We start from the raw sequence: 72,089 nt of genomic DNA on the forward strand, positions 1-72,089 counted from the left end.
TGTTTTGGTAATATTTTTGTAAATTTTTTTTTTTTTTTTACTTACTGTCAATTATTTTATTAATAGGATTTCACAAATATTGATGCGTCTAATGAAAATAATAATAATAATAATAATAATAATAATAATAATAATAATAATAATAATAATAATAATAATAATAATTTCCTCACGTTTAAATAAAAAAAAAAGAGAAAAAAACATTGACCAAACCGGAAGTTAGCTAGCTAGCTTCCCTCGAACGCGGAAGTGTAGTTCTCAGTTTTGTAGTCCTCAGAAAAGCACACCGTAGTGACAGCGGACCACACGGACCTTCATTCAATCTGCAGCGATGGGGCCGACAGGTGCGTGAACCTCCGCTGTTTTCATCTCATTTCTCTTCAAAACCATCTAACTTAGCGGCCTTTAAGCAGACGCCTTTACATCCCGCGCAGCTTTTAATAAATCTTTAATAAAACGCGCTTTAGCGGCGACGGTTAGCGCTAACGTTAGCCTAGCCGGTGCCCCGTTAAGTCACAGAAGAAGCTAAAAATATCGCTAAATAAAAGCCTCCGTTGAGTCTCCGCGGAGCCGGTCGTGTTTGTTTCAGTCCGTGTGACTGTGCGGGCCAGAAAAGCCTCAGTATTTACGGGATTTATGTCAGAATTCGAGCCTCATCATTGAGCTAACTGTTGTGCAATGAGTTGAGGAACATCCCTGAAGCCCTTTGGAATCAGCGGTTAGTGCGAAACGGAGCAGGAACGGACTTTAATTTAGCTCGTGTTGTCAGGCAGAATCAGAGGAACTCAGGGATGGATTTGTTTATTTAGCGAAGGAGAAAGTCAATATTTAAAGTGCATAGTTTGTCCTATTTAACCTCTTAACCCCCACCTGAACCGAGCACGCGTTCCACTGTTTGGCTTTACCCAAGTCTAAAAGCGTCGACAAAATTAAAATCGAGGATGAAAGTACGACAAAAATGTGACCAAAAAGCGACAGAAACCAAATTAAAAAAAAAAAATACTCCACAGTCCCATCCACTCCCGGTCACGTGTCGCAAAAAAAAAAAAAAACTTTCGGAAAAAGTCAATTCTTAAGAGTTTAACCTCTTAACTCCCGCCTGAACCGAGAGGATCGTTTTCCTCACGTCATCAGATTTTTTCTCAATTTTTTGTTGGGTATTCAACTCATTTTTGTAACTTTTTTGTCATTTTTTTCGACAATTTTTATCAAATTTTTGTCACATTTTTTTTTTCCATTTTTTTTAATCAATTTTTTGTCATTTTTTATCAAATCTTTGTCATTTTTTTTGTCAATGTTTTCTCACTTTTTTGTCACATTTCCGTCATTGTTTTCGTCTGTTTTGTTGCTATTTTCACAGCTTTTTCCAGAAGCTTTTGGATTGGGGAAAAGCCAAACTGGAGAAAATGTGCTCGGTTCAGGTGGGAGTTAAAGGGTGAATGGCACGACGCCGGCTAATCAGCTATGTGCTAACTACCGACACATGCGCGGGTATTTTCCAAGAAAAAAATACGACAAAATCACTTTTATAATTTTGCAGTTTAGGACGTTTTAGACAAATCTTCAATATTACCTTGTATGTTCCATGTCCGTGAGTTAGCACGTAGCTGATTAGCCAGCGCTGTGATGTTAAACTCTTAATAGTTGACTTTTTTGAAAAGTCAATGCTAATAATACATGGGATTTTTTATATTGGACCCGACACGTGACCGGGAGTGGGCGGGACTGTTGAGCTCGCAGTTTGTTGTGACCATAGACTGTGTAAATAATGGACGCCTCCTCCTCACTCCTCCCCGTTCACCACAGTGACCACGCTCGAGCGGGAAATCATGGCAGGTTTACAGACTCCTCCCCCCCAGCTCTGACGAAGCATGTTCCTAAAACGGGGCATAAGGGCGGGATCTTCACTGTAGACTCCGCCCTTGCGTGACGTGTAGCTCGCGCTGCTCCGATGCTAACAGTCCGACCCTCATTAGTACGAAGTTCCGGAAAAAAAATCTTCCGAAAACCAGCCTTGTCTCCTTAAGGCGAGACACTGCAGGTGAATGGGGAAAATAAATAAATGTCAATTTGAAACTTTTGCTGAACATCACAGATATAAACATGAGAAAAACATGTGTTGCATTTTATGTTTTCACATAAAAATAAGGCATTTTGAGCATTAAAATGGCCAAAATTGCCTATATTTTGGGCAACGAAATCAAAATAATGAATTGAGCCAGATTAAATGTTATGGTTTTATTTTATTGACATATTAGTAACTCAGATTTTTTCAGAGGGGATATTTTGTTCAGTTTTCAATAAACTAATCATCAGTGAAAAAATCTGTAAAAACTCAAATTCCGCCTGTTTTTTTGGTTTCAAAGTTGAATAAATCAGGCTAGGAATTAGATATTAAAAAATCCCTCTGAGAAAACCTCCAAAATCTTGTTGTGTCTCAGCCTGTAAAGTTTGGAGTGTGTGGGAGCTTCTATAAGGGCTCAGGCTCTGCCCGAGTGCGGCTTCTCTCATTCAGAGAAAACCAGCCCTGAAGTTTTGTAGCGAGTGCGCATGCTCGGCCCGTTCTTCGGCTTTTCCGCACCAGTGCCACAAAAATTTTATTTAAAAAACTGACCAAAAAAATGTGACTATAAAATTACAAAAATGTGATAAAAATGTGATAAAAATTACAAAAATTTGACGAAAAAATTACAAAAAATGTGACAAAAATGTGATAAAAAAAGGATGAAAAAATGACAAAAATTTGACGAAAAAATTACAAAAAAATACAAAAAAATGACAAACAAAATGACAAAAAATATGAGAAAAAATTGACAAAAAAATGACAAAAATGTGACAAAAAAGTTACAAAAATGAGTTGAATGCCCAACAAAAAAATGATGAAAAAATATTCTGATGACGTGAGGAAAAAGATCCTCTCGGTTCAGGCGGGAGTTTAGAGGTTAAGGAGCTCACAATAGGAACAACAGGAAATGTGCAAACAGTTAAATAGTAAATAATCTTATACACAATGAATAATATAGCTTTAAGGGGCAAAAAGAGTAAATAATAAAATAATAATAATTGCAGGTGCCGGTGTTTGATGATACAGAGGTTATTGCACGTAGTTATTGCACAGTTCCTTTACAGTCGTGTTGTACAGTCTAACAGCAGTGGCTCTCGTTTGTCCAGGAGCGGTGGACTTGAGCGTGTCGGGGCCCGCGTGCTCCCGGAACAGGCTCCGCTGGGACCTGACTCCCCAGCAGATCCTGGACCTGTCCCAGAAGCTGATCACGGACACGAAGCGGGTCTACGACGCCGTGGGGGCGCTGGACCTGGACTCGGTGGACTTCAGCAACACGCTGAAGGCTCTGGCCGACGTGGAGGTGGAGTACACAGGTCTGTGATGTGGGAGCGTCCACTTTTAACGCCTTTACAAACACCTTAGATCATCGACAGAGGGAGAGACGACGCTGAGATATTATTAACCAGAAACCAAGTCTGACATTCAGTGTTTTCAACATTTCATAATGTGTGAAAAATGAGGAAAAAATTGATTATGACCGGTTTTCAGTATCTTCAGGAAAGGCGACCCCTCTGCAGCATTTCCAGTGTAGTTTTCTCAAGGGCTCAATACTTTTGGGGACTTCCTCGATAATGACCATGAAGCAATGTCTTCTGCAAACCATCAGGAATATGTAAATCGAGATGTTTGCATATTTTAGCTGATTTTAGCTGAATATGTTCAGCTCTCACGGTTCGGTTCATGGTGCAAGAAAAAAAATTAGTTGGTTTTGAAATAAAATTGCCTAATCTTCATCTTTAGTAGAATAAGATTGGCAATGCTTTCTTATTTCTCAAAGCTGCTTTATATTAAGATGTTCCTCTGGGCTCACATGCAAAACACAGTAGAAAACCAGCTGCTCTAAAGAACAGGGAAAAGCAGCGTCGTGCAGACCATGTGTCGCTAAGTGATGAGTTTCAGTTTCGTCTTCAGATCAGATCCTCGGCTCGTGTTTGGGCTGTTCCTGGACGACGTTCTGCTTGGACTTTTTTGGAAACAAAGCTTTTGAGGCGGATTATGACGATGATCGGATCTTGCACCTTGGTCTGGTCACTGGATCTGTCGTTTACCACAGCCTGGTCATCAGCAGGACTCGGAGGCACCTTTCCAAAGCCACACAGATGTGTTTTTGGAGGATGTTATCCACTTTTTCTGTTGCCACTTTTTGCGTTGTCTCGGCACCTCGTTTTCCAGAGACTTCCGGTCGAGCGCGAAGCCCGTTCATTTTAACGGAGAACGAGGGAAAATATTCTCCGCTCAAATCTGATGTTTAGTCGATTGATTTGTGTAAAATGTCCGATGTTCATTTGCACCGACATGTCGACACTGCAGCGTTTCTCTGCGCGGCCTGAAAACGGATTTGTTTTCGTGTAGTGGCTGATTTTATGTGGACATCTCCAGCCCCATGTTAACACATAGGAGGAAAGGGGCGGGACAATTCATGGCGGCGCCCACGCGAGCCTCCGGAATAAGGTGAATACTGTACAGAGAGATATTAAGAGATGTTTATTTGGTCGGGACAGTGCATGTTAACGAACATACATGGGTCCCATGAATGAAGGGGTCTTTGTTTGGTCTCGTAGGCGTTGGCGGCTGCGACGCTGAGCAGAGCTTTGTGTTTGTGTTGAATTAAAGGGCGATGTGTCGAGTTGTTTGTGCAAAACGCTGATGGAGTTTGTGCTGACTCAGACTGGGCCTCTTCACTGCGGCTCTGCCTTTATCCCACTGTACAGTACATTACAGTAGATTACAATGCAGTACAATACAGTACAATGCAGTACAATGCAGTACAATACAGCACTGTGCAGTACAGGACGGGACATGTACAGTGGGGTGGGAGAGAATACGATGATATCGATGTGAACGATGGAACAGAGGAAGATGAAATGATCTCTTAAGGCTTAAAGATTTTCCTCTTTTACGTTTTCAAAATAACATAAAAGTTATAAAGACCAGAGCAAAACTTTAGCCCTACAGAGTTATCGCCTCTATAGCCACGAAATGTCCAGTTGCAACAAACCAAAGAATATCCGTGTGATCCCGCGGTCGTCAGTGAGTTTGTCCAGTGTTTGAGAAGCTGCGCACGATCGTGACCAATGAGAGGGCTGGCCCCCTGCTGGCCAGCCCTCACACCTGCCCCCTGCTGGCCAGCCCTCACACCTGTCCCCTGCAGGCCAGCCCTCACACCTGCCCCCTGCTGGCCAGCCCTCACACCTGCCCCCTGCTGGCCAGCCCTCACACCTGCCCCCTGCTGGCCAGCCCTCACACCTGCCCCCTGCAGGCCAGCCCTCACACCTGCCCCCTGCAGGCCAGCCCTCACACCTGCCCCCTGCAGGCCAGCCCTCACACCTGCCCCCTGCAGGCCAGCCCTCACACCTGCCCCCTGCTGGCCAGCCCTCACACCTGCCCCCTGCTGGCCAGCCCTCACACCTGCCCCCTGCAGGCCAGCCCTCACACCTGCCCCCTGCTGGCCAGCCCTCACACCTGCCCCCTGCTGGCCAGCCCTCACACCTGCCCCCTGCTGGCCAGCCCTCACACCTGCCCCCTGCTGGCCAGCCCTCACACCTGCGCAAGCAAACTGAGCAGCACTGTTTGTTTTTATGTCAGGCAAAAGCATGAGCCATGGCATGTGAAATGCGAAGGGGAAATAATCCCAGCGCCATGAAATATGCAAGTCTGCTTTGCAAAAAAAAATTTCAATTATGCTAATTTTGTAATCGTTTTTACTGGAATAAGCGAAAATAATAATCGAATTTTGATTGATTGCACAGCCCTAATTACACACGTGCTTCAGCTCAAACGCTCCGACCGAGGTCACTGTGACCGAGCATTGAACAGTATGAACACGGCAAAGCGGCCCGTGTTCACTGAGAACCATGAGGAACTAAAGAAGCCTGAGCCAACGCGGCAGCGATCTGTTCATTCATCAGGGAAAGGTCAAACAATCAGCAAATATACTGTAAGTTCAGATGCCCTGAAAGTTCACTGTCCACACAGGCCCAGGAACATCATCCTCATACCCTGATGACCTCCAGTGCAGAGGAACATCATCCTCATACCCTGACCTCTTTGTGACTCCAGTGCAGAGGAACATAACCCTCATACCCTGACCTCTTTGTGACCTCCAGTGCAGAGGAACATGCTCCTCATACCCTGACCTCTTTGTGACTCCAGTGCAGAGGAACATGCTCCTCATACCCTGACCTCTTTGTGACTCCAGTGCAGGAACATGCTCCTCATACCCTGACCTCTTTGTGACTCCAGTGCAGAGGAACATGCTCCTCATACCCTGACCTCTTTGTGACTCCAGTGCAGAGGAACATCATCCTCATACCCTGACCTCTTTGTGACTCCAGTGCAGGAACATGATCCTCATACCCTGACCTCTTTGTGACTCCAGTGCAGAGGAACATGCTCCTCATACCCTGACCTCTTTGTGACTCCAGTGCAGAGGAACATGCTCCTCATACCCTGACCTCTTTGTGACTCCAGTGCAGAGGAACATCATCCTCATACCCTGACCTCTCTGTGACCTCCAGTGCAGAGAAACATGCTCCTCATACCCTGACCTCTTTGTGACTCCAGTGCAGAGGAACATAACCCTCATACCCTGACCTCTTTGTGACTCCAGTGCAGAGGAACATCATCCTCATACCCTGACCTCTTTGTGACCTCCAGTGCAGAGGAACGTCATCCTCATACCCTGACCTCTTTGTGACTCCAGTGCAGAGGAACATGCTCCTCATACCCTGACCTCTTTGTGACTCCAGTGCAGAGGAACATCATCCTCATACCCTGACCTCTTTGTGACCTCCAGTGCAGAAGAACATGCTCCTCATACCCTGACTTCTTTGTGACTCCAGTGCAGAGGAACATGCTCCTCATACCCTGACCTCTTTGTGACTCCAGTGCAGAGGAACATCATCCTCATACCCTGACCTCTTTGTGACTCCAGTGCAGAGGAACATGCTCCTCATACCCTGACCTCTTTGTGACTCCAGTGCAGAGGAACATGCTCCTCATACCCTGACCTCTTTGTGACTCCAGTGCAGAGGAACATAACCCTCATACCCTGACCTCTTTGTGACTCCAGTGGAGAGGAACATGACCCTCATACCCTGACCTCTTTGTGACTCCAGTGCAGAGGAACATGCTCCTCATACCCTGACCTCTTTGTGACTCCAGTGCAGAGGAACATGCTCCTCATACCCTGACCTCTTTGTGACTCCAGTGCAGAGGAACATGACCCTCATACCCTGACCTCTTTGTGACTCCAGTGCAGAGGAACATCATCCTCATACCCTGACCTCTTTGTGACTCCAGTGCAGGAACATGACCCTCATACCCTGACCTCTTTGTGACCTCCAGTGCAGAGAAACATAACCCTCATACCCTGACCTCTTTGTGACTCCAGTGCAGAGGAACATGCTCCCCATACCCTGACCTCTTTGTGACTCCAGTGCAGAGGAACATGCTCCTCATACCCTGACCTCTTTGTGACTCCAGTGCAGAGGAACATGCTCCTCATACCCTGACCTCTTTGTGACTCCAGTGCAGAGGAACATGCTCCTCATACCCTGACCTCTTTGTGACTCCAGTGCAGAGGAACATAACCCTCATACCCTGACCTCTTTGTGACTCCAGTGCAGAGGAACATGCTCCTCATACCCTGACCTCTTTGTGACTCCAGTGCAGAGGAACATAACCCTCATACCCTGACCTCTTTGTGACTCCAGTGCAGAGGAACATGCTCCTCATACCCTGACCTCTTTGTGACTCCAGTGCAGAGGAACATGCTGGACTTCCCGCAGCACGTCTCGTCCTGTAAAGACGTCCGCACCGCCAGCACCGACGCCGATAAGCAGCTGTCGGAGTTCGACGTGGAGATGAGCATGAGGGAGGACGTGTACCTGCGGATCGTGGCGCTGCAGGTGAGCCGGATGCCCTCCCGTGTCCCTGCGCCGCCCCCTGGTGGTGTAAGTAACGTCTCCCTGTGGTTTTGTGCAGAAGAAGGCCGACCTCGACGGGATGAGCCCCGAGTCCAGGCGCTACATGGAGCGGCTGATCAAACTGGGCCAAAGGAACGGGCTGCACCTGTCCAAAGACAAGCAGGAGGTGAGGGCGGGGCTTCAGGGGCAATTTGCATATCTGCCAAACAGCAACACTTCACATACTCCACACTTTACAGACTATAACACTTTACAGACTATAACACTTTACAGACTATAACACTTTACAGACTATAACACTTTACAGACTATAACACTTTACAGACTCCTCACTTTACAGACTATAACACTTTACAGACTCCTCACTTTACAGACTATAACACTTTACAGACTATAACACTTTACAGACTAACACACTTTACAGACTAACACACTTTACAGACTAACACACTTTACAGACTATAACACTTTACAGACTATAACACTTTACAGACTATAACACTTTACAGACTATAACACTTTACAGACTATAACACTTTACAGACTATAACACTTTACAGACTCCACACTTTACAGACTATAACACTTTACAGACTCCACACTTTACAGACTAAAACACTTTACAGACCAACACACTTCACAGACTAACACACTTTTCAGACTATAAACTTTACAGACTAAAACACTTTACAGACTAAAGCACTTTACAGACTAAAGCACTTCACAGACTAACACACTTTACAGACTAACACACTTTACAGACTAACACACTTTACAGACTATAACACTTTACAGACTCCACACTTTACAGACTATAACACTTTACAGACTCCACACTTTACAGACTAAAACACTTTACAGACTAAAGCACTTCACAAACTAACACACTTTACAGACTAAAACACTTTACAGACTAAAGCACTTCACAGACTAACACACTTTACAGACTAAACTTTACAGACTAAAACACTTTACAGACTAACACACTTTACAGACTATAACACTTTACAGACTATAACACTTTACAGACTAAAACACTTTACAGACTAAAACACTTTACAGACTCCACACTTTACAGACTATAACACTTTACAGACTCCACACTTTACAGACTCCACACTTTACAGACTCCACACTTTACAGACTCCACACTTTACAGACTAAAACACTTTACAGACTAAAACACTTTACAGACTAAAACACTTTACAGACTAAAACACTTTACAGACTATAACATTTTACAGACTATAACATTTTACAGACTATAACACTTTACAGACTATAACACTTTACAGACTATAACACTTTACAGACTAAAACACTTTACAGACTAAAACACTTTACAGACTAAAACACTTTACAGACTAAAACACTTTACAGACTAAAACACTTTACAGACTATAACACTTTACACACTAAAACACTTTACACACTAAAACACTTTACAGACTAAAACACTTTACAGACTAAAACACTTTACAGACCATAACACTTTACAGACTATAACACTTTACAGACTATAACATTTTACAGACTAAAACACTTTACAGACTAAAACACTTTACAGACCATAACACTTAACAGACTATAACACTTTACAGACTAAAACACTTTACAGACTAAAGCACTTTACAGACTAAAGCACTTCACAGACTAACACACTTTACAGACTAAAACACTTTACAGACTAACACACTTTACAGACTAACACACTTTACAGACTAACACACTTTACAGACTAACACACTTTACAGACTAAAACACTTTACAGACTAAAGCACTTCACAAACTAACACACTTTACAGACTAAAACACTTTACAGACTAAAGCACTTCACAGACTAACACACTTTACAGACTAAACTTTACAGACTAAAACACTTTACAGACTAACACACTTTACAGACTATAACACTTTACAGACTATAACACTTTACAGACTAAAACACTTTACAGACTAAAACACTTTACAGACTAAAACACTTTACAGACTAAAACACTTTACAGACTAAAACACTTTACAGACTAAAACACTTTACAGACTAAAACACTTTACAGACTCCACACTTTACAGACTATAACACTTTACAGACTCCACACTTTACAGACTCCACACTTTACAGACTAAAACACTTTACAGACTAAAACACTTTACAGACTAAAACACTTTACAGACTAAAACACTTTACAGACTATAACATTTTACAGACTATAACATTTTACAGACTATAACACTTTACAGACTAAAACACTTTACAGACTAAAACACTTTACAGACTAAAACACTTTACAGACTAAAACACTTTACAGACTAAAACACTTTACAGACTATAACACTTTACAGACTATAACACTTTACAGACTATAACACTTTACAGACTATAACACTTTACAGACTATAACACTTTACAGACTATAACACTTTACACACTAAAACACTTTACAGACTAAAACACTTTACAGACTAAAACACTTTACAGACTAAAACACTTTACAGACCATAACACTTTACAGACTATAACATTTTACAGACTAAAACACTTTACAGACTAAAACACTTTACAGACCATAACACTTAACAGACTATAACACTTTACAGACTAAAACACTTTACAGACTACAACACTTTACAGACTACAACACTTTACAGACTAAAACACTTTACAGACTTCACTCATCCACAATGTTCTTGTTTTTTCCAGGAGATCAAGAGCATAAAGAAGAAGCTGAGTAACTTGTGCATCGACTTCAACAAGAACCTGAACGAGGACACCACGAGCCTGAACTTCAGCCGCGAGCAGCTCGGTCAGAGCTCTCTCTCACTTCCTTTAGAATCAGGGATCACGGCTTTAGGTCAAACGGCCTTCTCTGCAGGCTCTAAAGTAAAGTATTAAATCCTCTGCAGGCTCTAAAGTAAAGTATTAAATCCTCTGCAGGCTCTAAAGTAAAGTCTTAAATCCTCTGAAGGCTCTAAAGTAATGTCTTAAATCCTCTGCAGGCTCTAAAGTAAAGTATTAAATCCTCTGCAGGCTCTAAAGTAAAGTATTAAATCCTCTGCAGGCTCTAAAGTAAAGTATTAAATCCTCTGCAGGCTCTAAAGTAAAGTATTAAATCCTCTGCAGGCTCTAAAGTAAAGTATTAAAGCCTCTGCAGGCTCTAAAGTAAAGTATTCCTCCTCTGCAGGCTCTAAAGTAAAGTATTAAATCCTCTGCAGGCTCTAAAGTAAAGTATTAAATCCTCTGCAGGCTCTAAAGTAAAGTATTAAATCCTCTGCAGGCTCTAAAGTAAAGTATTAAATCTTCTGCAGGCTCTAAAGTAAAGTATTGAATCCTCTGCAGGCTCTAAAGTAAAGTATTAAATCCTCTGCAGGCTCTAAAGTAAAGTATTAAAGCCTATGCAGGCTCTAAAGTAAAGTATTGAATCCTCTGCAGGCTCTAAAGTAAAGTATTAAATCCTCTGCAGGCTCTAAAGGAAAGTATTCAATCCTCTGCAGGCTCTAAAGTAAAGTATTAAATCCTCTGCAGGCTCTAAAGTAAAGTATTAAAGCCTATGCAGGCTCTAAAGTAAAGTATTGAATCCTCTGCAGGCTCTAAAGTAAAGTATTAAAGCCTATGCAGGCTCTAAAGTAAAGTATTACATCCTCTGCAGGCTCTAAAGTAAAGTATTACATCCTCTGCAGGCTCTAAAGTAAGTATTAAATCCTCTGCAGGCTCTAAAGTAAAGTATTAAATCCTCTGCAGGCTCTAAAGTAAAGTATTGAATCCTCTGCAGGCTCTAAAGTAAAGTATTAAATCCTCTGCAGGCTCTAAAGTAAAGTATTCCTCCTCTGCAGGCTCTAAAGTAAAGTATTCCTCCTCTGCAGGCTCTAAAGTAAAGTATTAAATCCTCTGCAGGCTCTAAAGTAAAGTATTAAATCCTCTGCAGGCTCTAAAGTAAAGTATTAAATCCTCTGCAGGCTCTAAAGTAAAGTATTCCTCCTCTGCAGGCTCTAAAGTAAAGTATTCCTCCTCTGCAGGCTCTAAAGTAAAGTATTAAAGCCTCTGCAGGCTCTAAAGTAAAGTATTAAATCCTCTGCAGGCTCTAAAGTAAAGTATTAAATCCTCTGCAGGCTCTAAAGTAAAGTATTCCTCCTCTGCAGGCTCTAAAGTAAAGTATTAAATCCTCTGCAGGTTCTAAAGTAAAGTATTGAATCCTCTGCAGGCTCTAAAGTAAAGTATTAAATCCTCTGCAGGCTCTAAAGTAAAGTATTAAATCCTCTGCAGGCTCTAAAGTAAAGTATTCCTCCTCTGCAGGCTCTAAAGTAAAGTATTAAATCCTCTGCAGGCTCTAAAGTAAAGTATTCCTCCTCTGCAGGCTCTAAAGTAAAGTATTAAATCCTCTGCAGGCTCTAAAGTAAAGTATTGAATCCTCTGCAGGCTCTAAAGTAAAGTATTAAAGCCTCTGCAGGCTCTAAAGTAAAGTATTACATCCTCTGCATTCTCTAAAGTAAAGTATTAAATCCTCTGCAGGCTCTAAAGGAAAGTATTAAATCCTCTGTAGGCTCTAAAGTAAAGTATTAAATCCTCTGCAGGCTCTAAAGTAAAGTATTCCTCCTCTGCAGGCTCTAAAGTAAAGTATTAAATCCTCTGCAGGCTCTAAAGTAAAGTATTAAATCCTCTGCAGGCTCTAAAGTAAAGTATTAAATCCTCTGCAGGCTCTAAAGTAAAGTATTAAATCCACTGCAGGCTCTAAAGTAAAGTATTAAATCCTCTGCAGGCTCTAAAGTAAAGTATTAAATCCTCTGCAGGCTCTAAAGTAAGTATTAAATCTTCTGCAGGCTCTAAAGTAAAGTATTAAATCCTCTGCAGGCTCTAAAGTAAAGTATTCCTCCTCTGCAGGCTCTAAAGTAAAGTATTAAATCCTCTGCAGGCTCTAAAGTAAGTATTAAATCCTCTGCAGGCTCTAAAGTAAAGTATTAAATCCTCTGCAGGCTCTAAAGTAAGTATTAAATCTTCTGCAGGCTCTAAAGTAAAGTATTAAATCCTCTGCAGGCTCTAAAGTAAAGTATTCCTCCTCTGCAGGCTCTAAAGTAAAGTATTAAATCCTCTGCAGGCTCTAAAGTAAAGTATTAAATCCTCTGCAGGCTCTAAAGTAAAGTATTCCTCCTCTGCAGGCTCTAAAGTAAAGTATTAAATCCTCTGCAGGCTCTAAAGTAAAGTATTCCTCCTCTGCAGGCTCTAAAGTAAAGTATTAAATCCTCTGCAGGCTCTAAAGTAAAGTATTGAATCCTCTGCAGGCTCTAAAGTAAAGTATTAAAGCCTCTGCAGGCTCTAAAGTAAAGTATTAAAGCCTCTGCAGGCTCTAAAGTAAAGTATTAAATCCTCTACAGGCTCTAAAGTAAGTATTAAATCTTCTGCAGGCTCTAAAGTAAAGTATTAAATCCTCTGCAGGCTCTAAAGTAAAGTATTGAATCCTCTGCAGGCTCTAAAGTAAAGTATTAAAGCCTCTGCAGGCTCTAAAGTAAAGTATTCCTCCTCTGCAGGCTCTAAAGTAAAGTATTAAATCCACTGCAGGCTCTAAAGTAAAGTTTTAAAGCCTCTGCAGGCTCTAAAGTGAAGTATTCCCCCTCTTTAGGCGGTCTGCCCGAGGACTTCCTGACGTCTCTGGAGAAAGACGGCGACGAGCTCAAAGTGACGCTGAAGTATCCGCATTATTTCCCCACGATGAAGAAGTGCCACGTCCCGGAAACGCGGCAGAAGCTGGAGGAGGCGTTTAACTCGCGCTGCAAAGAGGTTTGTCCTCACGAGGACGAGGAGCCCGTTCCTCCCGCGACGCTGGCGTGAGCTCGTTTGTCTCTGTGCCGCAGGAGAACGCGGAGATCCTGAAGGAGCTGGTGCGGCTGCGAGCTCAGAAGTGCGACCTGCTCGGGTTCAGCACTCACGCCGACTTCGTCCTGGAGATGAACATGGCCAAGAGCGCGCAGAAGGTCTCCAGCTTCCTCGGTAACGGCTGCTCAGTCCACAGATGTTCTTATAGCTGTTTTCTCCTCAGAGGAGCTGGCCTGTAGATGCAGATGTTCTTACAGCTGTTTTCTCCTCAGAGGAGCTGGCCTGTAGATGTTCTTACAGCTGTTTTCTCCTCAGAGGAGCTGGCCTGCAGATGTTCTTACAGCTGTTTTCTCCTCAGAGGAGCTGGCCTGTAGATGTTCTTACAGCTGTTTTCTCCTCAGAGGAGCTGGCCTGTAGATGTTCTTACAGCTGTTCTCTCTTCAGAGGAGCTGGCCTGTAGATGTTCTTACAGCTGTTTTCTCCTCAGAGGAGCTGGCCTGTAGATGTTCTTACAGCTGTTTTCTCTTCAGAGTCTGTAGATGCAGATGTTCTTACAGCTGTTTTCTCTTCAGAGGAGCTGGCCTGTAGATGTTCTTACAGCTGTTCTCTCTTCAGAGGAGCTGGCCTGTAGATGTTCTTACAGCTGTTTTCTCTTCAGAGTCTGTAGATGCAGATGTTCTTACAGCTGTTTTCTCTTCAGAGGAGCTGGCCTGTAGATGTTCTTACAGCTGTTCTCTCTTCAGAGGAGCTGGCCTGTAGATGTTCTTACAGCTGTTTTCTCTTCAGAGGAGCTGGCCTGTAGATGTTCTTACAGCTGTTCTCTCTTCAGAGGAGCTGGCCTGTAGATGTTCTTACAGCTGTTCTCTCTTCAGAGGAGCTGGCCTGTAGATGTTCTTACAGCTGTTCTCTCTTCAGGGGAGCTGGCCTGTAGATGTTCTTACAGCTGTTCTCTCCTCAGAGGAGCTGGCCTGTAGATGTTCTTACAGCTGTTTTCTCCTCAGAGGAGCTGGCCTGTAGATGTTCTTACAGCTGTTCTCTCCTCAGAGGAGCTGGCCTGTAAGCTGAAGCCTCTGGGGGAGGAGGAGAGGGCCGTGCTGCTCAAACTGAAGCAGAAAGAGTGTGAGAAGAGGCAGCTGCCGTTCGATGGAAAGCTCCACGCCTGGGACACGCGGTACTTCATGACTCAGGTACTGGACAAACATACATGATGAAACTGTTGGAGAGCCTGAGAGTACAAATAATCTGGCAGAAAGTGGCGCACCACTGCAGATAGACTAAGTGTCCCCCCCCTCGCTCAGGTGGAGGAGACGCAGTACGCCGTGGACCAGAACCTCCTGAAGGAGTACTTCCCCATGGAGGTGGTGACCCGGGGGCTGCTGGACATTTACCAGGAGCTGCTGGGACTGTCCTTCGAGCAGGTTCCCAACGCGGAGGTGTGGCACCCGGACGTCACGCTGTTCTCCGTGAAGGACCGCAGCAGCGGCACCGCCATCGGACAGTTCTACCTCGACCTCTACCCCCGGTACCACGCGGCGCACACGCCATCTCACACACACTCTGGGACATGGACAAACACGCTAAAACAGCCCAGGTTTACTCAACATGTCTGTGTGGCTCCCTGGTCTGTCCCACGCTTATTCATTCACAAATACTGACATGTTTGGTATCCACGTGTAGCAGGAAAGGCTGTGACCGAGATGACGCTGTAATCCAAATATGGTCATTTCCTTTGTGGGAGACAGCAGCGGCTAAAGAGAAATATACACAGGGCGCATGTGCAGAGGGGGGAGGAATTTAATTGTCGACTTTCTAAACTTACAGACTATCACTTTAAACTGTATTTGTAAAGAAGGTGTAAAGGTCAAAGGTCAGATACAGAGTGATGTGGTCGTGGCATTAACGATCTGTTCCTCATCTTGATCCCTGATGAAACTCTTCTGTGTTTTGCCCCTGACCGTGTCCTGTGGCAGAGAGGGGAAGTACGGGCACGCGGCGTGCTTCGGCCTGCAGCCCGGCTGCCTGCTGCCCGACGCCTCTCGGCAGATGTCTGTGGCGGCGATGGTCGCCAACTTCAGCAAACCCACGGCGGACGCGCCCGCCCTGCTGCAGCACGACGAGGTGGAGACGTACTTCCACGAGTTCGGACATGTCATGCACCAGCTCTGTGCCCAGGTAAGAACATGTGGTACATGCAGCTGTGCCCGGGTACATGCAGTCCCTGTTTTGTTAATGATGTTGTGTGCTTGTGCTTGTGTGCGATCCTCAGGCCGAGTACGCCATGTTCAGCGGGACCCACGTGGAGAGGGATTTCGTGGAGGCGCCGTCCCAGATGTTGGAGAACTGGGTCTGGGAGAAGGAGCCGCTGCAGAGAATGTCCCGTCACTACAAAACGGGCGCGGGAATCCCGGACGAGCTGCTCGACAAACTCATCAAGTCCCGGCTCGCCAACACCGGTCCGTCGCGCTCCACTCGTATCATTCAAACCGATATATCCTGTGTGACGCATATCTGAGTGTGGGCTGGCCTTTTTATCACGTAACCTCACACGTTCTGAGGCTAAAGCCGAGTTAAAGTGAGTATGATGTGTTCTCCAGGTCTGTTTAACCTGCGCCAGATTGTTCTGGCCAAAGTGGACCAGGCTCTGCACACGAGGAACGGCTTAGACCCGGCGGAGGAATATCACCGCCTGTGCGAGGAGGTGCTGGGCATCCCCTCCTCCCCAGGTACGAGGAACAGAAACTATCACAGGGTTATATCACAGTATATTTACACCTGCACACACTATCACAGGTTATATCACAGTATATTTACACCTGCACACACTATCACAGGGTTATATCACAGTATATTTACACCTGCACACACTATCACAGGTAATATCACAGTATATTTACACCTGCACACACTATCACAGGTTATATCACAGTATATTTACACCTGCACACACTATCACAGGGTTATATCACAGTATATTTACACCTGCACACACTATCACAGGTAATATCACAGTATATTTACACCGGCACACACTATCACAGGGTTATATCACAGTATATTTACACCTGCACACACTATCACAGGTAATATCACAGTATATTTACACCTGCACACACTATCACAGGTAATATCACAGTATATTTACACCTGCACACACTATCACAGGTAATATCACAGTATATTTACACCTGCACACACTATCACAGGTCACATCACAGTATATTTACACCTGCACACACTATCACAGGGTTATATCACAGTATATTTACACCTGCACACACTATCACAGGTCACATCACAGTATATTTACACCTGCACACACTATCACAGGGTTATATCACAGTATATTTACACCTGCACACACTATCACAGGTCACATCACAGTATATTTACACCTGCACACACTATCACAGGTAATATCACAGTATATTTACACCTGCACACACTATCACAGGTCACATCACAGTATATTTACACCTGCACACACTATCACAGGTAATATCACAGTATATTTACACCTGCACACACTATCACAGGTAATATCACAGTATATTTACACCTGCACACACTATCACAGGTAATATCACAGTATATTTACACCAGCACACACTATCACAGGGTTATATCACAGTATATTTACACCTGCACACACTATCACAGGTAATATCACAGTATATTTACACCTGCACACACTATCACAGGTCACATCACAGTATATTTACACCTGCACACACTATCACAGGGTTATATCACAGTATATTTACACCTGCACACACTATCACAGGTCATATCACAGTATATTTACACCTGCACACACTATCACAGGTAATATCACAGTATATTTACACCTGCACACACTATCACAGGTAATATCACAGTATATTTACACCTGCACACACTATCACAGGTCATATCACAGTATATTTACACCTGCACACACTATCACAGGTCATATCACAGTATATTTACACCTGCACACACTATCACAGGTAATATCACAGTATATTTACACCTGCACACACTATCACAGGTAATATCACAGTATATTTACACCTGCACACACTATCACAGGTAATATCACAGTATATTTACACCTGCACACACTATCACAGTATATTTACACCTGCACACACTATCACAGGGTCATATCACAGTATATTTACACCTGCACACACCATCACAGGTTATATCACAGTATATTTACACCTGCACACACTATCACAGGTAATATCACAGTATATTTACACCTGCACACACTATCACAGGTCATATCACAGTATATTTACACCTGCACACACTATCACAGGTTATATCACAGTATATTTACACCTGCACACACTGTCACAGGTAATATCACAGTATATTTACACCTGCACACACTATCACAGGTTATATCACAGTATATTTACACCTGCACACACTGTCACAGGTAATATCACAGTATATTTACACCTGCACACACTATCACAGGTAATATCACAGTATATTTACACCTGCACACACTATCACAGGTAATATCACAGTATATTTACACCTGCACACACTATCACAGGTAATATCACAGTATATTTACACCTGCACACACTATCACAGTATATTTACACCTGCACACACTATCACAGGTCATATCACAGTATATTTACACCTGCACACACTATCACAGGGTTATATCACAGTATATTTACACCTGCACACACTATCACAGGGTTATATCACAGTATATTTACACCTGCACACACTATCACAGGTTATATCACAGTATATTTACACCTGCACACACTATCACAGGTAATATCACAGTATATTTACACCTGCACACACTATCACAGGTTATATCACAGTATATTTACACCTGCACACACTATCACAGGTTATATCACAGTATATTTACACCTGCACACACTATCACAGGTTATATCACAGTATATTTACACCTGCACACACTATCACAGGGTTATATCACAGTATATTTACACCTATAGTACTGCGTGTACTTATACTCCCGTTCTGGCCGCAGGGACCAACATGCCGGCCACGTTCGGGCACTTGGCGGGCGGCTACGACGCGCAGTATTACGGATACCTGTGGAGCGAGGTCTTCTCCATGGACATGTTCTATGCTCGGTTCAAACAGGAGGGAATCATGAACCCCAAGGTACCACTCACTTTAGGTCAAAGGTCATTTAAGGCAGACGCTGCAGGTGGAAACTAGGCTGTGGAGATCTGTGTCTAGTTTAAAGAGGGGTATTATGCTTTTTTCAGTCCCACAGCACCAGTCTATATCACACTACAATGATGACAAACCTTCTGTTGGTCTGTAAATGCAGTAAATTAGAATAACTGCCTTGTATAAAATGTCTCTCTCAAAATGGCTGTAGTGAATGTCTTGAAATAGGCCTCTGTCTCTTTAAGAACCTCTGAGCCTTTAGACACGCCCCCTCCACACGCTGTCTGTGGCATCAGTGGGGAGGGGGTTCTGCTGAGGAGCAGTGGTTGGTTACTCGGCTGGTGACGAAAGCTCGGAGGCGTCTCCAGGAGGTGGGGGCGTTCCTAGGAGGACTCAGGCAAACCTATCCCTAAAATGGCCGCCATCAGAGTTTTTACAGATTACTCAAAAATACGTGAATGTGCCAAGGCAACACTTCAGGCATGTTTTTAATGAGGGAGTGACATAATAACATGATGTAAAGCTTGAAAAAGTCCATTTTGCATAATACCCCCCCTTTAACGTTGTAGTTTTAACTCTGTCACAGTAAAAAAACGCTCAAACTGTCTTTTCCTGATGTTTATTTGATGACGTTTTGTCAAAGGAGGGAGAGAGAAGAGAGGAGGGAGGCGGAGAGGAGGGAGGGAGGGAAGAAAGAAGAGAGTAGGGAGAGGAGAGAAGAGGAAGAGAGGAGGGGAGAGTAGGATGGAAGAAGGGAGGGAGAGGAGAGAAGAGTGTGTAAGAATATGCAGTCTCTCGCCGTAAGAAAAGGAAGTTGAAATATGTGCGTTTCTAAACGTCCTGGTTCTGATGTAGGGTCTGGTTCTAAACGTCCTGGTTCTGATGTAGTGTCTGGTTCTAAACGTCCTGGTTCTGATGGAGTGTCTGGTTCTAAACGTCCTGGTTCTGATGTAGTGTCTGGTTCTAAACGTCCTGGTTCTGATGGAGTGTCTGGTTCTAAACGTCCTGGTTCTGATGTAGTGTCTGGTTCTAAACGTCCTGGTTCCGCTGTGGCGTCTGGTTCTAAACGTCCTGGTTCTGATGTAGTGTCTGGTTCTAAACGTCCTGGTTCTGATGTAGTGTCTGGTTCTAAACGTCCTGGTTCTGATGGAGTGTCTGGTTCTAAACGTCCTGGTTCTGATGGAGTGTCTGGTTCTAAACGTCCTGGTTCTGATGGAGTGTCTGGTTCTAAACGTCCTGGTTCTGATGGTTCCGCTGTGGCGTCTGGTTCTAAACGTCCTGGTTCTGATGTAGTGTCTGGTTCTAAACGTCCTGGTTCTGATGTAGTGTCTGGTTCTAAACGTCCTGGTTCTGATGTAGTGTCTGGTTCTAAACGTCCTGGTTCTGATGGAGTGTCTGGTTCTAAACGTCCTGGTTCTGATGTAGTGTCTGGTTCTAAATGTCCTGGTTCTGATGTAGTGTCTGGTTCTAAACGTCCTGGTTCTGATGGAGTGTCTGGTTCTAAATGTCCTGGTTCTGATGTAGTGTCTGGTTCTAAATGTCCTGGTTCTGATGTAGTGTCTGGTTCTAAACGTCCTGGTTCTGATGGAGTGTCTGGTTCTAAACGTCCTGTTTCTGATGTAGTGTCTGGTTCTAAACGTCCTGGTTCTGATGGAGTGTCTGGTTCTAAACGTCCTGTTTCTGATGTAGTGTCTGGTTCTAAACGTCCTGGTTCTGATGGAGTGTCTGGTTCTAAACGTCCTGGTTCTGATGTAGTGTCTGGTTCTAAACGTCCTGGTTCTGATGGAGTGTCTGGTTCTAAACGTCCTGGTTCTGATGTAGTGTCTGGTTCTAAACGTCCTGGTTCTGATGGAGTGTCTGGTTCTAAACGTCCTGGTTCTGATGGTTCCGCTGTGGCGTCTCCGCAGGTGGGGCAGGATTACCGGCGCTTCATCCTGGGCCCGGGCGGATCCCTGGACGCCGCTGAGATGCTGAGGCAGTTCCTCGGGAGAGAGCCCAAACAGGAGGCGTTTCTCCAGAGCAAAGGCCTGACCGCGCCCGCCCCCGCGCCCTGCTGACCAATCACAGCTCTGCACCGGCCCGCGCTGACCAATCACAGCGCCGCGCCGTCAAGGATCAGGTTCACTCACCGTCACGGATCAGGTCACACTAAAGGACTGCAGCTTTTCTAAAGTGTTTTGGTTTTACTGGAAAATAAAGGATTTCACGTCACAGTCTCTGCGTGAGTTTGTGTTTTCAACAAAAACATGACGACAACGTAAGGAAGCCTCTTACATCTGTTTTTTTAGGTCTTAGCTTTCAAATACCTAAAGGCTGTAAGCTCCAGTCGAGAAGCGTTTAGATTTGGGTAAACCTGAGCTTGAGAAAATTTGCTCTATTAATGTTAAGAGGATGTTATTTTGGATACTTTATTTTGATATTTGGCTTAACTTCACTAAAATATTAAGTTTTCTGACATTAAATTTGATTAATACGGAGCCCTGGAAGTGACTTAAGACAAACATTATAATTTTTAGTTTTTTTTTACACCACAAATTTTCTCAGGGATGGGCCAGGAATGCTCTTCTCTTTGGTCCTCATGGTGGGAGCGGACATTGCTGTAACACCGCCCCCTTGTGGCCAGGGGCGACTCCAAGAGAAACTTGGAGGTATTGATTCTAATGAGACTTCAAACATCCCAAAAAACAGTTAAAAATCACTTTGACCCATGTGACCACGCTGGGGAGGGTGAAATATTTTTAACCACGCTAGTTTTTGTTAATTAGCCTGAAATTTGGAAGCATTTTCCGTGCATTGACTGGTTCCAGAGCCTGTCAATCAAGCTCTGGAGCTCTGTGGAGGCTCCGCCCACTCCTGGAGCGCAGGATGTCCCGCCTTTTTGGAGGAACAGGCTGCGTAGGAGGAGATGGAGCGGCCATTAACCTCTTAACTCCCGCCTGAACCGAGAGGATCTTTTTCCTCACGTCATGAGATTTTTATTTTTTATTTTTTTTTGTTGGATATTCAACTCATTTTTGTCATTTTTTGGTCACATTTTTATCAATTTTTTTTCTTTTTTTATCAATTTTTTTATCACATTTTTGTCTCTTTTTTGTCAATGTTTTCTCACTTTTTTGTCACATTTCCATCATTGTTTTCGTCTGTTTTGTTGCTATTTTCTCACCTTTTTTCCAGAAGCTTTTAGACTGGGGGTAAAGCCAAACTGGAGAACATGTGCTCGGTTCAGGTGGGAGTTAAGGGGTTAAGGTTCACACAGGACTCAGGAACCTTTACAATGAATGGGGCTGAATCTTTATTATTTTATATCTATGACCACAAATTATATCAGGGTGAAAAAATAAAAGGTTTCTTCAAAAAATATAGATTTATTACTATTATTTAGTTTAAATGTTTACCCCGAGATAATTATCACATTCTCCCGATTTTTTTTTTTGTGGTGGGAAAAAAACAAAACATTTTTTTTTGTCTCATGTCACTTCCAGGGCGTATTTCAGGTGTATTTTCATTGAAATGTAAAGAGGGGGGATTTTTAATGGGGAAAATTTGAGCCAAACAAATGATACAATAACAGGAGAAAATGTGAAGATGAAAATGAGGAAATAACGGGGCAAAGAATTAGAAGAAAAAAGTGGGGAAAATGTGGAGAAAGAATGTGTGGAATAAAAGTGTTTTGTGCTGGTTTGTCTGATCGGGACCATTATCTCTGTCCACGTCAGTAGTTCCACGGGGGAAATGTTTAGTTAATTTTGTTTTGTTTTTGAAATGAGGAAATATCGGAGGCTTAGTTTACTTTCAGTACACTTAAAGCCTGTGGGCGTGATGTTCCCCCTGAGTCCTCAGAGGAACGTGGTTCTCGCTCATGAGTTAAAGCGATTAAAGTGATTTGTTATTGTTCTTCGTCACCTGAGCCTCGGCCTCAGACTCGGCCTCAGTGTCAAAGTTACAGCCGTTTAATGAGAAACACCGGGAGCCGCGGGAAAGGTCGCTCTGGAGACGACTCTCTGCAGACCGGGCCCAGAGAGACGTTCAGCAGAGGGATGGAGCTGTGAGGGACAAACACTTCACAAACAAACTGACGGCTCCGCGGACGGACTCGCTCTTCATCTCCACATCCTTCAGATCCTCCTCATCGTCTCAGCCGGGTTCAAGGTAATGTGTCACTTCATTTTATTTGAGCTGAGATGTATATAGCATGTGTATCTATATAGTATGTGTATATATATATGTATGTGTATATATAGTATGTGTATATAGTATGTGTATATATATATAGTATGTGTATATATAGTATGTGTATATAGTATGTGTATATATATATATAGTATGTAAAGCTAAAAGAAAAGAATCATAATAGCGATAAAAAGATGAAAACAAAAAATAATGTGATGAAAAGGCAACAAAAATATGAGAAAAATGACGTGACAAAAAGTTTCCATCACTTTTGTAGGTCTTAGCTTTCAAATGAGGCGTTACATTGTTGCTCTCCAGTCGAGAAGCTTTTAGATTTGGGTAAAGCCCAGTATAAAAGAACATGAATCTAAAAGGATTTCCGTGGAGTATGGTGCACCACAAGGTTCAATTTTGGGACCGTTATTATTTATATTTATGATTTTGCTTCTGTTTCTACGACCGCCTTTCCAGTTCTTTTTGCTGATGACGCCGATCAAAATAATAATAATAATAAAAAGTCGACCTGGGGAAAAAGCACTCGTTAATGTTAAGACGGGGGGTCAGAGGTTAAACTATGTATTTGTGGAAGTGTCACAGTTACGCTCATTTGGGCCAGGCTGGTCAGAGTCCAGGGCTGGTTTTCAGTCCCAGTCCAGCCCTAAACAGTGGTTAAGGCGCTGCACATATGCAGATGATTACTGAGTTTCAGACCTGGCTCTGATTATTTACTGTTTAATCCTTTCTTCTTCTCAGCTCTACCCAAATCTAAAAGTTTCTGGACTGGAGCTCACAGACTATAGGCCAGTGTAATGCCTCATTTGAAAGCTAAGACCTACAAGTCTCTTTCTCGTTATGATTGTCATATTCTTATTCATGTTTTGGTCACAGTTTTGTGACACACGATAAACCTAAATGTGGCCAAAACACTACACACTGTAAAAGCAAATACAAAAAAAAAACACACAGGGAGGAGGCTGAGATGAGTTTTCATACACTGTGGTCCAAATTATTATGCAAATTGTATTTTTATGTCAAAAAGGTAAAAATATTAAAAATAATAATAATGAAGCTCATGGATGGTGTCGTGTCTCAGGCTCTTTGAATCACTGACATTAATCTCAGACCTGGGATGATTAGTTTCAGGTTAAGGGAAAAACTACTGAAAAAGGGTGTTACACTTTATTAAGCAGATCATCATTTTCAAGCAAAAAGGGAAAGAAAAAGGGTCTTTGCTGATGAAAAGCGTGAAATAGTTGAATGCCTTCGTTCATGAAAACCTTCGATATTTCATGAAAGATTAAGCGTAATCATCGTACAGATAAGAGATTTGTGGATGATTCAGACACACTCCAGTTTGTGCAGATAAAGGCACAATGAGGACGGTTTCTGCCAGACAAACACATCAGATTAAGAGAACAGATGCTACAAAGCAGCAGACAGGTATTTGAAGCTGCTGGTGCCTCTGGAGTCTCTGAACATGAAGGTGTAGGACCCTCCAGAGGCTGCAGTTGTGCATAAACCTTCTATCCGGCCTCCCCTAAACTGTTAATTGAAGCTGAAGCAGAAACGGCTGCAGTGGCTCAGAAATACATGAGACTCATTTTCAAACAGTCTTGTTCACTGATGAGGCCGTGTGACCCTGGATGGTCAGATCAATGGAGTAGTGGATGTTGGTGAATGGCCACAATGTCCCAACAAGGCTGTGACGTCAGTAACGAGGGGGCGGAGTCATGGGGAGAGAGCTGGTCAGTCCCTTTAGGATCCCTGAAGGTGTGAAAATGACCTCTTTCTGACTGACCACTTTCTTCTATGCTACAAAAAGAAGAGCCGTGCTTTCCCTAACAAAATCATCTTCATCATGACAACGCCCCATGTCCTGCTGTAAAGAAAACCTCTGCATCACTGGCTGCTATGGGGATAAAAGGAGAGAAGCTCATGATGTGGACCCCCTCCTCCCCTGACCTCAGCCCTATTGAGAACCTTTGGAGCCTCAAGCTAAACTTCTCTGAGTGTGGGAGGCAGTTTTCATCCAAACAGCAGCTCTGGGAGGTTATTCTAACATCCTGCAAACAAATCCAAGCAGAAACTGTCCAAAAACTCACAAGTTTAATGGATTTAAGATTTTTGAAGCTGCTTCACACAAGGGCTCCTATGGTAAAATATAACTTGTAGCTTTTGATTTCAGTAAATATGACCTCCTAATGCTACAAATTCAACAAATGACCATTTTCAGTTAATTACAAGCTTTAAAATGTATTGAAACGATGAGTTGCATAATAATTTGGAACAGTGGATTTTGAGGTTTTTACTATATTTATTTTTGAAATAAATACTGTTTTCACTGGGAGATTTTTTAACCACATTTAAATGATCCTCGACCACTTAAAGACTTGAAAATTATGCTGACTCTCATTTGAGTTGACAATTTAGAAAATCTTAGAAAAATGTCATTTGCATAATAATTTGGAACGCAGTGTAGGTCTTAGCTTTCAAATGAGGCTACAGGTCGTGAACTTCAGTCCAGAAGCTTTTGGGTAAAGCTGGAGAAAATGTGCTCGGTTAAGGTTGAGTGTTTTGTTTTGTCAGATGTCGGAGCCTGAGGGGCCAGGAGGAGGAGCAGGAGGACAAGGAGGACAAGGAGGACAAGGAGGAGGAGCAGGAGGACAAGGAGGAGGAGGAGGAGGACAAGGAGGAGGGGGAGGAGCAGGAGGAGGAGGAGCAGGACAAGGAGGACAAGGAGGAGGAGCAGGAGGAGCAGGAGGAGGAGCAGGAGGACAAGGAGAAGGAGGACCAGGAGGAGCCAGAGGAGCGGCTCGTCTGCAGGAGCTGCTGAGGGGGAAGCTTCACCTCCTCTCGGCCTCAGAGTCCAACATGATCCGCGTCTTCATCAGCTCCACTTTCACCGGTGAGTCGTCTTTTCATGACTTTGTGTCCAGAACTTCTCACTTTTACATCTGAAAGACACAAACATCACTTTCTGACATTTACATTTTAGGCCCATCATTTTGAAATAAAGAACCTTAATGCGCCTCATGAAAATGAATCAAGGGGGTGCCACAAGGCTGCATCTTTTCCCCCCAATTATATAGGAATCTTAATAATCTGTTTATTATTATTATTATTATTATTATTATTATTATTATTATTATTATTATTATTATTATTATTATTATTATTATTATTATTATTATTTGGTCCTGTTTGTTTCAGACATGGGCAGTGAGAGGCGAGCGCTGCTGGAGAAGGCGTATCCCGAGGTCCAGACCTTCTGCCGCGGCCTGGGGCTCGTCTTCGAGGTCTGTGCTTTAATAAAGGCCTTTACTTCATTTACTCTCTCTGCAGGTGGACTTAGAGATACTTAGATGTGAGTACTCTCTCTGCAGGTGGACGTAGATATACTTAGATGTGAGAACTCTCTCTCTGCAGGTGGTGGACTTAGATATACTTAGATGTGGGTACTCTCTCTGCAGGTGGAGGACTTAGATATACTTAGATGTGGGTACTCTCTCTGCAGGTGGACTTAGATATACTTAGATGTGAGTACTCTCTCTGCAGGTGGACGTAGATATACTTAGATGTGAGAACTCTCTCTCTGCAGGTGGTGGACTTAGATATACTTAGATGTGGGTACTCTCTCTGCAGGTGGAGGACTTAGATATACTTAGATGTGGGTACTCTCTCTGCAGGTGGAGGACTTAGATATACTTAGATGTGAGTACTCTCTCTCTGCAGGTGGAGGACTTAGATATACTTAGATGTGAGTACTCTCTCTGCAGGTGGACTTAGATATACTTAGATGTGAGTACTCTCTCTCTGCAGGTGGTGGACTTAGATATACTTAGATGTGAGTACTCTCTCTGCAGGTGGACTTAGATATACTTAGATGTGAGTACTCTCTCTCTGCAGGTGGTGGACTTAGATATACTTAGATGTGAGTACTCTCTCTGCAGGTGGTGGACTTAGATATACTTAGATGTGAGTACTCTCTCTGCAGGTGGTGGACTTAGATATACTTAGATGTGAGTACTCTCTCTCTGCAGGTGGACTTAGATATACTTAGCTGTGAGTACTCTCTCTGCAGGTGGACTTAGATATACTTAGATGTGGGTACTCTCTCTGCAGGTGGACTTAGATATACTTAGATGTGAGTACTCTCTCTCTGCAGGTGGAGGACTTAGATATACTTAGATGTGAGTACTCTCTCTGCAGGTGGAGGACTTAGATATACTTAGATGTGAGTACTATCTCTGCAGGTGGTGGACTTAGATATACTTAGATGTGAGTACTCTCTCTGCAGGTGGAGGACTTAGATATACTTAGATGTGAGTACTCTCTCTGCAGGTGGTGGACTTAGATATACTTAGATGTGGGTACTCTCTCTGCAGGTGGTGGACTTAGATATACTTAGATGTGAGTACTCTCTCTCTGCAGGTGGAGGACTTAGATATACTTAGATGTGAGTACTCTCTCTGCAGGTGGACTTAGATATACTTAGATGTGAGTACTCTCTCTGCAGGTGGACTTAGATATACTTAGATGTGAGTACTCTCTCTGCAGGTGGACTTAGACATACTTAGATGTGAGTACTCTCTCTGCAGGTGGACTTATATATACTTAGATGTGAGTACTCTCTCTGCAGGTGGACTTAGATATACTTAGATGTGAGTACTCTCTCTGCAGGTGGAGGACTTAGATACACTTAGATGTGAGTACTCTCTCTGCAGGTGGAGGACTTAGATATACTTAGATGTGAGTACTCTCTCTGCAGGTGGACGTAGATATACTTAGATGTGAGTACTCTCTCTGCAGGTGGACTTAGATATACTTAGATGTGAGTACTCTCTCTGCAGGTGGACTTAGATATACTTAGATGTGAGTACTCTCTCTGCAGGTGGAGGACTTAGATATACTTAGATGTGAGTACTCTCTCTGCAGGTGGAGGACTTAGATATACTTAGATGTGAGTACTCTCTCTCTGCAGGTGGTGGACTTAGATATACTTAGATGTGAGTACTCTCTCTGCCGGTGGACTTAGATATACTTAGATGTGAGTACTCTCTCTCTGCAGGTGGAGGACTTAGATATACTTAGATGTGAGTACTCTCTCTCTGCAGGTGGACTTAGATATACTTAGATGTGAGTACTCTCTCTGCAGGTGGACTTAGATATACTTAGATGTGAGTACTCTCTGCAGGTGGTGGACTTAGATATACTTAGATGTGAGTACTCTCTCTGCAGGTGGAGGACTTAGATATTCTTAGATGTGAGTACTATCTCTGCAGGTGGACTTAGATATACTTAGATGTGGGTACTCTCTCTGCAGGTGGAGGACTTAGATATACTTAGATGTGAGTACTCTCTCTGCAGGTGGTGGACTTAGATATACTTAGATGTGAGTACTCTCTCTGCAGGTGGAGGACTTAGAGATACTTAGATGTGAGTACTCTCTTTGCAGGTGGTGGACTTAGATATTCTTAGATGTGAGTACTATCTCTGCAGGTGGACTTAGATATACTTAGATGTGGGTACTCTCTCTGCAGGTGAAGGACTTAGATATACTTAGATGTGGGTACTCTCTCTGCAGGTGGAGGACTTAGATATACTTAGATGTGGGTACTCTCACTGCAGGTGGTGGACTTAGATATACTTAGATGTGGGTACTCTCTCTGCAGGTGGAGGACTTAGATATACTTAGATGTGGGTACTCTCTCTCTGCAGGTGGTGGACTTAGATATACTTAGATGTGGGTACTCTCTCTGCAGGTGGAGGACTTAGATATACTTAGATGTGGGTACTCTCACTGCAGGTGGTGGACTTAGATATACTTAGATGTGGGTACTCTCTCTGCAGGTGGAGGACTTAGATATACTTAGATGTGGGTACTCTCTCTCTGCAGGTGGTGGACTTAGATATACTTAGATGTGGGTACTCTCTCTCTGCAGGTGGAGGACTTAGATATACTTAGATGTGGGTACTCTCACTGCAGGTGGTGGACTTAGATATACTTAGATGTGGGTACTCTCTCTGCAGGTGGAGGACTTAGATATACTTAGATGTGAGTACTCTCTCTCTGCAGGTGGACTTAGATATACTTAGATGTGAGTACTCTCTCTCTGCAGGTGGTGGACTTAGATATACTTAGATGTGAGTACTCTCTCTGCAGGTGGACTTAGATATACTTAGATGTGAGTACTCTCTCTCTGCAGGTGGTGGACTTAGATATACTTAGATGTGAGTACTCTCTCTGCAGGTGGTGGACTTAGATATACTTAGATGTGAGTACTCTCTCTGCAGGTGGTGGACTTGTGTTGGGGCCTGAGAAGTTCTCCTTCAGTCGAACATGACTCGTGTGAGCTCTTCCTCCATGAAATCCGCTCGTCCAGACGGATCTCCCTGGTTCCTGCTTTTGTCGTGAGTTTCGTTTTCTATCATAACCTTTACAGAGGTTTGTGTCTAAAACTGACCACAAGTTGAAATTTCCCACTTTTCTTTGCATTTCCATCAGTTTTAGCAAATTTTTTGTTTTTATCTATTAGGTCGGGACAGTGCATTTTAAAACCCCTTAACTCCCACCTGAACCGAGCACATTTTCTCCAGTTTGGCTTTACCCCAATCCAAAAGCTTCTGGAAAAAAGCTGTGAAAATAGCAACAAAACTGAGACGAAAACAATGACGAAAATGTGATAAAAAATTGACAAAAAAACTACAAAAATTTGATTAAAAAATTACAAAAATGTGACAGGAATGTGATAAAAAATTGACGAAAAATGACAAAAAAAATGACATAAATGAGTTGAATACCCAACAAAATAATGATGGAAAAAAAATCTGATGACGTGAGGAAAAAGATCCTCTCGGTTCAGGCGGGAGTTAGGAGGTTAATAAACACACACAGGACTCCTGCATGTAAACGGGCCTCTCTGGACCGTCGCCCTGGGCTGATTTCCCTCTGCCTTCTCCCACTTACTCTGTCGTTCCTGAGTTGTGGGAAACGCTGCCTTGAAGCCGGGGTTATGCAGCTTGTGTCACTTCCTCCTCAGGCTCTCGTGGGAAACCGTTACGGTCACCGCGCTCTGCCGCGCCTCATCTCGCAGAAACACTTCGACATGTTTTCCTCCAAACTGTCCAAAAACACGGACGGCCTGAAGCTGTTGGGACAGTGGTACCTGCGGGACGCCAACGCGGTCCCGCCCACCTACGTCCTGCAGCCAATCACAGCGCTGCTGCCTCACTACGGCGACCGCTCGTCCGAAAACGGCGTGAAGCGAGAGAGCGACGCCGCCCGGTGGAAGGCGACGGAAACACAGCTCCTTCAGCTGCTCAGGAACGCAGCGGCGGCCAATCAGAGCGCAGGACACATCAGCGAGGAAGAGAGGCGGAGCTACAGCATCTCAGGTCAGTGAGGGGGAGGAGCTACAGCACCTCAGGTCAGTGAGGGGAGAAGCTACAGCCATAAGACTTGAAGCTAAAGGCTAACGCACACTTTAACACACACACTTGAATCAATCCCAGTCCACTTATATTTAGTGAAGTTTTGTCGTCTGCGTCGTCATCCGGGCGCAGTATTTGTCGTGTGTTTTGAAGCCAGTGGTTATCACTGTTTGTTGTTACTAACGATTATCGCTAACGGTTTTCACTGACGGTTATCGCTAACGGTTTTCACTGACGGTTATCGCTAACGGTTTTCACTGTTTGTTATTGCTAACGATTATCACTGTTTGTTATTGCTAACGGTTATCACTGTTTGTTATTGCTAACGATTATCACTGTCGGTTATTGCTAACGGTTTTCACTGACGGTTATCGCTAACGGTTATCACTGTTTGTTATTGCTATCGGTTATCACTGTTTGTTATTGCTAACGATTATCACTGTCGGTTATCACTAACGGTTTTCACTGTTTGTTATTGCTAACGGTTATCACTGTTTGTTATTGCTAACGATTATCACTGTCGGTTATTGCTAACGGTTTTCACTGACGGTTATCGCTAACGGTTATCACTGTTTGTTATTGCTATCGGTTATCACTGTTTGTTATTGCTAACGATTATCAATGTCGGTTATCGCTAACGGTTTTCACTGACGGTTATCGCTAACGGTTATCACTGTTTGTTATTGCTATCGGTTATCACTGTTTGTTATTGCTAACGATTATCACTGTCGGTTATCGCTAACGGTTTTCACTGTTTGTTATTGCTAACGATTATCACTGGCGGTTATCGCTAACGGATATTGCCAACGATTATCGCTAACGGTTGTCGCTAACGGTTGTCACTGTTTGTTATTGCTAACGATTATCACAAATGGTTATCGCTAACAGTTTTCTCTGTCGGTTATCATTGTCGGTTATCGCTAACGATTATCGCTAACGGTTTTCACTGACGGTTATCGCTAACGGTTATCACTGTTTGTTATTGCTAACGATTATCACTGTCGGTTATCGCTAACGGTTTTCACTGACGGTTATCGCTAACGGTTATCACTGTTTGTTATTGCTAACGATTATCACTGTCGGTTATCGCTAACGGTTTTCACTGACGGTTATCGCTAACGGTTATCACTGTTTGTTATTGCTAACGGTTATCACTGTCGGTTATCGCTAACGGTTTTCACTGACGGTTATCGCTAACGGTTATCACTGTTTGTTATTGCTAACGATTATCACTGCCGATTATCGCTAACGGTTATCACTGTTTGTTATTGCTAACGGTTATCACTGTTTGTTATTGCTAACGGTTATCACTGTTTGTTATCGCTAACGGTTATCACTGTTTGTTATTGCTAACGATTATCACTGACGGTTATCGCTAATGGATATTGCCAACGATTATCGCTAACGGTTATTGCTAACGATTATCACAAATGGTTATTGCTAACAGTTTTCTCTGTCGGTTATCACTGTCGGTTATCGCTAACGGTTATCGCTAACAGTTATCGCTAACGGTTATCGATGACGATTGTCACTGTTTGTTATAGATGGTTTTCCGTTCCCATGATCCTCTGCCATTTTGTGTTTTCGCTAACGGTTATCGCTAGCGGTTATTGCTAACGGTTATTGCTAGCGGTTATTGCTAACGGTTATCGCTAGTGGTTTTCACTAATTGTTATCGGTAGCGGTTTTCACTGTCGGTTATCGCTAACGGTTGTCACTGTTTGTTATTGCTAATGATTGTCGCTAACGGTTGTCACTAGCGGTTTTCACTGTCGGTTATCGCTAACGGTTATTGCTAACCATTATCGCTAACGGTTATCATTGTCGGTTGTCGCTAACGGTTGGCACTGTTTGTTATTGCTAACGATTATCACAAACGGTTATCGCTAACGGTTTTCACTGTCGGTTTTCACTGTCGGTTATCGCTAACGGTTATCGCTAACAGTTATCACTGTCAGTTATCGCTAACGATTGTCACTGTCGGTTATCGCTAACGGTTGTCGCTAGCGGTTGTCCCTAATGGTTATCGCTAGCGGTTTTTGCTAACGGTTGTCGTTGACGGTTTTCGCTAACTGTTATTGCTAGCAGTTATCACTGTCGGTTATCGCTGTTATCGTTGTCGTGTCTGTGCCTCAGTCACCGAGAGGGAGGTGGCGCTCGGGCTGTGGTCGGGCGGTGGTCGAACGTCGTCCCTGATCTTCGTGAGGGAGTCTCCTCGTCAGAAGGTCCGCGAGGGCCCCAAACGCCTCTCCAAGCTAATGGACCTGACGTCGGACGGGCTGCAGGACGCCGAGGCGCAGGCGCTGCTGAGCGCCCTCAAAGCGCGCCTCAACGCGCTCTCGCAGAAGCAGCTGAACCTCCACAGCGTCGAGCTCGTCAAGGGCGCCGTGGACCCCAAACGCAAGGAGCACGCGCAGTACCTGGACGGCCTGTGCGAGCAGTTCGTGTCGCAGATGAAGGCCCGGATCGGCGCCGCCGTGGACGGGAAGCGGCGGGTCTGGGGCGCCGTGCGGGAGGAGCGAGGCGACAGCGCGGCGGAGCACGAGGCGGAGGTCGGGCGTCACGTCAGCGCGGCCGCGGAGCTGTGCGGCGGCGTGCAGGTGAGGGAGGCGCTGCTGGGGAAGGTCAGCCTCGCCCTGTGGGAGTCGACGAACGCTCGCCACGCCCCCGTCGTCGTCCACGGCGAGCCGGGCGCCGGGAAGACCACGCTGCTCTGCAAACTGGCCGAGGAGATGAGGAGCGTCCTGGAGAGGCGAGCCGCCGTGGTCATCAGGTACGAGGCGCGCCGTGGTCATCAGGTACGAGGCGCTAGGGTCAGGTTACTGACTCTGATCCTCATGTTACTGACTCTGATCCTCATGTTACTGACTCTGATCCTCATGTTACTGACTCTGATCCTCATGTTACTGACTCTGATCCTCATGTTACTGACTCTGATCCTCATGTTACTGACTCTGATCCTCATGTTACTCTGATCCTCAGGTTACTGACTCTGATCCTCATGTTACTGACTCTGATCCTCATGTTACTGACTCTGATCCTCATGTTACTGACTCTGATCCTCATGTTACTGACTCTGATCCTCATGTTACTGACTCTGATCCTCATGTTACTCTGATCCTCATGTTACTGACTCTGATCCTCATGTTACTGACTCTGATCCTCAGGTTACTGACTCTGATCCTCAGGTTACTGACTCTGATCCTCATGTTACTGACTCTGATCCTCATGTTACTGACTCTGATCCTCATGTTACTGACTCTGATCCTCATGTTACTGACTCTGATCCTCATGTTACTGACTCTGATCCTCATGTTACTGACTCTGATCCTCATGTTACTGACTCTGATCCTCATGTTACTGACTCTGATCCTCAGGTTACTGACTCTGATCCTCAGGTTACTGACTCTGATCCTCAGGTTACTGACTCTGATCCTCATGTTACTGACTCTGATCCTCATGTTACTGACTCTGATCCTCATGTTACTGACTCTGATCCTCATGTTACTGACTCTGATCCTCATGTTACTCTGATCCTCAGGTTGCTGACGCTGCTTCATCCTCTGAGGATCGCTGTGGAGGAGCTGCTGCGGAGTCTGTGTGGTCAGATCTGTTTGGCGTTTGGTTTGGCGGCGCCGACCGCACTCACGGCCGACACTCACCTCGTCCGATTCTTCCTCAACGTCCTGGAGCAGGTGTGGTCACGGTGGCTCAGCGGTTAGAGCTCGTGCTTCCCTTACACTAAAAAATGCTTCTGTAAAGGTGACCTTTAAAGTGTCTGACACATTAGAAACGATTATTTTTAAGATTCTAAAGATTGTTCCCAGTTTTCTTCAGTTTGACCATTTTTGTGATGTTTATAGTTTCACTTCCTTTTGGACACCGACAGGAAGTGACATAGAAGAAGATCAACAATTTTAAACTGTTGCCGTGCCGACCATGCTAAGTCAATGGCAAATGAGTCAAACTGCTCTGAGCTTTACCTTCACTTCCTGTCAGCAGCTTAAAAATATAACTCTGAAAATGTGTTTTTATTCTAAATGTTAATAAGCAGAGGCGTGGCCCTCTTGCAGAGGCGTGGCCCTCTTGCAGAGGCGTGGCCTCTTGCAGAGGCGTGGCCCTCTTGCAGAGGCGTGGCCCTCTTGCAGAGGCGTGGCCTGGTGCAGAGGCGTGGCCTGGTGCAGAGGCATGGCCTGGTGCAGAGGCGTGGCCTCTTGCAGAGGCGTGGCCTGGTGCAGAGGCGTGGCCTCTTGCAGAGGCGTAGCCTGGTGCTGAGGCGTGGCCTCTTGTAAAGGCGTGGCCTCTTGCAGAGGCGTGGCCTATGAAGTTATTCCACATGGTTCCTGTGTCTCCTCTGAAGGTGTCTCAGCAGGGAAACCACCTGCTCATCGTCCTGGACGACGTGGACCATCTCTCGGACGCGAGCGCGAGGCTGCGGTGGCTTCCTCACGACCTGCCGCCTCACGTGCACCTGGTGGTTTCCATGGAGACCAGGTCGGAGGCGTTCGCGCGGATGCGGCTGCGTTTGGAGACGGCGCCCGCCTTCTTCGAGGTGGAGCGTCTGGACGCGGACGCCGGGCGCCGCATGGCGGACTCGTACCTGGAGTCGATCCAGCGCACGCTGGCGCCGGAGCAGCGAGACTTCGTGCTGCGCAGCTTGGAGAAGTCGGGCAGTCCGCTGCACCTGCGGCTCATGCTGGCGCTCGCCAAACGCTGGCGCTCGTACACGCCGCTGGCAGAGCTGCGATTGGCCGCCAGCGCCCAGGAAATGACGTCACTGCTGCTGCTGACGATGGAGGAGCGACACGGGCGCGAGCTGACGGCCGCCGCGCTGGGATACGTCGCCCTGGCCAGGTACGAGCCACGGTCACCTCAGATACGCCACAGTCAGTCAAAAGTCAAAGAAAAAGTCCAAAATCTATTTAGGTCGACTCCTGGAAACTAAATCTACAGTAAAAGAACAAACATGACGCACACAATAACATTATACATGTTCATATGTGATCAGAGTCATGGGAACAAACTCTAGTAACAGATACAGTTTATACTGATGTACCGGCTGTGCTCACTGGAGACACAGCTTTAGGTTCAGAAATGTCACAATATCACAGTAATCAACAAATCTGTGGGTCAATCATCCAAACTAACCCTGATCCCGACCTTAAAGGGATATTTCAGGATGTTTGACATAGGGCCTCATTTCCTCGTTTTCCAGAGTGTTGCTGAGTGATTTCTGTAGATATTTTTTTTTGTAATTCATGCAGTTCTTATATTTGAAGAGTGTGACCCGCTCCACAGTGCACCTGAGGCAAATCACTTATAACACCAGACTAACCATATAAATGTCTGTGTCCATAGAATCCATTTTGAGGGACTATTTTCTCGCAGATCACTCCGCCGCCGCGTAGCTTATACAACCACAATGTTGATGCTGCTCAGATATAAGGTATTTTAAATGATTCTATGGACACAGACATGGTTAGTCTGGTGTTATAAGTGATTTGCCTCAGGTGCTCTGTGGAGCGGGTCACACTGTTTTTAATGCAGGCTAGCTGATACCATAGACATGCACTAGCCTAGCGCCACAAAACTCTTCAAACATAAGAACTGCATGAACCATGGTCTGATGGAGTGGTTTTATTTAAAGGCATGGCCTGATGGAGTGTTTTATTTAAAGGCATGGCCTGATGGAGTGGTTTTATTTAGAGGCATGGCCTGATGGAGTGTTTTATTTAAAGGCATGGCCTGATGGAGTGGTTTTATTTAGAGGCATGGCCTGATGGAGTGTTTTATTTAAAGGCATGGCCTGATGGAGTGGCTTTATTTAAAGGCATGGCCTGATGGAGTGGTTTTATTTAAAGGCATGGCCTGATGGAGTGGTTTTATTTAAAGGCATGGCCTGATGGAGTGGTTTTATTTAAAGGCATGGTCTGATGGAGTGTTTTATTTAAAGGCATGGTCTGATGGAGTGCGAGCTGCGGGACGTCCTGTCGCTGGACGATGATGTCATCAAAGAGGCGTACAGACACGTGTTGCCGCCGAGCCCGTCCCTGATCCGCCTCCCCCCGCTGCTGTGGGCGGGGCTGAAGTACGACCTGGCGGATCACCTGACCGAGCGCTGGACCAACGGCGTCGCGACCATCGTCTTCACAAACAGGTGAAAGAGCCTTTCCTAATGATCCTCAGACAGTTTGAAACATGCTCTTGTGGTTGTTGTCCCGCCCTCTGGCTCCAGGCGCTTCTCGGAGGGCGTCGCCTCGCGGTACCTGACGTCCGAGCGAAGAGGCCGCGCCCTGAAGATCCTGGCCGAGTACTTCCTGGGCCGATGGAGCGGGAAACTCAAGCCGGTGGCGCTGCCCGGGCTGTCGCTGGTGCTGCCCGACAGGAAGGTAACGCCCTGTGACACCGGGGGCCTCGTCAAACGCTCGTCTGTGATTGGCCGCTGTCCCCGCAGGTCCCGCCCCAGCCGCTGTGGTTCAGCGCCGGATTGGCCAACGTCCGTAAGCTGCAGGAGCTGCCGTTCCACCTGCTGCACGCCGGGATGTGGGAGGAGCTGAAGCAGGAAGTCATCGGTGAGGGGCGTGGCCTACAGAGTGTGGATTTAAAGCCCTTTACTCTCCTCCCTCTGCTGTAGGGAGTGGCTGTTCTCTGACTCTCCTCCCTCTGCTGTAGAGAGTGGCTGTTCCCTGACTCTCCTCCCTCTGCTGTAGGGAGTGGCTGTTCTCTGACTCTCCTCCCTCTGCTGTAGGAAGTGGCTGTTCCCTGACTCTCCTCCCTCTGCTGTAGAGAGTGGCTGTTCCCTGACTCTCCTCCCTCTGCTGTAGAGAGTGGCTGTTCCCTGACTCTCCTCCCTCTGCTGTAGGGAGTGCGGAGTGGCTGTTCTCTGACTCTCCTCCCTCTGCTGTAGAGAGTGGCTGTTCTCTGACTCTCCTCCCTCTGCTGTAGAGAGTGGCTGTTCCCTGACTCTCCTCCCTCTGCTGTAGAGAGTGGCTGTTCCCTGACTCTCCTCCCTCTGCTGTAGAGAGTGGCTGTTCCCTGACTCTCCTGCCTCTGCTGTAGATAGTGGCTGTTCCCTGACTCTCCTCCCTCTGCTGTAGGGAGTGCGGAGTGGCTGTTCTGCCAGAGCCGGGCGTGTGGCGTCCGGGCCGTGATCCAGGACCTGGACCGGAGCTGGAGGATCATGGACTGCACCGAGACCCGACTGATCCGAGACGCGCTGCTGCTCCTCAAGCCCAGCCTGGACTTCCTGGACGGGGTCATGGGTCAGTAAACGTCGGATGCCCTCCCGCCTGTGCGCTCATGTGTGAAGTCCCGCCTCCTCTCGTTGTATGAAGTCCCGCCCCCTCTCTCTCGTTGTATGAAGTCCCGCCCCTCTCTCTCGTTGCATGAAGTCCCGCCCCCTCTCTCTCGTTGTATGAAGTCCCGCCCCTCTCTCTCGTTGTATGAAGTCCCGCCCCCTCTCTCTCGTTGCATGATGTCCCGCCTCCTATCGTTGTATGAAGTCCCGCCCCCTCTCTCCCGCCCCCTCTCTCTCGTTGTATGAAGTCCCTCCCCCTCTCGTTGTATGAAGTCCCGCCTCCTCTCGTTGTATGAAGTCCCTCCCCCTCTCGTTGTATGAAGTCCCGCCCCCTCTCGTTGTATGAAGTCCCTCCCCCTCTCGTTGTATGAAGTCCCGCCCCCTCTCTCTCGTTGTATGATGTCCCGCCCCCTCTCGTTGTATGAAGTCCCGCCTCCTCTCGTTGTATGATGTCCCGCCTCCTCTCTTTGTATGAAGTCCCGCCTCCTCTCGTTGTATGATGTCCCGCCCCCTCTCTCTCGTTGTATGAAGTCCCTCCCCCTCTCGTTGTATGAAGTCCCGCCTCCTCTCGCTGTATGAAGTTCCGCCCCCTCTTGTTGTATGAAGTCCCTCCCCCTCTCGTTGTATGAAGTCCCGCCCACTCTCATTGTGTGAAGCCCCGCCTCCTCTCTTTGTATGAAGTCCCGCCGTCCTCTCGTTGTATGATGTCACGCCCCCTCTCTCTCGTTGTATGAAGTCCCGCCTCCTCTCGTTGTATGAAGTCCCGCCCCCTCTTGTTGTATGAAGTCCCTCCCCCTCTCGTTGTATGAAGTCCCGCCCACTCTCATTGTGTGAAGCCCCGCCTCCTCTCTTTGTATGAAGTCCCGCCTCCTCTCGTTGTATGATGTCCCGCCCCCTCTCTCTCGTTGTATGAAGCCCCGCCTCCTCTCGTTGTATGAACTCCCGCCCCCTCTCGTTGTATGAAGCCCCGCCTCCTCTCGTTGCATGAAGTCCCGCCCCCTCTCGTTGCAGACATGACGCTTTTCTTCTCGGAGCTGCTGTCCCGCCTGATCTCGCTGGCCGAGCCGTACCCGGAGCTGATCGGGCAGCTCTGCGCCCAGTGCCAGGCCTGGCTCCTGTCCTGCACCGAGCCCATCCTCATCCCACAGAGCAGCTTCCTCCAGCCTCCAGGGGGCGCTCTGACGCACACGCTCAGCGGCCTGCAGGGAGGTCAGACATCTTACACTGTCATGTGCATCAAGTACAAGGGATTCAGTCAGTGTGTGTGTGTGGAGGTCTTTCAGCTGCTCTGTCCCTGCAGGCGTCCTCTGCTTAGACGTGTGTGTGGAGGTCTTTCAGCTGCTCTGTCCCTGCAGGCGTCCTCTGCTTAGACGTGTGTGTGGAGGTCTTTCAGCTGCTCTGTCCCTGCAGGCGTCCTCTGCTTAGACGTGTGTGTGGAGGTCTTTCAGCTGCTCTGTCCCTGCAGGCGTCCTCTGTGTGTGGAGGTCTTTCAGCTGCTCTGTCCCTGCAGGCGTCCTCTGCTTAGACGTGTGTGTGGAGGAGGAGCTGGTGGTGGCGGGTTCGGACGACGGAGTGATCGCCGTGTGGAGCCTTCCAGACGCTCAGCTGCTGCACACGCTCCTCGGACACACAGGTACCACGTCTCACTCCTCACGCCTCACTCCTCACGTCTCACTCCTCACACCTCACTCCTCACACCTCACTCCTCACGTCTCACTCCTCACATCTCACTCCTCACGTCTCACTCCTCACATCTCACTCCTCACTCCTCACGCCTCACGCCGCTCCAGGCGCCGCCCAGTGGTATTAGCTCCATGTTGTGTCTGAACTCTCTCGTGCAGCGGCGGTGCTGGCGGTGCGCGTCACTGGCCCCGCCCTCTGCCTCTCATTGGCTGCCGACGGCTCGATGAGGAAGTGGAGTCTGCTGAGGGGCGGGCAGCTGCTGTGTGTGGAGGAGGCCTTACCCGTGGGGGCGGATTCTGCGTGGCTGAGCGTGAGCGAGCAGAGCGGCCTCGTCTCCGTGCACATGGGCAAACAGGTGACGCGTTCTCCTCCAGGGGAAGATCACAGCAGGACGTCTGACTGTCTCTGTGCTGCAGGTCAAGTTCTTCGGTCTGGACGGGTCGACGCTGTTGTCGTCACTCCGGGACCAGGACTCTGAGATCCTCGGGGTCCTGGGCGACTCTGTGGTCTCTCTCTGTGAACCCGGGACAGTGCGCATCACCCAGGCCCTGGACCCGAGCGCAGAGCCGCTGCACGTCCACCTCCAGGACCAGAGCGCAGCACTGACCCAGGACCAGGACCAGGGCCAGGACCAGAGCGCAGCACTGACCCAGAGCCAGGACCAGGACCAGGACCCGAGCGCAGCACTGACCCAGAACCAGGACCAGGACCAGGGCCAGGACCAGAGCGCAGCACTGACCCAGGACCAGGGCCAGCCCCGGACTCTGACCCTCTGCTCCTCTCTGGCTCTGACCCGCAGACAGAAGGTCCTGCTAGTGTTTAAAGAAGGACTGCTCTACCAGGTATTTACTCTCCAACTGTCGAGGCCACTTTGATTTCGCTTTAAGGCGAAAAGCTGCAGGTGAGTGAGGAATCAAATACATTTAGAGATTCATCTTCAGCTGAAAGATCAAGATTGAGATTTCAGCATTAAGTAGAGATTCTGTAAATGCCTTTCACTGTCAGACTGAGCTAAGCCAAGGCAAGAGTTAGGACTTACCGACTTCTCTTGCCCTGATGCTCTCGGCCCCTGGTCTGAAGCTGAGGGTCGGACGGTGCTTTGTGGGATGAAGATCCATGCGGCAGCTCCTGTTTCTTCTTTCAGCTAAAGTTTTGACTGAGTCTTGTGTCTAACTGTGCGTTTGTCCTGCTCAGATCTGCAAAGACGGAAGCCACTCGTCCATGAAGTTCCCTCTGGTTCCATCTCTGTTCTGCGCCTCGAAAGACGAGAAGATTCTGCTGGCAGGTACTTCCTGGATCTGGTCCTGACCTGGTCCTGGCCTGGTTCTCTGACGTTCCTGTCCCGTGTTTAATCCGAGCGTTCTCTGCGCAGCCTCGGACCTGAAGTTGGCGCTTTTCCGTCTGGACAAGGAGCGGATCGAGCGTTTCCTGGAGCTGTTCCACGACGACGACGTTCTCTCGGCCGCCGTCTCCCACGACAACAGGATGCTCTTCACCGGAGCCAAGGACCACATCATCAGAGTGAGACGACTGTTTGTGTGTGTGTGTGTGTGACATCATCAGAGTGAGACGCCTGTGTGTGTGTGTGACATCATCAGAGTGAGACGTCTGTGTGTGTGACATCATCAGAGTGAGACGCCTGTGTGTGTGACATCATCAGAGTGAGACGCCTGTGTGTGTGACATCATCAGAGTGAGACGTCTGTGTGTGTGACATCATCAGACTGAGACGCCTGTGTGTGTGACATCATCAGAGTGAGACGTCTGTGTGTGTGACATCATCAGAGTGAGACGTCTGTGTGTGTGACATCATCAGAGTGAGACGTCTGTGTGTGTGACATCATCAGAGTGAGACGTCTGTGTGTGTGACATCATCAGAGTGAGACGTCTGTGTGTGTGACATCATCAGACTGAGACGCCTGTGTGTGACATCATCAGACTGAGACGTCTGTGCGTGTGACATCATCAGAGTGAGACGTCTGTGTGTGTGACATCATCAGAGTGAGACGTCTGTGTGTGTGACATCATCAGAGTGAGACGCCTGTGTGTGTGACATCATCAGAGTGAGACGTCTGTGTGTGTGACATCATCAGAGTGAGACGCCTGTGTGTGTGACATCATCAGAGTGAGACGCCTGTGTGTGTGACATCATCAGAGTGAGATGTCTGTGTGTGTGACATCATCAGAGTGAGACGCCTTTGTGTGTGTGTGTGACATCATCAGAGTGAGACGTCTGTGTGTGTGACATCATCAGAGTGAGACGTCTGTGTGTGTGACATCATCAGAGTGAGACGTCTGTGTGTGTGACATCATCAGAGTGAGACGCCTGTGTGTGTGACATCATCAGAGTGAGACGCCTGTGTGTGTGACATCATCAGAGTGAGACGTCTGTGTGTGTGACATCATCAGAGTGAGACGCCTGTGTGTGTGACATCATCAGAGTGAGACGCCTGTGTGTGTGACATCATCAGAGTGAGATGTCTGTGTGTGACATCATCAGAGTGAGACGCCTGTGTGTGTGACATCATCAGAGTGAGATGTCTGTGTGTGTGACATCATCAGAGTGAGACGCCTGTGTGTGACATCATCAGAGTGAGACGCCTGTGTGTGACATCATCAGAGTGAGACGTCTGTGTGTGTGTGACATCATCAGAGTGAGACGCCTGTGTGTGTGACATCATCAGAGTGAGACGCCTGTGTGTGTGACATCATCAGAGTGAGACGCCTGTGTGTGTGTGACATCATCAGAGTGAGACGCCTGTGTGTGTGACATCATCAGAGTGAGACACCTGTGTGTGTGTGACATCATCAGAGTGAGACGCCTGTGTGTGTGACATCATCAGAGTGAGACACCTGTGTGTGTGTGTGACATCATCAGAGTGAGACGCCTGTGTGTGTGTGACATCATCAGAGTGAGACGTCTGTGTGTGTGACATCATCAGAGTGAGACGCCTGTGTGTGTGTGACATCATCAGAGTGAGACGTCTGTGTGTGTGACATCATCAGAGTGAGATGTCTGTGTGTGACATCATCAGAGTGAGATGTCTGTGTGTGTGACATCATCAGAGTGAGACGTCTGTGTGTGTCATCATCAGAGTGAGACACCTGTGTGTGACATCATCAGAGTGAGACGATTGTGTGTGACATCATCAGAGTGAGACGCCTGTGTGTGTGACATCATCAGAGTGAGACGCCTTTGTGTGTGTGACATCATCAGAGTGAGACGCCTGTGTGTGTGACATCATCAGAGTGAGACGATTGTGTGTGACATCATCAGAGTGAGACGCCTTTGTGTGTGTGACATCATCAGAGTGAGACGCCTGTGTGTGTGACATCATCAGAGTGAGACGATTGTGTGTGACATCATCAGAGTGAGACGCCTGTGTGTGTGACATCATCAGAGTGAGACGCCTGTGTGTGTGACATCATCAGAGTGAGACACCTGTGTCTGTGTGACATCATCAGAGTGAGACACCTGTGTGTGTGTGACATCATCAGAGTGAGACGCCTGTGTGTGTTTGTGACATCATCAGAGTGAGATGCCTGTGTGTGACATCATCAGAGTGAGACAGTAGTTGCCCTATACAAACAGTAGATGGCAGCCTTCACATCAACATGACTGTCACGTTGTTTTGTTCAATGGATGGAATACGTTTTATTTTTCCGGTAACACGTTTCTTTATTGTGAACAGCTTTAAGCTCAGAGGACACTTTTCGATGCTAATTTGTATCTAAGTTAAAATCTCCCTCCCTAAAAACTAGGCTTTGTTAGAAAAAAACCTTAAATGTGGTTGATGGATTGACAACAGCTGAAAACATCTGAGTCGTTCATAATTTGAGATGTTTGGTGGCTAATGCTAACGGCTATAGGGAAAATTCATTGAGCAGGCTAATGTATCTGAAAGTGTACCGTACTAGCTTATTTGCTAACTGTCCGCATGCGTACGGATCAAACGACTCCTTTTTATTTCTATGGTGCCAACGGTAACAAACATAATCGTTACAATATACTCAGGGGAGGACGAAGCTACTTAAGTCTCAGGCCGTCACGGTCCGTCTCTCTGTCCTCAGGTGTGGTCCGTGACCACGGGCGCCCTGCTGGACTCTCTCTGCGGTCTGGACGCTCCCGTCTCGTGTCTCGCGCTCCTCTCTGACCTGATCGTGTCGGCCTCGTCTCGCAGCACGGCCGTGAAACTCTGGACGCTCCGATACGACACGAGGCACAAACCGGCGCCGCACATCCCCACAGGCTCCGCCCACTCCGCCGTGACCCGCGACTGCGACCTGGTCTTCTACGTCCAGAACCAGGTCCACCACGAAGTCCTCTGCTGGAACCAGGAGACGGGTAACTGGACTGAACGCACTTAGCAAAGGCATTAATGAACACCACGAACAGAGGAGGCCCTAAGACAGATCCTTGAGGAACTCCACACTGAAATATAGCGTTTTTAGAATCAGAACCATTCAGTCAAACACACTGCGTTCCAGGAGTAAGTGATACGTTTTTGGTCAGGAGTCGGGCTGGGACTCGTTACCAGTACGAATAAAAAGTTTAGTTTCTACCGGTGTTGAAAAACGGAAAGCATCAAAAGCAGGTTCTGAAAAAAAAAAAAAAAAAGCATCTTTAGATCCAAGTCTTGATACTGTTGGTCCAGGGACAGCTTTAACCCCTTAACCCCCACCTGAACCGAGCACATTTTCTCTAGTTTGGCTTTACCCCAATCCAAAAGCTTCTGGAAAAAAGGTGAGAAAATAGTGACAAAACTGAGACAAAAACAATGATGAAGATGTGACAAAAAGTAAGAAAACTTTGACAAAAAATTGACAAAAATTTGACAAAAATTTGACAAAAAAATGATGAAAAAAAATGACAGAAAGTGACAAAAAAAATGATGTAAAATTTACAAAAAATTGACGAAAAAATTATGAAAAAGAGGCAAAAATGTCACAAAAAATGGACAAAAAATGGACCAAAAAAGGACAAAAAAATAAATAAAAAAGGACAAAAAAAGGACAAAAAATGGACAAAAAAATAGACCAAAAAAGGACAAAGAAATTAACAAATAATTAACAAACAAGGGACACATTTTTTTTTAATAAAAAATGACAAAAAAATGACCCAAAAAAATGACCAAAAAATGACAAAAAGTGACAAAAATGAGTTGAAAACCCCCCAAAAAATGATGGAAAAAAAAATCTGATGACGTGAGGAAAATGATCCATTTAGATGAGTTTTGTAGATCTTAGCTTTCAAATGAGGCGTTACACTGGCCGACAGGATTTGGGTAAAGCTGAACTGGAGAAAATGTTTTCGGTTCAGGCGGGAGTTAAGAGGTTAAAGGCGACTTTCGTGAGGTTTAAACCATGTTTTATTATTGTTCCTAAAGCTGCCAGCAGGAGGAGCCCCAGCTCTTTCCAGATCAAGATTCATTTATTCGTCCCAAGGACATAAATACTTTCTGCATTTCATTGTTAGTATTTAATTCTTATACAGATTTTAAGGCTCCATCTGCAGCACACGCCCACTTTAAAGGAATAAAATAAATGATACAAATTGAAAAGAAATTCTCTTTAACCTCTTAACTCATTTTTTGTCACATTTTTGTCATTTTTTGTCAATTTTTTAACAAATTTTAGTCATTTTTTTGTCTTTTTTTTGGGTCACATTTTTGTGAAATTTTTGCCACTTTTTCATCAATGTTTTCTCACTTTTTTGTCACATTTCCATCATTGTTTTCGTCTCAGTTTTGTTGCTATTTTCACAGCATTTTTCCAGAAGCTTTTGGACTGGGGTAAAGCCAAACTGGAGAAAATGTGCTCGGTTCAGGTGGGAGTTAAGGGGTTAATGGATAATATGAACGTCATTGTTCTGTTTCATGGGTCTAGTATCGGGTATAGTTATATATAGTTTAATATCTGTCCGCAGCAGTAATAGTACAGGGAGGGGGGGAATCGAGCCACCATTCTCACTGGACAGACACAAAAGTGGATTAATTGGTCAGAAAATAACACTGATCTGCTTTTGGTGATTGTAGAGCTCTTTTTCAAAGGTTGTAAAGGTGAACGATTCTTCAATAATAATTGGACGTCAAAATCAGACCTTTAATCTTATTTCGAGACACTGTAACCGATTGATGACTTGAGCTCTTTGGGCCTGACGGTTCCCCCGCCCGTCCCGCAGGCAGCATCACTGAGCGCATGGCGGTGTCTGTGGAGGTGTCGTGTCTGGAAGTGGCCCAGTCCAAACGCCTGCTCCTGTGCGGCCTGGTCAGCGGGACGGTCTTCATCTACCCGCTGTGCTCTCCTCAGGACACGCTCTGCATCCCGCCGCCCGAGTCGCTGTCCCCCGTGCGCGCCCTGGCCCTCAGCCCCAGCGAGAACCTCCTGTCTGTGGCCTACGAGGACCAGGTGTGTCTGTTCAGCCTGACGTCCCGAGACTCCAGCCCCGCCGTGGAAGGACCGGAGGCCAGGCTGGTGCTGGGGCTGCTGCACGGGCCGCTGTCCTGCTGCGGGCTGCTCAACGACCAGAGGTGAGGCTATAGGAGGTCAAAACGACCAGAGGTGAGGGTATAGGAGGCGCAGCGACCAGAGGTGAGGGTAAAGGAGGTGCAACGACCAGAGGTGAGGCTAAAGGAGGCGCAGCGACCAGAGGTGAGGCTATAGGAGGCGCAGCGACCAGAGGTGAGGCTATAGGAGGCGCAGCGACCAGAGGTGAGGCTAAAGGAGGCGCAGCAACCAGAGGTGAGGCTATAGGAGGCGCAGCGACCAGAGGTGAGGCTATAGGAGGCGCAGCGACCAGAGGTGAGGCTATAGGAGGCGCAGCGACCAGAGGTGAGGCTAAAGGAGGTCAAAACGACCAGAGGTGAGGCTAAAGGAGGCGCAGCGACCAGAGGTGAGGGTAAAGGAGGTCAAAACGACCAGAGGTGAGGGTATAGGAGGCGCAGCGACCAGAGGTGAGGCTATAGGAGGCGCAGCGACCAGAGGTGAGGGTAAAGGAGGTCAAAACGACCAGAGGTGAGGCTAAAGGAGGCGCAGCGACCAGAGGTGAGGGTAAAGGAGGTCAAAACGACCAGAGGTGAGGGTATAGGAGGCGCAGCGACCAGAGGTGAGGGTAAAGGAGGCGCAGCGACCAGAGGTGAGGGTATAGGAGGCGCAACGACCAGAGGTGAGGGTATAGGAGGCGCAACGACCAGAGGTGAGGCTGTAGGAGGCGCAGCGACCAGAGGTGAGGGTAAAGGAGGTCAAAACGACCAGAGGTGAGGCTAAAGGAGGCGCAGCGACCAGAGGTGAGGCTATAGGAGGCGCAGCGACCAGAGGTGAGGGTAAAGGAGGTCAAAACGACCAGAGGTGAGGCTAAAGGAGGCGCAGCGACCAGAGGTGAGGCTATAGGAGGCGCAGCGACCAGAGGTGAGGGTAAAGGAGGTCAAAACGACCAGAGGTGAGGCTAAAGGAGGCGCAGCGACCAGAGGTGAGGCTGTAGGAGGCGCAGCGACCAGAGGTGAGGGTAAAGGAGGTCAAAACGACCAGAGGTGAGGCTAAAGGAGGCGCAGCGACCAGAGGTGAGGCTAAAGGAGGCGCAGCGACCAGAGGTGAGGCTGTAGGAGGCGCAGCGACCAGAGGTGAGGCTATAGGAGGCGCAGCGACCAGAGGTGAGGGTAAAGGAGGTCAAAACGACCAGAGGTGAGGCTAAAGGAGGCGCAGCGACCAGAGGTGAGGCTATAGGAGGCGCAGCGACCAGAGGTGAGGGTAAAGGAGGTCAAAACGACCAGAGGTGAGGGTATAGGAGGTCAAAACGACCAGAGGTGAGGGTATAGGAGGCGCAGCGACCAGAGGTGAGGGTATAGGAGGTCAAAACGACCAGAGGTGAGGGTATAGGAGGTGCAACGACCAGAGGTGAGGGTATAGGAGGTGCAACGACCAGAGGTGAGGGTATAGGAGGCGCAGCGACCAGAGGTGAGGGTATAGGAGGTCAAAACGACCAGAGGTGAGGGTATAGGAGGTGCAACGACCAGAGGTGAGGGTATAGGAGGTGCAACGACCAGAGGCCCAGGTCGGCTGTACAATGACAAATAAAGCACATACTTCCTCATATGGCTTTGCTTTTGGATGTATCCATGGAAATAGTACTTCCTTGGTCCTGGTGCAGGTACTAGAAAAGTACTAGTTCACTGTAAAGTGAGGTCAGTGATCTACAGTTTTCATTTTGTCTCTACAGTTGATTTCTTATTCACTTGCATCGGCTCCAAGTTGTTTCTAAATCTTTCTTATGTTTATTGTTGTCGACTTTAGAAACTGTCGTCATGCATAGATTTGTAATGCCCTGGCCCCGCCCCTCCCCTGGCCCGGCCCCTCTCCTGGCCCCACCCCTCCCCTGGCTCCACCCCTCCCCTTGCCCCGCCCTCCCCTGGCCCCGCCCCTGGCCCCTCAGGTTCCTCTACGGGACGAGCTGTGGCGAGGTGCGCGTGTACGACTTCCGCTCGGGGTCGGGCTCGGCGCTGGAGCCTCAGCGCAGCCGAGTGACCTGCGTCGCTGTGAGTAACTGGGAAACTCACGCTCTGATCGGCTCCGAGGACACGACCCAGCGCCTGTACTCGCTCCGCCCCGCCCGGCTGGAGCACGCCATGGACTACAAGGTACGGACAGACCCTACAAGGTACGGACAGACCCTACAAGGTACGGACAGACCCTACAAGGTACGGACAGACCCTACAAGGTACGGACAGACCCTACAAGGTACGGACAGACCCTACAAGGTACGGACAGACCCTACAAGGTACGGACAGACCCTACAAGGTACGGACAGACCCGAGGTGAGACCCGAGGTTAGACCTGAGGTTAGACCTGAGGCTAGACCCGAGGTTAAACCCGAGGTTAGACCTGAGGTTAGACCTGAGGCTAGACCTGAGGCTAGACCTGAGGCTAGACCTGAGGTTAGACCTGAGGTTAGACCTGAGGTTAGACCTGAGGTTAGACCCGAGGTTAAACCCGAGGTTAGACCTGAGGTTAGACCTGAGGCTAGACCTGAGGTTAGACCTGAGGCTAGACCTGAGGTTAGACCTGAGGTTAGACCTGAGGTTAGACCTGAGGTTAGACCTGAGGTTAGACCTGAGGCTAGACCCGAGGTTAAACCCGAGGTTAGACCTGAGGTTAGACCTGAGGCTAGACCTGAGGCTAGACCTGAGGTTAGACCTGAGGTTAGACCTGAGGTTAGACCTGAGGTTAGACCCGAGGTTAGACCCGAGGTTAGAGCTGAGGCTAGACCTGAGGCTAGACCTGAGGTTAGACCTGAGGTTAGACCTGAGGTTAGACCTGAGGTTAGACCCGAGGTTAGAGCTGAGGCTAGACCTGAGGCTAGACCTGAGGTTAGACCTGAGGTTAGACCTGAGGTTAGACCTGAGGTTAGACCCGAGGTTAGAGCTGAGGCTAGACCTGAGGCTAGACCTGAGGTTAGACCTGAGGTTAGACCTGAGGTTAGACCTGAGGTTAGACCCGAGGTTAGACCCGAGGTTAGACCTGAGGTTAGACCCGAGGACAGACCTGAGGTTAGACCCGAGGTTAGACCCGAGGTTAGAGCTGAGGCTAGACCTGAGGCTAGACCTGAGGTTAGACCTGAGGTTAGACCTGAGGTTAGACCTGAGGTTAGACCCGAGGTTAGAGCTGAGGCTAGACCTGAGGCTAGACCTGAGGTTAGACCTGAGGTTAGACCTGAGGTTAGACCTGAGGTTAGACCCGAGGTTAGACCCGAGGTTAGACCTGAGGTTAGACCCGAGGACAGACCTGAGGTTAGACCTGAGGTTAGACCTGAGGTTAGACCCGAGGTTAGACCCGAGGTTAGACCCGAGGTTAGACCCGAGGTTAGACCTGAGGTTAGACCCGAGGTTAGACCCGAGGTTAGACCTGGGACAGACGATGGTTTATTTCGAAAAATAACATCAAATATTTTTTGCATCAAAATCAAACTTTTTTTTCCCCACAACTCTGAGAAAACACAGCCCTGATGAGGAACTAAGGGAAATTTCAGGCTTTTGGAAAAGTTCTATTTCACAGAGTTTGCTTTGTTGTTTTTGATCTATTTTTTTGTTTAATCTAATTCATGCACGATTGCTCTGAAGATAATTCCCAGTTTAATCACTGATGCAGTAAAACGACCTCATGTCCCCAAACATCACACACGAACCAAACTGAGAGTCTGCAACATCAGGGCCTGAGATCATCTGTGTGAACATGACTCATCCATGTGAAAGTCTGTGTGTTTTACTCCGTGCTCTCTCTGGACATGTTTAATTTGTACCATCAGAGTATCTTTAGTGTCTTTAGTGTCTTTCTTCTGCTCCGCTCTGGTTTCAGGGGTTCTTCTTCGAGGGCGTCCTCTGCGCCGCCTTCTCCGACAGCGACGAGTTTGTTTTCACCGGCTCCAAAGACCGGACCATCAAAGTGTGGGGCGTGTCCACAGGTGAGGCGTCCAGATGTTCGAGTCAGAGTGAGACAGAAGTGATGAGCCTCTCGTTCTCGTCTCTAGGGAAGCTGCTCCTGGTGCAGTTCGTTTACTTCCCCGTCGTGCGGATGGTTTCCTACAGAAACGGCTTCGTGGCTTTGTCCAAACAAGGAACGGTCATCAGGGAGAGCTTCAGGTGCAAACGCCCTCACGCCTCTGTGTCTCTGTGTCTGTGTCTCTGTCTCTGTGTCTCTGTGTCTCTGTGTCTCTGTGTCTCTGTGAGGGATCTGTGTAAAAGAAATAAAACCATTTAGACCAAATGACGTCGTCAAGGTTGAGATTTGTTTCCAGTTTCCTCCTGAACGTCTTAGTTTTAAATCTGTCAAAAAAAAAACAGCCCAAACTCTGTGTACCAGATGTTCACTTTCCCATTCTGCCCCTGCAGGTGTTCACTCTCCTCTCCTGCAGGTGTTCACTCTCCTCTCCTGCAGGTGTTCACTCTCCCCTTCTGCCCCTGCAGGTGTTCACTCTCCCCTTCTGCCCCTGCAGGTGTTCACTCTCCCCTTCTGCAGATGTTCACTCTCCTCTCCTGCAGGTGTTCACTCTCCCCTTCTGCCCCTGCAGGTGTTCACTCTCCCCTTCTGCAGGTGTTCACTCTCCCCTTCTGCAGATGTTCACTCTCCCCTTCTGCCCCTGCAGGTGTTCACTCTCCCCTCCTGCAGGTGTTCACTCTCCCCTTCTGCCCCTGCAGGTGTTCACTCTCCCCTTCTGCCCCTGCAGGTGTTCACTCTCCCCTTCTGCCCCTGCAGGTGTCCAGACCACATCAGTCCGGACTACAACCCTCTGAGGACGGTCCGCGCTCAGTACCGCGTCACGTCCAACCCCCGAGGCCCCGCCCCCGAGCAGCAGGAGGGGGAGGAGGGGCGGAGCCAGAGCGCACAGGGGGCGGAGCTGCAGGAGTTTAACCCCGCCCACCTCAGTCTGATGGACATGATGAAGTCCAAACCGTCGCCGACCTGCTGCATCCTGTGACACATGTCGTAGTGAAGGCAATTTGAGCTGAGCCACGTCATGAACTCTTTACGGCTCCTTTAGTGAAACTGTTTCTGGTGTCCTCAGTCTGAAAAATAGATCAGATTATAAGAAGTAGAACATGGAGGTGCAGGTCCTCAGTTAGTGGTGCTGAGGTTCAGTCTGAGGATGAAGGACCTGCTCCTCCTGAAAGAGCTGCTCAGCTCCTCTACAGTCCTGTGCAGTCTGAGGATGAAGGACTGCTCCTCCTGAAAGAGCTGCTCAGCTCCTCTACGGTCCTGTGCACTGGGTGGAGAGGTTGTCCTTGGCTAATCCCCTCCTGTCCCCCAGGGGGCAGCCCTGAGCTGGCCCTCCTGACCAGACGCTTTGATATTTACACTTTTATACCTGATGTTTTTGCTTTTGTGTCAAATCGTTTTCCCAAAGTGAGAAAAATAAAACTTTATCTTTGAAAAAGTAAAAGGACATTTTTTATTCACCTGAAACTTTCTTATTTTCACCTGAGTCTGAGCGACTGCAGAGGTTTTACAATGTCCCACAGAAGTCATGGTTTTATTTTATTTTTGCATGTTTCCTGTGTCCTCAGGTATCCTCACTTATCCTCACGTATCCTCACTTATCCTCACGTATCCTCACTTATCCTCACGTATCCTCACTTATCCTCACGTATCCTCACTTATCCTCACGTATCCTCACGTATCCTCACGTATCCTCACTTATCCTCACTTATCCTCACATACGCTGCATCTGAAACGAGCAGATTGGTCAGAGCTCTTACGCCAAACCGGATGTGCATCAGCGTCCGCCATGATAAGATGCTTCCAAATTGGGCTGTCAGTTAGGAAGGAGTTAGGAAAAGGACATCAAACACGTTGTTAGACAGGAGAAAGTAAGTGAGCTGCTGATATACTACTTTCTCTAGGACTTTTCCTAAGAATGGCAGGTTTGATATGGGCCGGTAGTTGTTCATTACCTTGGCATCAAGGCTGCTCTTTTTTAGAAGAGGCTTAATGACTGCAGTTTTCAAGGCCTTTGGAAATGCTCCAGTCTGGAGTGAGATGTTAACTAACTGAGCAAGTTGTGGTAACAAGCTGGTCAGCACAGACTTCAGAAATCTAGTGGGTAATTCATCAAGGCAGCATGTACATGAACTCAGACCAGAGATAACCTCTTCGATTGTTTTGTCAGTAACAGGTGTGAAATGTGTCAGCTCAAGGTGTTTATCTGCTGGCAGAGTTTCTATTTGTGTTGTGGAAATTATGGCATTTTTAATGCTTTGGACTTTGTCATAGAAAAATATTGCAAACTCATTACACTTAGATGTAGAGATTAGTTCTAGGGGCAGTGAAACTGGAGGGTTAGTTAATCCGTTTACTGTGGAAAACAGAACACGAGAATTGTTTTTGCAGTTTGCAATGATTTTAGAGAAGTACTTCTCCCTTGCTCCACGCAAAATCTGGTTGAACACACAAAACACTTCTTTGTAAACCTCAAAATGAACCTGGAGCTTTGACTTGCACCATTTCCGTTCGGCTTTTCGGCACTCCCTTTTCTGTGCCCTGACCGAAACTTCACTTCTCCAAGGTGCCTTTTGCCTATTGTTAACCATTTTAACCTTGACAGGAGCAATAGTATCCAAAACATTTAAGACCCTTGATGTGTAAGAGTCCAACCGATTATCAACATTAGAACATGGGGCATTTTCAAATCTGATCATCTCCATAAACTGTGTCTTCGTTGTATCATTTATGTGTCTTCTTTGAATAACTCCAGGCCCAACCACTGGTTTAGGTGTAACACACAGGTCAAAGAAGACACAAAAATGATCAGATAAAGCAACATCAACAACATTCACATTTGATATATTAACACCTTTTGTAATAACTAGATCTAGAGTGTGGCCTTTGTTGTGGGTCGCCTCACTCACGTGCTGAGTTAAACCAAACATTTCAAGGACAGCACTGAGTTCTATTGCATGCCTGTCGTTGGTCACATCCACATGCACATTAAAATCACCTGAAATTACTAAACAATCGAAATCAATGCATATAAATGACAGTAATTGAGTAAAATCTTCAATAAAACAGTTCTGTGGTGGTTTGTAAATAGTCATATAAAGTATGGAAGATTGTTTTATCTCCAGGAGTAAATTGTCCCTGAATATGGCACAAACACCCCCACCCCTCTGGTTTTGGCGTGTTTCAGACACAAAATTGAAGTGAGATGGACTACACTCAATCAAAACTGCATTACCAGTGTTTTTGTCTAGCCATGTTTCAGTTAAAAACATAAAATCTAGATTATAAGAGGAAATAAAACTATTTATTAAAAAGGACTTGTTTTTTAGCGATCTGACATTGAGTACAGCATGTACTCAATGTACTTTTACCCAACACGTCACGCAGCCAACTCACGACAGAGGACACAGTCTGGACCTGGTCATCACGTATGGCCTGTCCACGGCTGTGTCCTCTGTCGTCGACTTGGCTGTCTCTGACCACTACTGTGTGTTTTTTAATGTCACCGGTTTTATTCAACGGGAGACCTCGGTGAGAACTGTCAGGAAACGTTATCTTACCCCTGAAGTGGCTGCAAATTTTATTGATGTTTTAGAGAAATGTCCTCCTCTTGTTTTACCTGCTCCCCCTGATTTTATTGTTGAAAATTTTAACAGCAAATTACAGTTCGCCCTGGACACAGTTGCTCCACTTAAAACAAAAAACATTAACATAAAACACATTCCTCCATGGAGAAAAAATATACAACAACGCAATAAGAAACGCACGCAATAACTACTTTTCAAACCTAATCAGTATCCATAAAAATAACCCCAAAATTTTATTTTCCACCATCAACCATTTATTCAACCCGGAATTTAACAAAACCCATTTTAAAGTGTCTGACTCCCTTTGCGACGCGTTTGCAGACCACTTCGTGGGGAAGGTGGACACTATCAGATGTAATATTTTATCCTCCCAAAATAACATGGTTTTAAATGCATCTGGGTGTCTGCCTTCAGAGGAAACACTGGACAGTTTTGTCCTGGTTAATGCTGAGATGCTTGATAAAGTTTTCTCCTCAGTGAGGCCCACCACATGTCTTTTAGACCCGGTCCCAACGCCGTTTTTTAAAACATTTTATGGATCTTTTAGAGACGAGCTTTTAAACATGATGAATTGCTCTCTTCAGACAGGGGTCTTCCCTGCTGCCTTTAAAGGGGCGGTGGTGAGGCCCCTGCTGAAGAAGAGCAATCTGGATTTTAATGACCTGAACAATTTCAGGCCGGTATCCAACTTACCATTTTTAAGCAAAATTTTAGAAAAACTTGTTTTTAATCAACTTAGTGATTTTATTACCGCACAAAATGTCCTTGAAAAATTTCAGTCTGGCTTTAGGGTAAACCACAGCACCGAGACCGCCCTTTTAAAGATTTTAAACGATTTTAGGTTAAATTATGATTCTAAAAAGTTGACCGTGCTGGTTCTTCTGGATTTGAGCGCTGCCTTTGATACAGTCGACCACACTATTCTTTTAACTCGTTTAAAACACATCGGCCTCTCCGGTGCTGTACTCAAATGGTTTACTTCCTACCTCACAGACAGGACATTCATGGTGAGTGTGGATACCTGCTCCTCTAAAGTCCATAAAATCACATGTGGTGTGCCCCAGGGTTCGATTTTAGGCCCAGTGCTTTTTAATCTGTATATGCTCCCTCTTGGTGATGTCATCAGGAGACATGGAGTCAACTTTCACAGTTATGCTGATGATACACAGTTATACATCTCCATGTCTCCTGATGACACCAGGCCAATGAATGCACTTTTTAACTGCATTTTAGATATTAAATCCTGGATGGCAGAAAACTTTCTCCAGCTTAACCAGGACAAGACTGAAGTTTTAGTCATCGGTCCTGAGGCCCAGAGAGAGAAACTTTTACCCAAACTGCAGTCATTGTCTTTTAATCCTTCCTCACAGGTGAAGAACCTGGGCGTGATCTTTGACTCTGAGCTGACTTTTATTCCACACATTAAGAATATCACAAAGATCGGTTTTTACCATCTAAAGAACATAGCCAGAGTCGCCCCATTCTCTCTCGGGCCAACACGGAGACGCTAATGCATGCTTTTATCACCAGTCGTATCGACTACTGTAATGCCCTGCTTTCTGGTCTTCCCAAAAAGAGTATCTCAGGTTTGCAACTTTTGCAAAACTCAGCAGCTCGTGTCCTGACGAAGACCAGGAGGCGGGACCACATTACACCGGTTTTAGAATCGCTGCATTGGCTCCCCGTGTGTTTCAGGATCGATTTTAAAGTTCTTTTAATGGTTTTTAAATGTCTTAATGGTCTTGGTCCTTCTTATCTTTCAGAACTGCTTTTACCTTATGAACCTTCACGGCCCCTTCGCTCCTCTGGCAGAGGTCTCCTTGTTATTCCTAAAGTCAACAAAAAGACTTATGGCGAGGCGTCTTTCCAGTATTACGGCCCTCGCCTCTGGAACCACCTGCCGGAGGAGCTCAGGGCTGCAGAGAACGTTCATGTTTTTAAGAGCAGGCTCAAGACCCACCTTTTTAGCTTAGCTTTTAGCTGATTTCTACTTACTTATTTATTCAGTTATTTTTATTATTATTTATGTTTATAATTATCTTATTATACTAGTTTTTAGTTAGTTTTATATATATGTTTATTTTATTTTATTTATTATTATTATTATTTTTATTTATTTTATGTATATATTTGTATATTGCATTTTTGCATTTTTAGAATTTCCAGTGTTTCCTCTGAGGGAGCCCTCTGCCCCGGGAGCGGTGGTCGGCTGTGGCTGTGTGGGCACTGTCCTCTGGGTGCCCGGATGGAGGTGTGGTGCTTCTGCTGCACCTCCGCTGGGTGTCCGGTGGTGGTGCCCTGTGGCTGTGGCTGATGTACCGCTCCCGGAGCAGACGGCTCCTCTGATGGCATTTCCTTACCTGGTTCATCTGTACCCAGACTCAGCATTACATCCATTATCTCATCGTGTATGTGTGTGTGTGTGTGGCTGCGTGTGTGCGTGTGGCTGTGTGTGTGTGTGTGTATGTGGCTATGGGGAGTGGGGGGGGGGGGGGGGAGCAGTGTTGTTGTCTGTTTGGAAGAGTGGGTGGTTGGGTGGGCGGGAACTGCTTTTAATCTGTAAAGCACTTTGTGTTACAACTCTGTATGAAAAGCGCTTTATAAATAAAGTTTTGATTGATTGATTTTTTTTTATGTTTGAGATTTATCTGTGTTTGAGTGGATGGAATCTTTTTGCAGGGGACATGGATTAGATTTCTTTGATTGGACGGTCTGACAGTCCCTCTCTTATCTAATCTATGTTGTTTGACAGTACTAATTGTCTTGTAAGAACACCCTCCCTCTATGGACCTCTGGTTGGTTTTGAGTTTGCTGTGTATGGTAGCAACGCAGAGGCCCCTAATGTCCTAGACAGCAGCAGTGAAGCTGCTGGAGATAACAGCTGTGGGCGCCGGTGGTGGGGGCCGAGCTGGGGAGACCTTGGTTTGTGAAAAAGGCGGAGGTGGGAGAGGGGCTTGATACTTCATTGGGGATGAAAGCCTCGGTCTTGACGCAATTGGAGTGAGGGGAGTCATTTTAATCCCATGTTTGATCAAGTTTTCAAGATGGTTGGAAAATCCCATAGGTGACTCTGGGGATGGGAACGATTCAGAAAAGTCTCTGGAGGGTGTAGATGTAGTAGTCGGGCTCAAGGCCTGTGGTGGAGTAGGTGAAAGTGCTCCTTCGGCTGAATCGTTTGATATAGGTGCAGGTGGTGCTGAAGCTGTGCTTTTCCCCCGGAGATGCAGGTGGTGATGCTGCTATTGTTGAAACGCTTTCTGGAGATGCGGGTGGTGCTGCTGTGGCTGAATCCTTAACTGCTGCTGAGTCTATAGGTGCAGATGGTGCTGCTATGGCTTAATCCTTAACTGCTGCTGAGTCTATAGGTGCAGGTGGTGCTGCTGTGGCTGAATCCTTAACTGTGGCTGAGTCCATAGGTGCAGGTGGTGCTGCTATGGCTGAAACCTTTACTGCAGCTGAGTCCTTTTACTGCAGGTGCAGATGACGCAGCTGCGACTGTATCATTTATTGGTGGTGCAGTCGAAGCCTTTGCTGCTGAGCCAGGAGCTCTTCTCATGCTCCTTTCCGTCAGTCGTTTCACTCCACCTCTGCTCAAGTGAGGCCCATTTCCTCTAAACAGGTCATCACGTTGCCAGAACAAATTAAAGTTCTCTATGAAATACAGTCCTCACTTATCCTCACGTATCCTCACGTATCCTCAAGTATCCTCACGTATCCTCACGTATCCTCACTTATCCTCACGTATCCTCACGTATCCTCACGTATCCTCACGTATCCTCAAGTATCCTCACGTATCCTCACGTATCCTCACGTATCCTCAGGTATCCTCACGTATCCTCACGTATCCTCACGTATCCTCACTTATCCTCACGTATCCTCATTTATCCTCACGTATCCTCACGTATCCTCACGTATCCTCACGTATCCTCACTTATCCTCACGTATCCTCACGTATCCTCACGTATCCTCACTTATCCGCAGGTATCCTCACGTATCCTCACGTATCCTCACTTATCCTCACGTATCCTCACGTATCCTCACTTATCCTCACTTATCCTCACGTATCCTCACGTATCCTCACGTATCCTCACGTATCCTCACTGATCCTCACGTATCCTCACGTATCCTCACGTATCCTCACGTATCCTCACGTATCCTCACGTATCCTCACGTATCCTCACGTATCCTCACTTATCCTCACTTATCCTCACGTATCCTCACGTATCCTCACTTATCCTCACGTATCCTCACTTATCCTCACGTATCCTCACTTATCCTCACTTATCCTCACTTATCCTCACGTATCCTCACTTATCCTCACTTAGCCTCACTTATCCTCACTTATCCTCACGTATCCTCAAGTATCCTCACGTATCCTCACGTATCCTCACGTATCCTCACTTATCCTCACGTATCCTCACGTATCCTCACGTATCCTCACTTATCCGCAGGTATCCTCACGTATCCTCACGTATCCTCACTTATCCTCACGTATCCTCACGTATCCTCACTTATCCTCACTTATCCTCACGTATCCTCATGTATCCTCACGTATCCTCACTGATCCTCACGTATCCTCACGTATCCTCACTTATCCTCACGTATCCTCACGTATCCTCACGTATCCTCACGTATCCTCACGTATCCTCACTTATCCTCACTTATCCTCACGTATCCTCACGTATCCTCACTTATCCTCACTTATCCTCACGTATCCTCACTTATCCTCACTTATCCTCACTTATCCTCACGTATCCTCACTTATCCTCACTTAGCCTCACTTATCCTCACTTATCCTCACGTATCCTCAGGTATCCTCAGGTATCCTCAGGTATCCTCAGGTATCCTCAGGTATCCTCACTTATCCTCACGTATCCTCACGTATCCTCACGTATCCTCACGTATCCTCACTTATCCTCACTTATCCTCACGTATCCTCTCGTATCCTCACTTTTCCTCACGTATCCTCACTTATCCTCACTTATCCTCACTTATCCTCACGTATCCTCATGTATCCTCACTTATCCTCACGTATCCTCACTTATCCTCACCTATCCTCACTTATCCTCACGTATCCTTACTTATCCTCACGTATCCTCACTTATCCTCACTTATCCGCAGGTATCCTCACGTATCCTCACTTATCCTCACGTATCCTCACGTATCCTCACTTATCCTCACGTATCCTCACTTATCCTCACTTATCCTCACGTATCCTCACTTATCCTCACTTATCCTCACTTATCCTCACGTATCCTCACTTATCCTCACTTATCCTCACTTATCCTCACGTATCCTCACTTATCCTCACGTATCCTCACGTATCCTCACTTATCCTCACGTATCCTCACTTATCCTCACGTATCCTCACATATCCTCATTTATCCTCACGTATCCTCACTTATCCTCACGTATCCTCACTGATCCTCACGTATCCTAATTTATCCTCACTTATCCTCACGTATCCTCACGTATCCTCACGTATCCTCACGTATCCTCACGTATCCTCACGTATCCTCACTTATCCTCACTTATCCTCACGTATCCTCACGTATCCTCACTTATCCTCACGTATCCTCACGTATCCTCACGTATCCTCACGTATCCTCACTTATCCTCACTTATCCTCACGTATCCTCACGTATCCTCACTTATCCTCACGTATCCTCACGTATCCTCACGTATCCTCACGTATCCTCACGTATCCTCACGTATCCTAATTTATCCTCACTTATCCTCACGTATCCTCACTTATCCTCACTTATCCTCACGTATCCTCACGTATCCTCACGTATCCTCACGTATCCTCACTGATCCTCACGTATCCTCACTTATCCTCACGTATCCTCACTTAGCCTCACTTAGCCTCACTTATCCTCACTTATCCTCACGTATCCTCACGTATCCTCAGGTATCCTCAGGTATCCTCAGGTATCCTCACTTATCCTCACGTATCCTCACGTATCCTCACTTATCCTCACTTATCCTCACGTATCCTCTCGTATCCTCACTTTTCCTCACGTATCCTCACTTATCCTCACGTATCCTCACGTATCCTCAGGTATCCTCAGGTATCCTCAGGTATCCTCACTTATCCTCACGTATCCTCACGTATCCTCACGTATCCTCACGCATCCTCACTTATCCTCACTTATCCTCACGTATCCTCTCGTATCATCACTTTTCCTCACGTATCCTCACTTATCCTCACTTAGCCTCACTTATCCTCACTTATCCTCACGTATCCTCACGTATCCTCAGGTATCCTCAGGTATCCTCAGGTATCCTCACTTATCCTCACGTATCCTCACGTATCCTCATGTATCCTCACTTATCCTCACGTATCCTCACGTATCCTCACGTATCCTCACGTATCCTCACTTATCCTCACGTATCCTCACGTATCCTCACGTATCCTCAAGTATCCTCACGTATCCTCATTTATCCTCACGTATCCTCACGTATCCTCACGTATCCTCACGTATGCTTACTTATCCTCACGTATCCTCACGGATCCTCATTTATCCTCACGTATCCTCACGTATCCTCACGTATCCTCACTCATCCTCACGTATCCTATCGTGTCCTCCTCCTCTCGTCTCCTCCTCTCGTCTCGTCTCCTCTCGTCTCCTCCTCCTCTCGTCTCGTCTCCTCCTCTCGTCTCCTCCTCTCGTCTCCTCCTCTCGTCTCGTCTCCTCTCGTCTCCTCCTCCTCTCGTCTCATCTCCTCCTCTCGTCTCCTCCTCCTCCTCTCGTCTCCTCCTCCTCCTCTCGTCTCTTCCTCTCGTCTCTTCCTCCTCTCGTCTCCTCCTCTCGTCTCGTCTCCTCCTCTCGTCTCATCTCCTCCTCTCGTCTCCTCCTCCTCTCGTCTCCTCCTCTCGTCTCCTCCTCTCGTCTCCTCCTCTCGTCTCCTCCTCTCGTCTCCTCCTCCTCCTCTCGTCTCTTCCTCTCGTCTCTTCCTCCTCTCGTCTCCTCCTCTCGTCTCGTCTCCTCCTCTCGTCTCATCTCCTCCTCTCGTCTCCTCCTCCTCTCGTCTCCTCCTCTCGCCTCCTCCTCTCGTCTCCTCCTCCTCCTCTCGTCTCCTCCTCCTCCTCTCGTCTCCTCACGTCTCCTCACGTCTCCTCACGTCTCCTCACGTCTCCTCACGTCTCCTCACGTATCCTCACGTATCCTCACTCATCCTCACGTATCCTCACTTATCCTCACGTATCCTCACTTATCCTCACGTATCCTCACTTATCCTCACGTATCCTCACGTATCCTCACGTATCCTCACGTATCCTCACTTATCCTCACGTATCCTCACGTATCCTCACTGATCCTCACGTATCCTCACTTTTCCTCACGTATCCTCACGTATCCTCACGTATCCTCACGTATCCTCACGTATCCTCACGTATCCTCACTTATCCTCACTTATCCTCACGTATCCTCACGTATCCTCACGTATCCTCACGTATCCTCACTTATCCTCACGTATCCTCACGTATCCTCACTTATCCTTACGTATCCTCACGTATCCTCACGTATCCTCATTTATCCTCACGTATCCTCACGTATCCTCACGTATCCTCACGTATCCTCACTTATCCTCACGTATCCTCACGTATCCTCACTCATCCTCACGTATCCTATCGTGTCCTCCTCCTCCTCTCGTCTCCTCCTCTCGTCTCGTCTCCTCTCGTCTCCTCCTCTCGTCTCCTCCTCTCGTCTCCTCCTCTCGTCTCGTCTCCTCTCGTCTCGTCTCCTCCTCTCGTCTCCTCCTCTCGTCTCGTCTCCTCTCGTCTCGTCTCCTCCTCTCGTCTCCTCCTCCTCTCGTCTCGTCTCCTCCTCTCGTCTCCTCCTCTCGTCTCCTTCTCCTCTCGTCTCCTCCTCTCGTCTCGTCTCCTCTCGTATCGTCTCCTCCTCTCGTCTCCTCCTCTCGTCTCCTCCTCCTCTCGTCTTGTCTCCTCCTCTCGTCTCCTCCTCCTCTCGTCTTGTCTCCTCCTCTCGTCTCGTCTCCTCCTCTCGTCTCCTCCTCCTCTCGTCTCGTCTCCTCCTCTCGTCTCCTCCTCTCGTCTCTTTCTCCTCTCGTCTCCTCCTCTCGTCTCGTCTCCTCCTCTCGTCTCCTCCTCCTCTCGTCTCGTCTCCTCCTCTCGTCTCCTCCTCTCGTCTCCTCCTCTCGTCTCGTCTCCTCCTCTCGTCTCATCTCCTCCTCTCGTCTCCTCCTCCTCTCGTCTCCTCCTCTCGTCTCGTCTCCTCCTCTCGCCTCCTCCTCTCGTCTCCTCCTCCTCCTCTCGTCTCCTCCTCCTCCTCTCGTCTCCTCACGTCTCCTCACGTCTCCTCACGTATCCTCACGTATCCTCACTTATCCTCACGTATCCTCACGTATCCTCACGTATCCTCAAGTATCCTCACTTATCCTCACGTATCATCACGTATCCTCACTTATCCTCACGTATCCTCACTTATCCTCAAGTATCCTCACTTATCCTCACGTATCCTCACGTATCCTCACTTATCCTCACGTATCCTCACGAATCCTCACTTATCCTCACGTATCCTCACTTTTCCTCACGTATCCTCACGTATCCTCACTTATCCTCACGCATCCTCACGTATCCTCACGTATCCTCACTTATCCTCACTTATCCTCACGTATCGTCACGTATCCTCACGTATCCTCACGTATCCTCACTTATCCTCACGTATCCTCACGTATCCTCACTTATCCTCACTTATCCTCACATATCCTCACGTATCCTCACATATCCTCACGTATCCTCACGTATCCTCACGTATCCTCAAGTATCCTCACGTATCCTCATTTATCCTCACGTATCCTCACGTATCCTCACGTATCCTCACGTATCCTCCCGTATCCTCACTTATCCTCACGTATCCTCACGTATCCTCACGTATCCTCACGTATCCTCATTTATCCTCACGTATCCTCACGTATCCTCACGTATCCTCACGTATTCTCACGTATCCTCACTTATCCTCACGTATCCTCACGTATCCTCACTCATCCTCACGTATCCTCACGTATCCTCACGTATCCTCACGGATCCTCATTTATCCTCACGTATCCTCACGTATCCTCACGTATTCTCACTTATCCTCACTTATCCTCACGTATCCTCACGTATCCTCACGTATCCTCACTTATCCTCACGTATCTTCACTTATCCTCACTTATCCTCACGTATCCTCACGTATCCTCACTTATCCTCACGTATCCTCACTTATCCTCACTTATCCTCACGTATCCTCCCGTATCCTCACGTCTCCTCACGTATCCTCACGTATCCTCACGTATCCTCACTTATCCTCACTTATCCTCACGTATCCTCACGTATCCTCACGTATCCTCACGTATCCTCACTTATCCTCACGTATCCTCACGTATCCTCACTTATCCTTACGTATCCTCACGTATCCTCACGTATCCTCATTTATCCTCACGTATCCTCACGTATCCTCACGTATCCTCACTTATCCTCACGTATCCTCACGTATCCTCACTCATCCTCACGTATCCTATCGTGTCCTCCTCCTCCTCTCGTCTCCTCCTCTCGTCTCGTCTCCTCTCGTCTCCTCCTCTCGTCTCCTCCTCTCGTCTCCTCCTCTCGTCTCGTCTCCTCTCGTCTCGTCTCCTCCTCTCGTCTCCTCCTCTCGTCTCGTCTCCTCTCGTCTCGTCTCCTCCTCTCGTCTCCTCCTCCTCTCGTCTCGTCTCCTCCTCTCGTCTCCTCCTCTCGTCTCCTTCTCCTCTCGTCTCCTCCTCTCGTCTCGTCTCCTCTCGTATCGTCTCCTCCTCTCGTCTCCTCCTCTCGTCTCCTCCTCCTCTCGTCTTGTCTCCTCCTCTCGTCTCCTCCTCCTCTCGTCTTGTCTCCTCCTCTCGTCTCGTCTCCTCCTCTCGTCTCCTCCTCCTCTCGTCTCGTCTCCTCCTCTCGTCTCCTCCTCTCGTCTCTTTCTCCTCTCGTCTCCTCCTCTCGTCTCGTCTCCTCCTCTCGTCTCCTCCTCCTCTCGTCTCGTCTCCTCCTCTCGTCTCCTCCTCTCGTCTCCTCCTCTCGTCTCGTCTCCTCCTCTCGTCTCATCTCCTCCTCTCGTCTCCTCCTCCTCTCGTCTCCTCCTCTCGTCTCGTCTCCTCCTCTCGCCTCCTCCTCTCGTCTCCTCCTCCTCCTCTCGTCTCCTCCTCCTCCTCTCGTCTCCTCACGTCTCCTCACGTCTCCTCACGTATCCTCACGTATCCTCAAGTATCCTCACTTATCCTCACGTATCATCACGTATCCTCACTTATCCTCACGTATCCTCACTTATCCTCAAGTATCCTCACTTATCCTCACGTATCCTCACGTATCCTCACTTATCCTCACGTATCCTCACGTATCCTCACTTATCCTCACGTATCCTCACTTTTCCTCACGTATCCTCACGTATCCTCACTTATCCTCACGCATCCTCACGTATCCTCACGTATCCTCACTTATCCTCACTTATCCTCACGTATCGTCACGTATCCTCACGTATCCTCACGTATCCTCACTTATCCTCACGTATCCTCACGTATCCTCACTTATCCTCACTTATCCTCACATATCCTCACGTATCCTCACATATCCTCACGTATCCTCACGTATCCTCACGTATCCTCAAGTATCCTCACGTATCCTCATTTATCCTCACGTATCCTCACGTATCCTCACGTATCCTCACGTATCCTCCCGTATCCTCACTTATCCTCACGTATCCTCACGTATCCTCACGTATCCTCATTTATCCTCACGTATCCTCACGTATCCTCACGTATCCTCACGTATTCTCACGTATCCTCACTTATCCTCACGTATCCTCACGTATCCTCACTCATCCTCACGTATCCTCACGTATCCTCACGGATCCTCATTTATCCTCACGTATCCTCACGTATCCTCACGTATTCTCACTTATCCTCACTTATCCTCACGTATCCTCACGTATCCTCACGTATTCTCACTTATCCTCACTTATCCTCACGTATCCTCACGTATCCTCACGTATCCTCACTTATCCTCACTTATCCTCACGTATCCTCACGTATCCTCACGTATCCTCACGTATCCTCACGTATCCTCACGTATCCTCACGTATCCTCACGGATCCTCACGGATCCTCATTTATCCTCATGTATCCTCACGTATCCTCACGTATCCTCACTCATCCTCACGTATCCTATCGTGTCCTCCTACTCTCGTCTCCTCCTCTCGTCTCTTCTCCTCTCGTCTCCTCCTCCTCCTCTCGTCTCCTCCTCTCGTCTCGTCTCCTCCTCTCGTCTCCTCCTCTCGTCTCCTCCTCTCGTCTCGTCTCGTCTCCTCCTCTCGTCTCCTCCTCTCGTCTCGTCTCCTCTCGTCTCCTCCTCCTCCTCTCGTCTCCTCCTCTCGTCTCCTCCTCTCGTCTCCTCCTCTCGTCTCCTCCTCTCGTCTCGTCTCGTCTCCTCCTCTCGTCTCCTCCTCTCGTCTCGTCTCGTCTCCTCCTCTCGTCTCCTCCTCTCGTCTCCTCCTCTCGTCTCCTCCTCTCGTCTCCTCCTCCTCTCGTCTCGTCTCCTCCTTCTCTCGTCTCGTCTCCTCCTCTCGTCTCCTCCTCTCGTCTCCTCCTCTCGTCTCCTCCTCTCGTCTCCTTCTCCTCTCGTCTCCTCCTCTCGTCTCGTCTCCTCCTCTCGTCTCCTCCTCCTCTCGTCTCCTCCTCTCGTCTCGTCTCCTCCTCTCGTCTCCTCCTCTCGTCTCCTCCTCCTCCTCCTCTCGTCTCCTCCTCCTCCTCTCGTCTCCTCCTCCTCCTCTCGTCTCTTCCTCTCGTCTCGTCTCCTCCTCTCGTCTCATCTCCTCCTCTCGTCTCCTCCTCCTCTCGTATCGTCTCCTCCTCTCGTCTCCTCCTCTCGTCTCCTCCTCCTCTCGTCTCGTCTCCTCCTCTCGTCTCCTCTCGTCTCGTCTCCTCCTCTCGTCTCCTCCTCCTCTCGTCTCGTCTCCTCCTCGCGTCTCCTCCTCTCGTTTCCTTCTACTCTCGTCTCCTCCTCTCGTCTCGTCTCCTCCTCTCGTCTCCTCCTCCTCTCGTCTCGTCTCCTCCTCTCGTCTCCTCCTCTCGTCTCCTCCTCCTCCTCTCGTCTCCTCCTCCTCCTCTCGTCTCCTCCTCCTCCTCTCGTCTCTTCCTCTCGTCTCGTCTCCTCCTCTCGTCTCCTCCTCTCGTCTCGTCTCCTCCTCTCGTCTCCTCTTCCTCTCGTCTCGTCTCCTCCTCTCGCCTCCTCCTCTCGTCTCCTCCTCCTCCTCTCGTCTCCTCCTCCTCCTCTCGTCTCCTCACGTCTCCTCACGTCTCCTCACGTATCCTCACTTATCCTCACGTATCCTCAAGTATCCTCACGTATCCTCAAGTATCCTCACTTATCCTCACGTATCCTCATTTATCCTCACGTATCCTCATGTATCCTCACTTATCCTCACGTATCCTCACGTATCCTCACGGATCCTCATTTATCCTCACGTATCCTCACGTATCCTCACGTATCCTCACGTATCCTCACGTATCCTCACTTATCCTCACGTATCCTCTCGTATCCTCACTTTTCCTCACGTATCCTCACTTATCCTCACGTATCCTCACGTATCCTCAGGTATCCTCAGGTATCCTCAGGTATCCTCACTTATCCTCACGTATCCTCACGTATCCTCACGTATCCTCACGCATCCTCAATTATCCTCACTTATCCTCACGTATCCTCTCGTATCATCACTTTTCCTCACGTATCCTCACTTATCCTCACTTAGCCTCACTTATCCTCACTTATCCTCACGTATCCTCACGTATCCTCAGGTATCCTCAGGTATCCTCAGGTATCCTCACTTATCCTCACGTATCCTCACGTATCCTCATGTATCCTCACTTATCCTCACGTATCCTCACGTATCCTCACGTATCCTCACGTATCCTCACTTATCCTCACGTATCCTCACGTATCCTCACGTATCCTCAAGTATCCTCACGTATCCTCATTTATCCTCACGTATCCTCACGTATCCTCACGTATCCTCACGTATGCTTACTTATCCTCACGTATCCTCACGGATCCTCATTTATCCTCACGTATCCTCACGTATCCTCACGTATCCTCACTCATCCTCACGTATCCTATCGTGTCCTCCTCCTCTCGTCTCCTCCTCTCCTCTCTCCTCCTCTCGTCTCCTCCTCCTCCTCTCGTCTCCTCCTCCTCCTCTCGTCTCTTCCTCTCGTCTCTTCCTCCTCTCGTCTCCTCCTCTCGTCTCGTCTCCTCCTCTCGTCTCATCTCCTCCTCTCGTCTCCTCCTCCTCTCGTCTCCTCCTCTCGTCTCCTCCTCTCGTCTCCTCCTCTCGTCTCCTCCTCTCGTCTCCTCCTCCTCCTCTCGTCTCTTCCTCTCGTCTCTTCCTCCTCTCGTCTCCTCCTCTCGTCTCGTCTCCTCCTCTCGTCTCATCTCCTCCTCTCGTCTCCTCCTCCTCTCGTCTCCTCCTCTCGCCTCCTCCTCTCGTCTCCTCCTCCTCCTCTCGTCTCCTCCTCCTCCTCTCGTCTCCTCACGTCTCCTCACGTCTCCTCACGTCTCCTCACGTCTCCTCACGTCTCCTCACGTATCCTCACTCATCCTCACGTATCCTCACTTATCCTCACGTATCCTCACTTATCCTCACGTATCCTCACTTATCCTCACGTATCCTCACGTATCCTCACGTATCCTCACGTATCCTCACTTATCCTCACGTATCCTCACGTATCCTCACTTATCCTCACGTATCCTCACTTTTCCTCACGTATCCTCACGTATCCTCACGTATCCTCACGTATCCTCACGTATCCTCACGTATCCTCACGTATCCTCACTTATCCTCACTTATCCTCACGTATCCTCACGTATCCTCACTCATCCTCACGTATCCTCACTTATCCTCACGTATCCTCACTTATCCTCACGTATCCTCACTTATCCTCACGTATCCTCACGTATCCTCACGTATCCTCACGTATCCTCACTTATCCTCACGTATCCTCACGTATCCTCACGTATCCTCACGTATCCTCACGTATCCTCACGTATCCTCACGTATCCTCACGTATCCTCACTTATCCTCACTTATCCTCACGTATCCTCACGTATCCTCACGTATCCTCACGTATCCTCACTTATCCTCACGTATCCTCACGTATCCTCACTTATCCTTACGTATCCTCACGTATCCTCACGTATCCTCATTTATCCTCACGTATCCTCACGTATCCTCACGTATCCTCACGTATCCTCACTTATCCTCACGTATCCTCACGTATCCTCACTCATCCTCACGTATCCTATCGTGTCCTCCTCCTCCTCTCGTCTCCTCCTCTCGTCTCGTCTCCTCTCGTCTCCTCCTCTCGTCTCCTCCTCTCGTCTCCTCCTCTCGTCTCGTCTCCTCTCGTCTCGTCTCCTCCTCTCGTCTCCTCCTCTCGTCTCGTCTCCTCTCGTCTCGTCTCCTCCTCTCGTCTCCTCCTCCTCTCGTCTCGTCTCCTCCTCTCGTCTCCTCCTCTCGTCTCCTTCTCCTCTCGTCTCCTCCTCTCGTCTCGTCTCCTCTCGTATCGTCTCCTCCTCTCGTCTCCTCCTCTCGTCTCCTCCTCCTCTCGTCTTGTCTCCTCCTCTCGTCTCCTCCTCCTCTCGTCTTGTCTCCTCCTCTCGTCTCGTCTCCTCCTCTCGTCTCCTCCTCCTCTCGTCTCGTCTCCTCCTCTCGTCTCCTCCTCTCGTCTCTTTCTCCTCTCGTCTCCTCCTCTCGTCTCGTCTCCTCCTCTCGTCTCCTCCTCCTCTCGTCTCGTCTCCTCCTCTCGTCTCCTCCTCTCGTCTCCTCCTCTCGTCTCGTCTCCTCCTCTCGTCTCATCTCCTCCTCTCGTCTCCTCCTCCTCTCGTCTCCTCCTCTCGTCTCGTCTCCTCCTCTCGCCTCCTCCTCTCGTCTCCTCCTCCTCCTCTCGTCTCCTCCTCCTCCTCTCGTCTCCTCACGTCTCCTCACGTCTCCTCACGTATCCTCACGTATCCTCACTTATCCTCACGTATCCTCACGTATCCTCACGTATCCTCAAGTATCCTCACTTATCCTCACGTATCATCACGTATCCTCACTTATCCTCACGTATCCTCACTTATCCTCAAGTATCCTCACTTATCCTCACGTATCCTCACGTATCCTCACTTATCCTCACGTATCCTCACGTATCCTCACTTATCCTCACGTATCCTCACTTTTCCTCACGTATCCTCACGTATCCTCACTTATCCTCACGCATCCTCACGTATCCTCACGTATCCTCACTTATCCTCACTTATCCTCACGTATCGTCACGTATCCTCACGTATCCTCACGTATCCTCACTTATCCTCACGTATCCTCACGTATCCTCACTTATCCTCACTTATCCTCACATATCCTCACGTATCCTCACATATCCTCACGTATCCTCACGTATCCTCACGTATCCTCAAGTATCCTCACGTATCCTCATTTATCCTCACGTATCCTCACGTATCCTCACGTATCCTCACGTATCCTCCCGTATCCTCACTTATCCTCACGTATCCTCACGTATCCTCACGTATCCTCACGTATCCTCATTTATCCTCACGTATCCTCACGTATCCTCACGTATCCTCACGTATTCTCACGTATCCTCACTTATCCTCACGTATCCTCACGTATCCTCACTCATCCTCACGTATCCTCACGTATCCTCACGGATCCTCATTTATCCTCACGTATCCTCACGTATCCTCACGTATTCTCACTTATCCTCACTTATCCTCACGTATCCTCACGTATCCTCACGTATCCTCACTTATCCTCACGTATCTTCACTTATCCTCACTTATCCTCACGTATCCTCACGTATCCTCACTTATCCTCACGTATCCTCACTTATCCTCACTTATCCTCACGTATCCTCCCGTATCCTCACGTCTCCTCACGTATCCTCACGTATCCTCACGTATCCTCACTTATCCTCACTTATCCTCACGTATCCTCACGTATCCTCACGTATCCTCACGTATCCTCACTTATCCTCACGTATCCTCACGTATCCTCACTTATCCTTACGTATCCTCACGTATCCTCACGTATCCTCATTTATCCTCACGTATCCTCACGTATCCTCACGTATCCTCACTTATCCTCACGTATCCTCACGTATCCTCACTCATCCTCACGTATCCTATCGTGTCCTCCTCCTCCTCTCGTCTCCTCCTCTCGTCTCGTCTCCTCTCGTCTCCTCCTCTCGTCTCCTCCTCTCGTCTCCTCCTCTCGTCTCGTCTCCTCTCGTCTCGTCTCCTCCTCTCGTCTCCTCCTCTCGTCTCGTCTCCTCTCGTCTCGTCTCCTCCTCTCGTCTCCTCCTCCTCTCGTCTCGTCTCCTCCTCTCGTCTCCTCCTCTCGTCTCCTTCTCCTCTCGTCTCCTCCTCTCGTCTCGTCTCCTCTCGTATCGTCTCCTCCTCTCGTCTCGTCTCCTCCTCTCGTCTCCTCCTCCTCTCGTCTTGTCTCCTCCTCTCGTCTCCTCCTCCTCTCGTCTTGTCTCCTCCTCTCGTCTCGTCTCCTCCTCTCGTCTCCTCCTCCTCTCGTCTCGTCTCCTCCTCTCGTCTCCTCCTCTCGTCTCTTTCTCCTCTCGTCTCCTCCTCTCGTCTCGTCTCCTCCTCTCGTCTCCTCCTCCTCTCGTCTCGTCTCCTCCTCTCGTCTCCTCCTCTCGTCTCCTCCTCTCGTCTCGTCTCCTCCTCTCGTCTCATCTCCTCCTCTCGTCTCCTCCTCCTCTCGTCTCCTCCTCTCGTCTCGTCTCCTCCTCTCGCCTCCTCCTCTCGTCTCCTCCTCCTCCTCTCGTCTCCTCCTCCTCCTCTCGTCTCCTCACGTCTCCTCACGTCTCCTCACGTATCCTCACGTATCCTCACTTATCCTCACGTATCCTCACGTATCCTCACGTATCCTCAAGTATCCTCACTTATCCTCACGTATCATCACGTATCCTCACTTATCCTCACGTATCCTCACTTATCCTCAAGTATCCTCACTTATCCTCACGTATCCTCACGTATCCTCACTTATCCTCACGTATCCTCACGTATCCTCACTTATCCTCACGTATCCTCACTTTTCCTCACGTATCCTCACGTATCCTCACTTATCCTCACGCATCCTCACGTATCCTCACGTATCCTCACTTATCCTCACTTATCCTCACGTATCGTCACGTATCCTCACGTATCCTCACGTATCCTCACTTATCCTCACGTATCCTCACGTATCCTCACTTATCCTCACTTATCCTCACATATCCTCACGTATCCTCACATATCCTCACGTATCCTCACGTATCCTCACGTATCCTCAAGTATCCTCACGTATCCTCATTTATCCTCACGTATCCTCACGTATCCTCACGTATCCTCACGTATCCTCCCGTATCCTCACTTATCCTCACGTATCCTCACGTATCCTCACGTATCCTCATTTATCCTCACGTATCCTCACGTATCCTCACGTATCCTCACGTATTCTCACGTATCCTCACTTATCCTCACGTATCCTCACGTATCCTCACTCATCCTCACGTATCCTCACGTATCCTCACGGATCCTCATTTATCCTCACGTATCCTCACGTATTCTCACTTATCCTCACTTATCCTCACGTATCCTCACGTATCCTCACGTATTCTCACTTATCCTCACTTATCCTCACGTATCCTCACGTATCCTCACGTATCCTCACTTATCCTCACTTATCCTCACGTATCCTCACGTATCCTCACGTATCCTCACGTATCCTCACGTATCCTCACGTATCCTCACGGATCCTCACGGATCCTCATTTATCCTCATGTATCCTCACGTATCCTCACGTATCCTCACTCATCCTCACGTATCCTATCGTGTCCTCCTACTCTCGTCTCCTCCTCTCGTCTCTTCTCCTCTCGTCTCCTCCTCCTCCTCTCGTCTCCTCCTCTCGTCTCGTCTCCTCCTCTCGTCTCCTCCTCTCGTCTCCTCCTCTCGTCTCGTCTCGTCTCCTCCTCTCGTCTCCTCCTCTCGTCTCGTCTCCTCTCGTCTCCTCCTCCTCCTCTCGTCTCCTCCTCTCGTCTCCTCCTCTCGTCTCCTCCTCTCGTCTCCTCCTCTCGTCTCGTCTCGTCTCCTCCTCTCGTCTCCTCCTCTCGTCTCGTCTCGTCTCCTCCTCTCGTCTCCTCCTCTCGTCTCCTCCTCTCGTCTCCTCCTCTCGTCTCCTCCTCCTCTCGTCTCGTCTCCTCCTCCTCTCGTCTCGTCTCCTCCTCTCGTCTCCTCCTCTCGTCTCCTCCTCTCGTCTCCTCCTCTCGTCTCCTTCTCCTCTCGTCTCCTCCTCTCGTCTCGTCTCCTCCTCTCGTCTCCTCCTCCTCTCGTCTCCTCCTCTCGTCTCGTCTCCTCCTCTCGTCTCCTCCTCTCGTCTCCTCCTCCTCCTCCTCTCGTCTCCTCCT

General features: G+C 47.6%; 2 protein-coding genes across 2 annotated transcripts; both read left to right on the forward strand.

The window, feature by feature from the left end:
• The first annotated feature begins 257 nt into the window (after positions 1-257).
• Positions 258-21,182, forward strand: thop1 (thimet oligopeptidase 1). Its single transcript, XM_079558195.1, has 14 exons — positions 258-344; positions 3,172-3,378; positions 7,826-7,974; positions 8,051-8,158; positions 10,694-10,796; positions 13,605-13,762; positions 13,837-13,972; positions 14,843-14,985; positions 15,097-15,320; positions 15,769-15,970; positions 16,065-16,251; positions 16,393-16,521; positions 18,813-18,949; positions 20,869-21,182. Exons 1-14 carry the CDS (start codon positions 332-334, stop codon positions 21,016-21,018), a joined length of 2,046 nt encoding a protein of 681 aa, XP_079414321.1. The 5' UTR covers positions 258-331; the 3' UTR covers positions 21,019-21,182.
• Positions 21,183-22,914: 1,732 nt separating this feature from the next.
• Positions 22,915-51,008, forward strand: nwd1 (NACHT and WD repeat domain containing 1; the record flags this gene model as incomplete). The annotated part of the gene is made up of 25 exons (XM_079559051.1): positions 22,915-23,006; positions 23,100-23,110; positions 25,995-26,036; positions 26,342-26,427; positions 30,172-30,526; positions 32,699-33,335; positions 33,545-33,670; positions 33,730-33,960; positions 34,104-34,257; positions 34,923-35,416; positions 36,516-36,719; positions 36,798-36,951; positions 37,017-37,134; positions 37,660-37,824; positions 38,871-39,068; positions 39,370-39,492; positions 39,701-39,897; positions 39,959-40,256; positions 40,915-41,063; positions 43,613-43,886; positions 45,723-46,071; positions 47,970-48,174; positions 49,889-49,994; positions 50,061-50,172; positions 50,786-51,008. The coding sequence occupies 25 exons, from the start codon at positions 22,915-22,917 to the stop codon at positions 51,006-51,008; spliced, it is 5,103 nt and encodes a 1,700-aa protein (XP_079415177.1).
• Between the last annotated feature and the right edge of the window lie 21,081 nt (positions 51,009-72,089).

The sequence above is a fragment of the Gobius niger genome (assembly GCF_951799975.1).
Source record: "Gobius niger genome assembly, chromosome: 6".
In the NCBI taxonomy this organism is placed as follows: Eukaryota; Metazoa; Chordata; class Actinopteri; order Gobiiformes; family Gobiidae; genus Gobius; species Gobius niger.

Coding starts and splice junctions, on each gene's coding strand:
- thop1 (XM_079558195.1), top strand. Junction 3,379..7,825: donor CGTGGAGGTGGAGTACACAG/GTCTGTGATGTG, acceptor TTGTGACTCCAG/TGCAGAGGAACATGCTGGAC. Junction 13,763..13,836: donor TTAACTCGCGCTGCAAAGAG/GTTTGTCCTCAC, acceptor TCTGTGCCGCAG/GAGAACGCGGAGATCCTGAA.